At 37.3% G+C, this 72,089-nt stretch overlaps 4 protein-coding genes across 4 annotated transcripts in view; all 4 read right to left on the bottom strand.

Annotated features, from left to right (window-relative positions):
• Positions 1–1,613, bottom strand: part of LOC130824349 (vacuolar-sorting receptor 3-like) — a 7,569-nt gene extending 5,956 nt beyond the window's left edge. The window contains exon 1 of the mRNA XM_057689318.1: positions 1,031–1,613. Within this exon, the coding sequence (XP_057545301.1) occupies positions 1,031–1,355 (325 nt within the window). The 5' untranslated portion in view covers positions 1,356–1,613. The remainder of the gene's footprint in view (positions 1–1,030) is intronic.
• A 28,521-nt stretch (positions 1,614–30,134) lies between these two features.
• Positions 30,135–31,981, bottom strand: LOC130823420 (DNA polymerase-like). The gene is made up of 3 exons (XM_057688040.1): positions 31,877–31,981; positions 31,089–31,226; positions 30,135–31,040 (listed from the first exon to the last, which is right to left on the bottom strand). The coding sequence occupies exons 1-3, from the start codon at positions 31,979–31,981 to the stop codon at positions 30,135–30,137; spliced, it is 1,149 nt and encodes a 382-aa protein (XP_057544023.1).
• A 3,446-nt stretch (positions 31,982–35,427) lies between these two features.
• Positions 35,428–38,776, bottom strand: LOC130824347 (fatty acyl-CoA reductase 3-like). Its single transcript, XM_057689317.1, has 10 exons — positions 38,565–38,776; positions 38,295–38,398; positions 38,026–38,216; positions 37,798–37,898; positions 37,364–37,556; positions 36,822–36,983; positions 36,643–36,724; positions 36,261–36,527; positions 36,050–36,177; positions 35,428–35,882 (listed from the first exon to the last, which is right to left on the bottom strand). The coding sequence occupies exons 1-10, from the start codon at positions 38,641–38,643 to the stop codon at positions 35,732–35,734; spliced, it is 1,458 nt and encodes a 485-aa protein (XP_057545300.1). The 5' UTR covers positions 38,644–38,776; the 3' UTR covers positions 35,428–35,731.
• A 26,315-nt stretch (positions 38,777–65,091) lies between these two features.
• Positions 65,092–68,250, bottom strand: LOC130823419 (secreted RxLR effector protein 161-like). Its single transcript, XM_057688039.1, has 4 exons — positions 68,149–68,250; positions 68,027–68,070; positions 67,789–67,978; positions 65,092–65,112 (listed from the first exon to the last, which is right to left on the bottom strand). Exons 1-4 carry the CDS (start codon positions 68,248–68,250, stop codon positions 65,092–65,094), a joined length of 357 nt encoding a protein of 118 aa, XP_057544022.1.
• Positions 68,251–72,089: the final 3,839 nt, after the last annotated feature.

Genomic DNA, 72,089 nt, shown 5'->3' with positions numbered 1-72,089 from the left:
AAAATAAACTCACGTATTTAATATAATTACTGAAAATAATCTCAGCTATTGGTTATTCCTAATTCTTGATTTACAAATAAGCTTTAAAGATGGTTACAAACAATAGGTCAATTTATTTTTAGCAAATATACCTAATATGTGAGTTTTTAAAAAAATAAATAATAGGTAGGTTTATTTTCAGCGGATGAAGCAATTGTTGGTTTATTATTAACACTGTACCCTTCTTTTTTTCATTGCTTGTCCTCTTTATGAGTTTTGCGTAGCATGATATTAACTATTATCGCGCTCAATTCAATAACTCCAACTCTTTAACGATTGCATCAAGCTATCAACAAGAGATTCATTTATTTTCTATGAAATAGATCATATAACAAAGGGACAAGTTAGTATGATAAGAAAAGAGGCCAACAACAACAACATATAGGTTAAAAACTACAACCCAACATCATTTCCGATTTTCTTGAAAAGATAATTAAACAGTCAAAATGAGTCATCAATCATATTATCCCTAAAATAATTCTCCATTCAATAACACCATTCCAGAACATAATGGCCCTCCATATATAACTCACAATCAAAGTCCACAAACATATGAAGTAGTAATTCACCATACAAAACACTCTAGACTAGCACACACCATCTTTTAGTAAGCACAAATCCTACACTGTTAACTCCAGAACAAATAAAACCAATTCCATTCACACTAATCTTAAGTTTTCATCATTAGAAAACACAATCAAAGCACTCTAGACTACCATACATAAATGATAAGGATTATCAAAACCCATAACAAGAGAACTAACTACCATAAATTCAAGCAGAATATGTATAAAGATCAAAAGAGTAGCTCAGAAATCCACCCATCAGTGAAATGAATACAATGCAACACTACTTCAACCAATTCAATTTACAAGCTAATCTAACCAATAACTACAAAGATCAAAACCCATAAAGCAAATCAAACAGCATATAATTAGCAAATCGGAAGTAAATCAGATAAATAAGAGGTAAAATTTTAAAAAAAGATAACCTCCTCGATCGAGAAGAACGAAGATGGGTAATTGACCAGGCTTCTTCTTGAAAGAAATACTGAAATCACTGAAATCTTTGCAACCTTTTCGATTATCCTTAGGATAATGAACAGTACCAGCCATACTACCACCATACTGAGGAATCCCAAAGTTACCAATAGCACTATCATAAGTACCCTTAACTTCATCAGGTGACGTAACCCTTAAACTATTCTTTTCAACAACAAATCTGGATTCAATTGAAGAAACCCATGTTAAAAACAAAAACCCTAGAAGAATAAAAACTCTTCTCTGCTTTTCTCTCTCATTTGACCTTGGATTCATCTTGGTCTTCTGGAGAGAAAGCAAAGAGAAACTAATGGGTTTTATACTGTGATTTTGTTCTTCTTAGCTATGGAGTTATCCAATTGAAGATTGATAGTAGAATCAAATGAAGAAGAAAAGGAAAACAAAGAGTCAAGTAATGTCTGAAATTTCCAGAGAAGTTGTTGGTGATGTTGAAGTTCAGGAAAGAGAAAATGATTCACAGATAAATTTGTTTAACTGTGCACGAAACTCGTGGATTTTAATTTTTTTTTTTAATTACAGATACGCTAAGAGAATTAGATGATTAGACGAGAATTAAAGCTATACTTTTTAGTTTTTTCTAAGCTATTGTATATAAATTATCGTATATTACGATCTTATCGAGAAAAACGCCTCATATATAGATTAAATAATCTATCTAATACAATATGAAAATATTAGCTCTTTGTTTGAGATCGTTTTATTATTTTTATTTTGCTCGCTGAGTAAGACAAAGTCCAATTTTTTTACTTAAATACAATGTTATTGGAAGCATCATAAAATTGGTAGGATATCTTTCTTTCGATTTTGAAGTTAATGATACATTTTATTTAATGATTTTTACGTTGATTCTTTTTGTTTGTTGATATCAAAACATTTGATTATTTGTCTTATAGAGATTAAGTATTCACTAAATATTATGCACTATTGATTAAGGATAAGCATAGAGTGAATTTGAGTCGAAATTTAGATTTAAATTTCATTTTTTTTGAATTCAAATTTGAATACAAATTTATGGGATTCAAATAATTAAGACCCAAATTCAGATTTTAGGATCTGATGGGTCTATGGTTTGGATTTGGGTTAAAAATAATATTTTTTTTTCTGAAAAAACTTTTAAAATGTATTATACAATTTCGTCCATTGATATAAAATTATTTGAATATTTTCAATTAACAAGGATTTTTTAATACTATATACTAACTGAGCGAGCAAATACATAAAGCTTTCCAACATTCAAGTTCCTAAAACGAAATATTCAGCTAATCTTTTGATTTTTAAAATATAGATACAACGACAACATTTCAAGAAGTCATCACAATTGACCTTGTAATACTTCCTTTTTCTCCTTGATAATGCAAAAACCAACAATTGAACTAGTATTAAGAGAATGATGTAGACAATTACATTGTATAAATATGATTAAAAAATAAGAAAAATAGAGACAATTTACATGTTGGAACATTTAGAGCTTGTTAAAATATCCCTAACAAACTATAAATATAGTAGAACATATAAAGATTAAGACATTAGGTCTAAATATATACTTCATATAACATACTGTCATGGTACTGTTTTTTTTAATTAATTTATTTAATAAATAGCATCATATTACCGAGATACCCTTTGACCTTTTCCGTTGACCTTGACTTTCGGTCAATGGGCTTTTTCTGGAAGTCCCATCTTCCTTGAATGGCCCATGGGCCGGTTACCTCTGAAAAACCATAACTCCCCACTCTCCCATAATGCATGGCTCTCCTTGTTTCAAGATGAGTAACTGCCCACTCTTCCCATTACTCCCACTACTTCCATGATAGTTCACTTCTCCTGCAACTTCCTTTCCATCATTATAAATAGGGGCAGCCATCAAGAAGAAAAGATCATCTGAAACATAGCCTTTGTAATATCATTGCTCTCACCCTGCTTCATTAACCTACCCAAACACTAGCAATCTTAATCCCGACATCTCTTCTTGCATTCATTCTATAATCGTTTATTCATTTATTTCCGATATCCACGTTCTAACTTGAGCGTCGGAGGGGTTTTCCGGGAGATCACCCCCCGGACAAGGCTAACAAGTTGTTTTGCAGGAATTCAAGCCACTTCCTTCCACAAATTGCTTCTCTTGATCACACTTCCACTAATCTCCAGGTATTTTGAGTGTCTTTCGCACTTCCTCGTTTCATTACCGAAACAGTTTGGCGCCGTCTGCGGGGAGTGTTACAATAAGTCATGGCTCCCAAAAGAAATCCAACACAAACCGCAACCGTGCATAGCACAGATACAGACACTTCTGCAGGTCAGGTCAACAATCAGGCCGTGACCCGCCGTGATCTGGACATGCTAGCACGAAACCTCACTGCTGCGTTTTCCGAACAGCTCCGCGCTGTCATGAATAACAATAATCCTGCTCCACAACAAGTATTGGATGATATGGCAGATCAAATAAAAAATCTACGGGAACGGATCGAGCCCCCTAACGAGACACCCAAATCCCACGAATCTCAGGATGGGAACTCGGAGATGTCACGTTCCAGCAAGAGAAACAAGAGGCGACGGGAGAGACCAAGGACTCACACAAGCCTCGGCAGAAGTGATCCTAGAGACAGAGAGTCTAAAACCGCCTCTCAAGATGCCCGTACTTATTTAGAAAGCAAAAAGCATAAGGCATCCGAAAGCATCCAGTCACTGGTGGATCGACGGAGGGAAGAGAGGAAGAGGGCGCAGCTGGTAGGATCCAGCCATCCAGCGAGTCCTGTAACCATGCCGCGGAACGAAGATGAGGTCAAAATCCTCCCTGGAGATCCTACGCCGATAATCTCTCCAATGGCTCCTGAAATACTTAACATTCCCAACCCGGGGAAAATAAAAATCCCAAATATGGCAGCGTTTGACGGAACGTCATGCCCTGAAGAACACTTGATGGCGTACAAGAACCTGATGGTGCTGCACACTACCAATTCTTCCTTGTGGTGTAAATTCTTCCCAACTACTCTTACGGGAGCAGCCTTGACGTGGTACACCTCCCTTCCACAAGGAAGTATCCACAATTTTGCCCAACTAGAAGTCAAATTTCTGGGCCACTTTATAGCCTCAAGAAGGCAGGAGAAATCAAACTTCCACCTACTAAGTGTCACTCAATTGGAAGGAGAATCCATATCCTCCTATCTGAAGAAATTCCATGAGGCGGTGCTAGAGGTGACGGATTTAGAGGAATCAGTCGCCTTAAACGCCCTTATCAATGGAATGAAGGCTCAAAGGCTCAAGTTTCAGTTGGTGGAAAGCCAGGTCAAGACATATGCGGAGGCCATGAAGCAATGTCAAAGTTATGTCACGGCCTCCGAGGTATGTCAGGCACACGACCCCAAGAGGCGGAAGTCTGACAAGAAAGACGCCGCAACCCCCCACCAATCCTCGAGGAACAGAGAAGAGCATCAGCCGAGGAGGGAAAGAAATCACACGCCGCGTCGTCCCGCGCCCCCTTCAGATATGGGACCCCCGCGTTCCCATCACATTTATACCGCGGCAGGGGAATCCAGAACACGCAATTTGTTAGACGGAGGAAACGACCCGATGTTTAATCGAAACAGAAGGGATATTTTCTTTGCCGTTCGCGACAAGTTGCCAACTCCACCTCCCACTACCACTCCTTCCAACAGGCGCAATTACAATTTGTGGTGTGACTACCACAAAGAGCACGGCCATACCCTCGCCCAATGTCGCGAACTCAAGCGTATCTTGTATCAGCTGGCCGATGAAGGAAAGCTTTCCAGGTTCCTCAACAAGAGGGACTACACGGGAGAAGGAGCAAACAGAAGGCAGTGGAATCAAAGACACGGATCCCCCAAGAGGGAAGAGGCAAGGCGCGAAGGTTCCCATACGCAAGGGACCATCAACATGATTTTTGGAGGATACACCGAGGAATATCCTACCGTCCGCGCTGCAAAAGACAGTGTTCATACTCTGCTGAAAAGACCAACAACGACCGTAACCAGCGGGCCGGTCATGAAGTTTGATGCCACGACCTCTCAAACGCTGCAACAGCCCCATACTGACCATCTGGTGGTCACCCTCAAAATCGGACAGATGAAAGTCAAAAGGGTACTCGTGGATACCGGAAACACGGCTGATCTCATTACAATGGAGTGCTTGAGAAAAATGAAGTTCGAGGAAAAGCACTTGCAGCCCCTCGATAAGCCGCTGATCGGGTTTGGGGGAAGTTAGGTCATTCCGCTAGGAACGATCATTCTCCCCGTGCGCGTGGGAGAAAGAAGTAAAGCAGGACCCTGCCCATACGTTTCACGGTAGTGGATCTCACTTTCCTTACAACGCCATCATGGGACTTCCCCTCATTAACAAGATCAAAGCTGCAATCTTCCCTCATCAACTCTTGTTACAATTCGAACGGGACGATGGGAAAGTTGGCATCCTCAAGGGAGATCAGATAACGGCACGCCAATGCCTTATAAACACTCTGAAGCGCGGACACTCCGTGACACCCGCCAAAAGGGAAAGGGAAGATCAAGACGCTCCCGCTGTCATGAGCGTATATATGGAAAACCCTAGCACACACGAAAGGCCTCGCCCCATAGAAAGATACGAGGCAGTAGACATGTTCGAGGGAAAGCAACTAAAGATAGGGAAAGATCTTCCTGGTACGATTAAAAAAGAAATCGTGTCCACCATTGCTGAGTTCCGTGACGTCTTCGCCTTCAGCACGGAAGAAATGCCTGGCATCCCTACTAGCGTCATGTGTCATAAACTTGACATAAGACCAGGCCACAAACCAGTAAAGCAGAAGCTGCGGCATCAAGGAAAAGAGCGGACCGAGGCCGCCAAAGAGGAAGTTGAAAAATTATTGAGAGCCGGATTCATTAGAGAATGCAAATACTCCGATTGGCTATCCAATGTCGTCCTCGTGAAGAAACCAAACGGCAAATGGAGGATGTGTGTCGATTTCACGGATTTGAATAGAGCCTGCCCCAAGGACGACTATCCACTTCCCAAAATAGATCGCCTGGTGGACTCCACAGCAGGCCATGCGCTACTAAGTTTCATGGATGCCAATGCCGGATATCACCAGATTCAATTGGCGCCGGAGGACCAAACACACACGGCCTTCATTACTAGCATGGGTGTCTACTGCTACAAAGTCATGCCCTTCGGGTTAAAAAATGCAGGAGCCACCTATCAAAGGATGGTAAACAAGGTTTTCCAATCTCAGATTGGACGGAATCTTGAGGTATACGTGGATGACATGATAACAAAAGGCAAGCACGCAACTCAGCACGCTGCGGACTTGCGTGAAACGTTCAATACCCTCCGTAAACACCAGATGAAGCTCAATCCGGACAAGTGTGTGTTCGGGGTCACCGGAGGAAAATGTCTCGGCTTCTTGGTAGACGAACGGGGCATCGAGGCAAATCCGGATAAGATTCAGGCCATTCAAAACATGAGATCCCCCACCTCCGTAAAAGAAGTGCAAAAGCTTACGGGGTGTATAGCCGCACTAGGAAGATTCCTTTCAAAATCGGCAGACAAATGCTTACCTTTCTTCAAAACAATAAAGCAACAGAAATTCGAATGGACCGTGGAAGCAGAAGAGTCTTTCCGTCAGCTTAAGGAGCACTTATCGGCCTTGCCAAAACTAGTTTCGCCCATCAACGGGGAAAAGCTAGTCTTATATGTCTCTGTCTCCGAATACTCGTTATCCGGAGTGCTTGTGGCGGAAAGGGAAAAGAAGCAGCTTCCAATATACTATGTGAGTCATGCATTCCGCGGCTCAGAAGGGAACTATTGCGAAGTGGAAAAGGTCATATTTGCGATAGTGATGGCCAGCAGGAAATTAAAGCCATACTTTCAGTCCAACCCGATCATTGTCCGGACTGATCAACCTTTAAAAAAGATCCTTGAGGGGAAAAACAAGTCGAGCCGTGTCACAGATTGGGCAAACCAGCTAGCAGATTTCGGCATCGAGTACGAGTCTCGAACGGCAATTAAAGCACAAGCCTTGGCTGACTTTATTGCTGAAAGCACTTCCCCCCCTCCTGCTAAAATTAATCGAGAATGGAAATTGTATGTAGACGGGTCTTCAACACAATCGGCGAGTGGGGCCGGGCTCCTCATTGTGTCTTCCGCCGGGGTCCGCATGGAAAGGGCGGTCAGATTTGAGTTCGCGGCATCCAACAATGAGGCCGAGTATGAAGCATTACTGATGGGGCTGAAAATCTGCTACGAGGCAGGGGCTAAAGAATTGGCCGCATTCTCGGATTCCCAATTGATAGTGGGGCAAGTAAACGGGGAATTCGAGGCTAAAGATGATAGCATGAAAATTTATCTGCAGCAAGTGAAGGACTTTATTCCAAAGTTTGACAACTTCACGTTGGAGCACATTCCACGATCCCAAAATGCCCAGGCCGATTCCCTAGCAAAACTTGCCAGCTCCGCAGATACTTCCGCGGCTCGTGATATAATTTGGGAAGTGCTCCCCAACCCCAGCATCAACCTCATGATCAACACCATCGACAAATCTGAAACATGGATGGGGCCATACGTTAAGTACTTGCAAGATCAAACGCTCCCCCAGGACGAGAATCAGGCCAAAATGCTCCAGAAGAAGGCCAAATGGTTCGAACTTCATGAAGGAACGCTTTATAAAAAATCATACACACATCCCCTCCTGAAATGTGTTGCTCCTGAAGAAGGAAACTATATCCTACGAGAAATACACGAAGGCGGATGCGGAATACACCAGGGAGTGCGAACGGTCATTAGCAAAGTCCTTAGAAGTGGTTATTATTGGCCTTCACTCCGGAAAGACGCGGAAGAGTTGATCCTACGGTGTCCTGAATGTCAGTATCACTCAAAGATAGGGAGAAAACCCTCTAATTACTTGACCGTCTTGCAAGCCGTCCTGCCATTCGACAAATGGGGTATGGATCTCCTTGGCCCTTTTCCACCAGCAAAGGGGCAACGCAAGTTCATCATTGTGGCTATTGATTACTTCACTAAGTACGTAGAAGCAGAGGCTCTTAGTTCGATCACAGACAAGCAAGTCTGCCAGTTTATATGGCGGAACATCATCACAAGATACGGCATACCGAGGGTGAACATCACGGATAATGGAAGGCAATTTGTCAGCAAGAACACCATTGAGTATTGCGACAAATTCCACATCCAAATCAGATTTAGTTCTGTGTCCAGGCCGCAAACTAACGGTCAGGTAGAGTCCGCCAACAAGGAGATACTAAACGGTATCAAAAAGAAGATAGAAGGTGTAAAGGGTAATTGGGATGAAGAACTACCCGGAATCTTATGGGCCAGTCGAACCACCATAAAAGAGGCCACGGGGCACACACCGTTCTCTTTAGTGTACGGGTCCGAAGCCGTACTTCCAGTGGAAATAGAAGTACCCTCTACAAGGGTCACCTACTACTCATACGACGAGAACGAAGAAGGAAAAAGAGCAAACTTAGACCTACTTCCAGAGACCAGAGGAAATGCACTACTGAGATCGGTGGCCCAAAAGCAGAAAATGATTCGTAGCTTCAACTGCCATGTGAAAACAAGACGTATCCAAGTCAATGATCTCGTCCTCCGAAAAGTCGAAGCTACTGGGAAGATTGTTGAAAAAGGAAAGTGAGGGGCCAACTGGGACGGACCTTTCAAAGTCACCCGCATCATCAAACCAGGAACGTTCGAACTAGAAGACATGAAAGGGAGAAAACTACCCCGTCCATGGAATGGAGACCACTTAAAGAAATTCTTCATTTAAATAAAATTTGCAAGGGGGAATCAGTTGCTAGTATCAGTATTAGCAGTTTCAACAGAGAATACCTTCATTCCGCAACATAGTTGCGTTGTCATTTGAAATCACTTTTGTCATCGTCATTTGTATTCTTATCAATCCTTTATAACAGAAGTTTCATTTTCAGATTATCCGGCTCCTATGTTCGCAATTATTTGGTAAAAATCTATTGCAAATGTTATTAAATCAGTGATATCCATAAGTCGGACCCCTTGAGAGGGGTCCCATTATCAAATTATTCTAAGTCACTAACAAACTTGTGATACCTATAAGTCGGACCCTTAGAATAGGGTTCCAAGACCAAAAACCATTTCAAGCATTCACCATCTGTTCGTAGCATCGATAAGTCGGACCCCCAGTTTGGGGTCCCTGAATTCAAAAACATTCCAAGTTTTTCACAAAGATGTTTTCCAACCGGGACATCGATAAGTCGGACCCCCAGTTTGGGGTCCCTGAATTCAAAAACATTCTAAGTTTTTCACAAAGATGTTTTCCAACCGGGACATCGATAAGTCAGACCCCCAGATTGGGGTCCCTAAGTTCAAAAATATTCCAAGTTTTTCACAAAGATGTTTCCCGACCGGGACATCGACAAGTCGGACCCCCAGATTGGGGTCCCAAACTACAAACATTCAAAGATTTTCGCCAAAATGTTTCCCAACAGGGACATCGACAAGTCGGACCCTCAGATTGGGGTCCCGAGTTAAAAAATCATTCCAAATATCTAGCTAAATGTTCCTTGTACGCAACGTCGACAAGTCGGACCCTCTGATAAGGGTCCTGAAGTTCAACCTGCCGCGACATTGATGAGTCGGACCCTTAAATTGGTTCCAAGGCTGTTTCCCGCCTAGTGACATCAATTAAAGGCTGTTTCCCGCCTAGTGAGGGAGAGAAGCCGCGGCCAATGAAAGAAAGTTTGAAATAATTAAACAAATACGGCATCGAGATCAACATACAAATTGATTATATTTTAAGGTTACAAAAGTTAATATTACAAAATTTATATTACAAAGATCAGAGATCATCCAAGAAGGCGTCTACATCTCCCTCCGGATCTTGAGGGGGGGACCCGGCAACTCCCTCGCCAAGGCTCGGAGTGAAGCTTATGAATTCTTCAACATCGAACGGCTCCACTCCGATCTCGAATAAGTCCCTAGATAAGCCCTGGAGGTTTTTGCCCTCGTCGATCAGCAGATTGGATAAGTCTAAGCACAAACTCTCCAGCTTAGAAAACGCCAAGTTCTCGGAGACGTCCGAGGCAGAGGGAGGAGAGAGAGAGAGAGTTTGTCCAAATCAAGACGTAAGGCCTCCTTTTCAGCAGCAGGGTCCACTCTCTCCGACCACTCCCTAGCCTCTTCCGCGTCCCAATGGGGGTCCACCAGCACCGCTGACTCCCGATCCAAAATCGGAGCTAGGTTAGCCAAAGCTTCGTTCCCCTTCTCATTGGCCTTCTCAAGAAGGGAATCAAAGTCGACGCCTAACTCCGCGGTAGCCAGGCGGAATCTTTCACCGCTTATCATGGTACCGGCTCCCACCATTTCCGTGGTTAGCGCCCCCAAGAAACTTGATGCCTCCGGCTCATCCGAGGACAACCAATCCCTTACCATCCGCGACTTCCTACCCAAACAAAGCTTGTATATTCTTGCCGCGGACAGCAAGGTTTGGAACTTATCCGAATCATCGGACACCTGACGCAGAAGTAACTGGTTTTGTCGCACCAGCTTAGCATGAACGTCCGTCAGGTGCCCGATCTCATGGCCAAGGGTGGCCGACATATTTGACGCCGTGTCCAAGTTAGCCACGGTCCCCTCAAGCTGCTTCCTGGCCCTTTCTCGCCATTCTTCTGTGCTGACTAAGCGCTCTTTTAATTCAACGCACTTAGCCAGCTTCTCCTTTAAGGAAGGCAGCTCCTCAAGATCCGCCCTCAGTCTCTTCAGCTCCTCCTCTTGTTCTTGGCAGTGAGAAGTGAGGGCCGCCAGGGTTTCTCTGTCCGCGGCACTCTGACGACTAAGGTTCAATTCAAACGATAGCCTTAAGTACGTCTGCAAAGGAGAACAAGGTCAAATAGATCATCCGACAATCTAATTCGAACAGACTGAAAAACTGACATTGTACCTCAGCCGCCGAGGCCTGGAGTTGACGAACCCTGTCGACAGAAGGCAGGGAGTCCAGATGATCGACGTCCTTCCGGCTGATCAGATGGGACGTCGCCCGATTGAAACGGGTAATCATACCCTTGTGCCCCAATTCATTGAAGAGGGTATCGGGTTGGAAAGGTGTGACCTCCCTACGACGATACACCTCCTCTATCCGCGGCTCTGGGGCTGCAGACGACTCCTCGACCGTCTCTTTGTCGTTCGGGGAGATGGGGGCTTCGGCTGGGGGAGTCGACGTCTCCCCTCCCGCCGACCTTGCATGTAGAGGTACGGCGGTATGTATGGTCTCGAGAGAGACCTTCTTTGCCGCGCTCTCCCCGTGGGAAGGAGAGTCTCTTTTTCTCTTCCTCCCCTTCCCACTTTTCTTTTTCTTTGATTCCCTCTTCTTAGAGGGGATTACCCTTTGGGAGTCATCGGGAACATGTACTTTTCTCCTCTCCTCGAGGAGACGGAGAGCCTCTTCCTCGCCGGGCACCTCGTCAAGACCCTTCTCTACGGTCGTCGAGTCCTACAAAAGAAAAGGTTAGGAGGAATCAACAAAAATCTTTTAGAACAAAAAAATGTGTGAAGATATACCTTCGGAGGAAGAGGTAGAGGCTTATCCTCGGGCCGTTGGATGGCCCCTTGAGCAAGTCTCAAAACACTGAATTTCTTCATTAGATCTGGACTCTTTGCTCGAAGATTTTCCTTGGCTATCCCTGTACGACCATGAGTTAGAAACAGCTAAACATGCCATAGAAAAGAGATGGAAGAAATCCGACAACTCTTACTCCGATCGATAGCCAAGCTGATGCCGAATGCTGAGAGGAGGTTCTCATTCTCCAACTCAGGACGACCGGGTATCCAATTAAGTTGGACGTTCAATTGGGACGTTCATGGGTTTCCTTCCCAATTGAACGTCCATCTTCGCATATTCAATGATCACCGCGTCACTAAAAGAACACTGCGGGATTCCGTTATTAAAACCTGAAAGGTTGGGTTTGATGTCGAAGGAGGTCTTAATATTCTATCCTCCCGAATTATACAAATACGCAAATTTCGTCCTATACCCCTTTTGGTTATCAGGGAGGTCTTGGACTATCTTCAGCCCGCGACGATGCGTGAAAGTAATCCAGCCGCAGCCGTATGATTGAGAATTACATAGGCGGGCTCTAAAAATATATCTAAAGGCGGTCAGTGTTGGTGGCACGGCCAAAACTTTGCATAAAATCAAAAAGGCCACCATACACCCCCAAGCGTTAGGATATAGCTCGGGCACCGAAACGTTTAAAAGCTCTAACACCTCCCTAAAAAATGGGTGAAGAGGGAATCTAAGTCCTAGTTGGAAAGAAGGAAAGTAAGCAGCTATACAATGAGGGGGGGGAAACCTAAAGGTGTCGTAATTCCCTCGTGTAATAATATTAATGTTCTCCGGAAAACCCCATTTCCGGGAGATGGCTTCCCGTTGACTATCCAAATCTCTCTTGGTCTGTAAATCAATGAAGTAGTTTAGGGGCCCGCCGTCTGGAATGTAGAATGGAGGAGGAACTGGCGCTGCGCTCTCCCTTCCAGAAGATTCGGCTGATCCTTCAAGGTTTTCCATATCTACATACAATAACCCTTCCAGGTCAGGATTTATTCGCGGCAAGTAATTGGGAAAGAAAGCAATGCTCACTTCCCAAGGAGCAGTTTTCATAATCTCCGGAGGGTATATAGGGGATACAGACGACTCATCCCCGGCTTTTATTGGTTCATAATGGGGGGTAATTCTCACCGAACTACTTTCGTCCCAATCATTCATTAACAACCCCTTTTTATTAAGACGCCTACGTACTATCAAAGGAGTTTCCGGCAAGTTAGTAGAGTTAATGTCTGAGTTAGCTATGGTCTCTTGAGTAGCCGCGACATCCATGTTAACAAGAATCATAAAGTAGTAGGCGAAACTTGTAAAGAATAGAGACTAAATTCATAAAACGAATTCAATGTCCTAGGCTAACATTCAAGAATAATTTGAAGAAATTCAAGAACAAATCGAAGAAATTTAAGAACAGTTTGAAGATTAACTTGAAGAAATTCGAAGATCTGGGAAAAAGTTTGAATACCTTTGAAGAAAAGTTGGAGATTTGTCAGAAACTTGATGAAGATCTGTCAGATGTCTTGAAGATCTTCAAGAATTTGTCAGAAGTTTGAAGGAAGGATGAAGATTGTCAGAGCGTCACTCTCTACTCTTTTTCCAGCGATGTAAAATTTGAAGGAAGTAATGAGAATTAAGTGAGAGGGAACTGTTCCAACCACCCTATTTATACCAGCAATAAATGCCTTTGGGACTTGAGTACAATAAATGAAAAGAAGAATCCCAAACGAGAGCCGGAGAAAAGATAAGTCGGACTCCCCATGAGGGGAATCTTTGGGAATTTTTCTAAGTGTCCAACACGTTCCGTAAGATCTACAAGTCGGACCCTCAATAGAAAGGAAATATTGAAAAATCTTTGAAGTGTCAGTTCTTAACTATAGCCGGGAGATTGATAAGTCGGATCCCCAATGTGGGGGGAACATCAAATTTCTCCAAGTATCCAGTTAACCAACTTTCGGGCAACCGTCGGGTCGATAAGTCGGACCCCCAAGGAGAGGGAGAGTGTGGAAATTTGTTCTAAGTCTTCCAACATTTGAGTACGTCCGGGAAGTCGACAAGTCGGACCTTAAACTGCACCTCCAAGAACGAAAAATGTTTCAAGTATGAAAAGTTACGCATTCAGCTGCCCGACTTATGGATACGGCGAACGCCACGTCGCACTACTTTTGCTCTAAACCGTCGTATGTATGAGGTGAAATATTTCAGAGTCCGTATGATTGATAAGTCGGACTCCTTGGAACACTCAGTCATGGTGTAAAAATTCTAAGTATGGTATAATCTGCATATGTCAGTATGATCGAAGACACGGACCTGAATGCCCCTTCCGCGTCATAGGAAAGCTAGGGATATGTTTTGTGGTTAATACTAATATTATTCCGAGAGGTCGATGAGTCGGACCCAGAATTGTACTCCAAGGATGATAAAATTCTAAGTATGGGAGATCTCATGTATGTCCGTATGATATCAAGGGACTCATTCCGGATCATGGAAGGGCAAGGGACTTGCTTTGACGATATCAAGAGTGTCCGTATGGTCCATAAGTCGGACCCTCAGGTGGTCCTTATCACTTTCGAAATATCCCAGGTGCAAGAAATTTTCATAAGGAACGTGTGGTAGAAGACGCGGACTCTGAAGTTCTTCAAGAAATAATCACGCCTTTGTTGGTTTCTCCTAACTTCAGTTTACCAATAAAATTGTTTGATTTGACCGTGTGGTGGATAAGTCGGACCCCCCTTGGGTGCTAGCTTGCTAAAAAATAATCAAAGTATTGGGTGTTTCCGTGGCATCAATGAAGTGAAGCCAGGATCCAGACTTTAATTATCTCACGACATGGTATATGTCACGGCTCTATAAACTGTCTACTGGGAACAAGAGTCCTTTACGTGTGCAGCTCATCCGTCAGGTTGATAAGTCGGACCATCCAGGGGGCCTAGATTTGAGAAAAATATTCCAAGTATGGAACAGGTTGATAATTATATGCGATGTCGCGGAATAAGTTGTATGGAATGTCGCAGATCCGCATCCTTTCCTCTACGATTGTGATGCTGCCTTATAAATGCGCCTGGGGCTATTCCGCGGCATGCTACAAGCCGCGGCTTTGTTTGTTTGCCTAATTCGGATTCGATATGCTTCTGTACGACCACTTTGAAAAGTCATATCTTTCTCAGCGCAACTCGGAATTTGACATGTGAACTATCGATTTGAAGCTCACGAGCCAAATTTTCCTAATCCGTCCGAAGATCTGCTAGATTGTGGCCATGTTACTCCTTATGAGCTTTTGAGTATTTTCTATGGTCATGTTTCTTCATCAAACCAAGTCCGACGGACGCGCATTTTTCCGCATAAAGGAAGATGTTTCTGATCGCTGGGGCTATTCCTCACATCCTCCTTCGTGCGTGGGGCTAAATGTCATGGTACTGTTTTTTTTAATTAATTTATCTAATAAATAACATCATATTACCGAAATACCCTTTGACATTTTCCGTTGACCTTGACTTTCGGTCAATGGGCTTTTTCTGGAAGTCCCATCTTCCTTGAATGGCCCATGGGCCGGTTACCTCTGAAAAACCATAACTCTCCACTCTCCCATAATGCATGGCTCTCCTTGTTTCAAGATGAGTAACTGCCCACTCTTCCCATTACTCCCACTACTCCCATGATAGTTCACTTCTCCTGCAACTTCCTTTCCATCATTATAAATAGGGGCAGCCATCAAGAAGAAAAGATCATCTGAAACATAGCCTTTGCAATATCATTGCTCTCACCCTGCTTCATTAACCTACCCAAACACTAGCAATCTTAATCCCGACATCTCTTCTTGCATTCATTCTATAATCGTTCATTCATTTATTTCCGATATCCACGTTCTAACTTGAGCGTCGGAGGGGTTTTCCGGGAGATCACCCCCCGGACAAGGCTAACAAGTTGTTTTGCAGGAATTCAAGCCACTTCCTTCCACAAATTGCTTCTCTTGATCACACTTCCACTAATCTCCAGGTATTTTGAGTGTCTTTCGCACTTCCTCGTTTCATTACCGAAACACATACGAAGCAAGAACGAAACAAATGAAATAAACTAAAACAAGTGCAAAACACATTAGGTGCTTGACTAATAATGAGCATTTTGGTTTTTGAGAGATAGAATGTTAAAATTCTTTTATTCTTTAATTATGTATTATCTTCTTAAAATACATAATATTATAAGTAAATGGTACAACCGTAAAAAATATCAATGAAATAAGTGTCTGAATAAAAATAAAAGTAAAAAAATGAGACTATTACTAAATAAAAAAGGCCGTAAACCAAATATAAAATGTATCAAAATAAATACTAATGCATTTACATAGAGACATGGGGACTATTTTGTGGGCGTAATACTTTTAAGAGTATTATCTTCAATCATTGTCCAACGAACCCATCGTTCATCAATGTCCCAACACCCACGTTATACACGTTTTCTATTTTTCTTTAGTATAGTTTTTGTCTTTTACTTTTGCTTAAAATAAATCGTCTTTTACTATACTTGTATAGTTGTATGTTGCACCGGATTAAGAAGGTTTATGAACATTCATTTATTTCATTTCAAAAAAAAAAAAGAATATTTATTTATTTAGATTTCGAACTGTAAAATTGTTTTGAAATATGAGTAGTATAAATGTTTGAACTTGTAATCTTTTAGTTATAAAAATATTAATTTTATCGTTAATTTTTCTATTATTTTATCATAATTAATAATAATTGTGCTGTTATGTATATTTAAATTCTTTCTGTTCTCTAAAAAAATTTCTACAAGAAATATTTACGAGAATAAGAAAAATAAAATATCTTAGATATGTGGGAAGCATAAACATTTAGAAAATATAAAAGAATATTGGTGACAAAAATATAGAAATCACAACTATTAAAAAATATTTTTATAAAGTTAGTGGGAATTATGTGGGACCTAAACAATATAAAATGTTAAAATTGAGTTAGTGAAAGATATGTAGGGCTTGGGGATCATAAGTATTATTAAATTTGTGGATGAATAAGGTTCATTTTGTCAAAAATTTGTGATTTAAATAAATAAAAAGATTTTTTATGAGAACAATAAATGAAATAACTCAAAATGATAATTGGGAACAACTTTAAGGAATAGAAAGTGTATATTGAAGAAAAATGTCAAGGAGGCAAAGCCCTCTTCCAGCCCTTCTATTATTCGCAACTGTTTAGTATAAATCCTTGGAAAATTTACCTAGAATATTATTTTTTTTATTTTCCTATAATAATACTAACTTAATTTTAATTAACATGAATAAAATCCAAATTCTATGGTCACTTACCTAGGAATATTGTTGTCCAAAATGATAACTGATTTTTGCATGTTAATTGCTAAAAAAAAATATAAAATAAAAATTCAAAAATAACAAAAGTTAAAATAAAAAATAACTTACTTCATTTTTTTAAAAAACTTTTTATTTTTCAAATTTTTATAATTTAATTTTTCTTTTACTTTTTATTTTATGTAAAATGACTTCTTTTATAAATTAGAGGTTACCCAGGTTCATTCTTAATAAACATGTTTTATAGTTGAGATTATTCATGTTTAATCAAAAATTAAAATTATTGTTGGAAAATTTATAAAAAATTGAATTATTTTGATTGATTTTTCCTAAATTCTTTTACTCACATCAATTGTGGCCTCTTCTCTTTTGCTCCTGCCTCCTTGTATGTGATGTCGATTAAAATGAGAAAGTCTTAGTAAATAATGGTTATTACTTATTTGTGAAGTTAATAAATCACCATTATGTGGTAAGATTTGATAGGCTGAATTTTTTATGATTTTAATTTACCTTTTTTAATTTTGTTTATTTTATTATTATTATTTTTGTCTTTTTGTAGTAATTTATAAATTACGGTTATTGCATAGGAATTATTGGATTAGATTTAGAGTCAAAATTTAGGTAAGCCCAAAATGAACACAATTGTGAATTACCCTAACTCTAAATAAATTTCGCTAAACGAAGCAACAAGTAAATACTTTTGAGGATTGAATTAAAACTATACTAAAGAAAACAATAAATCACATAAAAATATCTAAAAGAAGAATATTTATTCATTGATTTTATATTATCAAGAAGAGACGAACTATAAAACCCATTGGTGTACGGTTAGATTAATCCAACATATACATTATTAAACTATTAACACATTTAACTTGTCTCATGTTAAGATCGTGACAATTCATCACATAATTATCTCGTGGGTTTGACATGTAGACATACTCATAAAGCACCCATGAGTTCAAACCCACAAATTAATAGGTAATAACCATCGACTTGTATACACACTTCGATAAAATTTACTCTTTTTCAAAATCATATAATATAAAGAAGATTACTCATTATATAAATTCACAACACACTATTTTAATAATCAATAACGTGAGATCTTGCTCATATCACATGCAAAGTATTTGAGTATTTCCAACATTACATAATCAAAAATTATAAACTATTTAAAACCCGCTATTCATGAATTTATCTACCTAACCGATAAATGAGCAAAACTCCGTTCGAATAATGATTGACCGGGCTTAGAAGAGTTTATAAGCGCCTCCACCCCCCAAAGCTCAGGTTCGGTAGAATTTGTAGTTAGTAACTACGAATAAAGAAAAACTAGTCAAAAAAAGTCAAAACATCTGTTCCCACTTATTAACTGCGAACAGAGGAGACATGGTCAAACAAGGACAACTTTCTATTCACAGTTACTAACTGCGAACAGAGGGTTGACCCTGTTTGACCATGTCTCCTCTGTTTGCTGTTAGTAAGTGGGAACAAGTGTTTTGACTTTTTTGACTTGTTTAACCACGTTGACCTCTGATGACTTTGAAGACAGATTGAACAGTTGGAAGATAATGTTCCCATAACACCGTGTTCCTGCACTTCCACACATAATACACACAAGCAGTAATACTGGTAAGAGAAAGTTTTTTGATGAAAGAAGACTTACCATTCTTACCTCTACATTTGTCTGTCCAGAACCAAAATCCACTGATGGATTTCCCAGTATAACTCCACTGCAACCACTTGCCAACCTCCGCAAGAAGCTGGTGGCTAAAGTGGCAGTTAAAGAACAAATGAGGGATAGTCTCAGAAGACAAGCCACAAAGGAGGCACTTGTCATCATCCTTGACTCCTAGCTTCCTCAACCTGGCACAAGTAAGTAATCGATCCTGAGTCAACAGCCAGCAAATAAATGAATGTCCCTAGACATTTCTTTTGTTCCAAACCCATTTTACCCACAAATTCTCACTCTTTTGAGCAATATTCCATACATACTTACCTATTGCTGCAGTATTCCATAATTGAGAGTCTCTAATGCCAAGGCCTCCAACACTTTTCTTATCACAAATAATCCTCCAGGCAACTAAAGGAGATTTTTTAAGGTTTGCACAACCAGTCCAAAGGAAAGCTCTACAAACACTACATATCTTATTAAACAGCTTTTGAGGAAGCAAAAAGACAGTAGCCCAATATGTATGTAATGATAATAACACAGAGTTTCTCAATTGAACTCTACCAGCATAGGATAAGTTCTTGGTACCCCACATTCTAAGCTTAGTCTCATCATCCACATTAGCACAAAATATCTCAGACTTCTCATTATTAGCATATAGACCAGATGCTTCAGAGAATGTATGTAATGCTCTCATGAGCAAAAGAAAGGAAGCATAATTACCTTTACAGAAAAGAACTAAATCGTCTGCAAAACACGGATGATTCAGATTCATGGCCTTACATCTAGGGTGAAACTGGAACTGATCCAACTTACCCACATATGTCAACAGTCTAGAAAGATATTCCATGGATATGACAAATAATAAGGGGACCGCAGGTCTCCTGTCTCAGTCCTCTTTTCCCTTCAAAATAAAATACCCATGCAGTGAACCATTAAGGGAAATAAAGAACCTTGGGGAAGTAACACAGACCATAATCCAGTCAATCAACTTACTAGGGAAGTTTAAAGCAACAAGCATTTCATGTAAAAACTTCCACTCCACAGTATCATAGGCTTTTCTAAGGTCAATTTTAACAAGAAAGGCAGAGGGAGCATGCTTCCTACCATACTGTCTCAAAAGATCCTGAATGACCGTGATGTTGTGCACAATCTTTCTATTAGCTACAAAGCCAGACTGATTAGGAGAAACTATCTGAGGCAGCACAAGTTTCATTCTAGAACAGAGCATCTTTGTAATGCACTTATAAAGCAAAGAACAACAGGAAATGGGTCTAAATTGTGACACATGAGTAGGATGATAAGTTTTAGGAATTAGGGATATAGAGGTGGAATTCACCTCTTTTAAAAGTTTACCTGTCCTGAAGAAATTCAACACAGCTTTCACAACATCATCCCCAACCAAACGCCAAGCATCCTTGAAAAATTGGCTTCCAAAGCAATCTGGCCCAGGAATTTGAATAACAGCAATGCTCAAAATTGCATTATGCACATCAACAGAAGTAAAATCAGCAGTCAAAGCAGCATGCATATTCTCATTCACAATAGGGCCAAGAGCAACAATATCAGGCTTAACACTTTTAGTAGAAACAGAGGTCCCAAGGATAACCTTATAGTAATCTACAAAAGCATTAGCCACATCTTCAGGCTGATTAACAATTACACCATTCAAATTCTCAATAGAATGAATGCTACTATGACACTGTCTCATTCTAATACTAGCATGAAAGAATCTTGTATTAGCATCACCATCCTTTAACCACATTAGCTTGCTTTTCTGTCTAAGAAAGGATAGATAGGCAGAATGAGCAAACATATACTGGTTATTAGCCTCTCTTTCAGCATTAATTAATTCAAGATTATGAGGGTCAGCATGCAACTTTCTTTGACAATCCTTCAATCTTTGAGCAGCCTCACTATCAGAATTCCCCACATCACTAAACCCATCCCTATTCAACTTCCTAAGAACAGGCTTCAGATTTTTCAATTTCCTAACAAGGACATACATAGGAGTGCCATCTACCCTAAATGTCCAATTGTCAGCAATTAATTTCAAGAAATCAGGATGTAAACTCCACATGTTGCAATATTTAAACACTCTCCTCCCTACAACAATATCAGGATGAAAAGAGAATAGGCCAGGAGAATGGTCAAATAGACCTTCAGGCATGAAATAAACCTCTGCAGTAGGGAACAGGGACAAGCATTTATCATTTGCAAGAACCCTATCAATCTTGCTACACACTCTATTAAGACCATCCCTTTTATTTGTCCAAGTATATATAGTAACAACCAGTAGATGGAATATCTTCAAGGCCACACAAGGTTATGTAGTAGCTTAAGTGAAGCTTAAGGACAGACAACTTCTAAAATCACAAATTTCAGACAAGGAAACAGGATGACCTATCCTATCAGTGAGATTCAGAGGACTATGAAAATCCCCCCCCACCATCCAAGCAGTGTCAATGGAGAAACTCATTTCACACAAATCATTCCATAACTTTTATCTCAACTTACTATCATTGCATGAAAAGGATTATTAAGGGTAGTAACAGAAACAGAAGATTCATCCATTCTAACAGGATTTCGTGGTTGTTCAAAACCATCAGCATCAACTCTGGAAACAACCTGACTAGCTCTACCATTAGATACATTAACTCTGATAGTATCCTTCCTGACCCATCTCCTTGGAAGTCTAACCTCATTAGCTCTACACTCTTCTGTTTCATGACCAAAACTATGACATCCAGTACAAAAAATAGGTTTCCATTCAAAATCAACAGAAACACGTATCAAAGTATCATGTTCATTTAAGAATGAAATAGTTTCAGGCAAAAGGTCCTTTAATGAAACATCAACCAACACTCTGGCAAAACCCAGTTGCAATCCTGAATACCCTTATCTTTGATATAATAAGAGTGCACCCATCTTACCCACAACTTGTCAGCCTTGCAAGTAAGAGCCCACAAGAATTTTATAATAGCTGCAACATTTCATTTTTCCAAATCTCTAATATTAATACCACCAGCACATTTTGGCAAACAAAGAGTTTCCCAAGCAATTAAAGCTCTTCTAGAAGCATCAGCCCTACCAGTCCACAAAAAAACCTACAATACCTCTGAACTTCTCTCACAATTTTCTTGGGCAGAATAAACAATTGACACCAAAATAGATACTGCTTTTCTCTAGATTTGCTTCTAGACCAGAAGCCTTTGAGAAATTTGAGAAAGCTTGCATAATTAACTACAAAGAGATAGTATCAGCTCGAGCAAACAGTAAAAGGTCATCTGCAAATAACAGGCGAGTGATATTGAGCCTCTGACATCTAGGATGGAAATTTAAATAAGGGATATCCGCCAACATTTTAAGGTTTCTGGACCATACCCAAAGCAAACAAAAAAGGAGAGAGGGGATCCCCCTGTCTTAGACCTTTTTTAGCATCAAATGGATGAGAAGGCTGCCCAATTATCAAGACAGAGTATGAAACTGTTGAAATGCAAGTCATAATCCAGTTAACAAAGATTGTAGGAAACCCCAACTCATGTAAGACCATTTTTAGGAAAGCCCATTCCACTGAATCATAGGCTTTCTGACGGTCTATCTTAATCATAGCTCTTGGAGAAATATTACATCTATTATAACCCTTTACCAGGTCAGTAGCCATAAGAATGTTGTCATTGATCTGCCTTCCGTAAGCTTCGCTTAAGCCCAGGAACAAAACCAGATTGAGCTAAATCCACAACTTGATGAACTACCTTCTGAAACCTTGCAGTGAGGTGAAAAACCTATAGCTTTGACTCCGGATGGATGGGGCTTTTCATTCATGTTATTCTTTGAACGATTGTGATTTCAGAGAACGTGGAGAGTGAGAGGTCTTTTGATTGAGAGAGCCAGAGCCCTTCAGTGGTACAAGGAAAATTCCCAATGGGGGAGCATGCGCCCAGAGAAGAGAAGCGCCTAAGCAAAGAAGGTTTACTTGGAAGTTGTTCAGTTAGAGAGAGGGCGCCCCAAGCCAATGGTGACCGAAAAGCACCCTAGATTTTCTTGATTATCGAACACTTTTAGTGCATCTATTAAATAGATCTACAAGACGATTAAACTCTATATGCCATTAGATTAGCGGGTTAAATTTAATCAGATGTGAAATGATATTCGTCCCTTCGTAGTGGAGCCTCTCTTGTATAAATAGGAAATAAGTGGATTTGTTATTTCCAACTAGAGATGGAGATAGTAAAGCCGATGACAGATTTATGTAAGGGTCTTTATGCCCGAACACGAAGACGAAAACGAACTTCTCTGTCTATAGGTCCGGAAAGGGTTAGTCTGCTTTTTTAAGAAGTAAAAAAAAAGTTTCTAAAGAAAAAAATCTGCTGTAACTAGTTAGCGAAGAGCCTGACTGCCAGAGCTAGTAAGCTATATGAAGGAGTAGCGCGAAGATTTCCCACTCTCTCTTGTCTGGTCTTAGCACTGTAAACATATCTTTTCCTTTTGCGCATACCTTATTTCTAGATCTATTTCTATTATCTGTGTCAATTACCTTACCACGAAAGGCTTCTCCAGGAAAAGATTCTTATCGAGATGCCGAAAATCCGGTCTTACATCACATAATTACATAATTGAATACGGGAGGCTTTCGGCAAAAGAAGATGTTCGGTAGTTCTGAAAGGTTATAGAACAGTACAAGGCCTTATTAAGGGATAAGGATATGGAAGTATGACAGAGTTTTCAATCCAGAATAAAAGCCTAGGAGGATTCCAAGAAAAGAGGATTACAAACTTCTCCAACAGGCAAGAATGCTGGTCCCGAATCTAGTTCCGGATCGGGAGAACCACTGACTTTGCTACTACTTCCACTGGGTGGTCAATCAAAGCAATTGGTGAAACTGCTGTGGGATTTTCTGCACTGAAACCTAAAGCTACTTTGATTCTTCGTTTCGACCGTATATATGAACAATCAATCTATTCATTCATACCTGGCTAAAACACTTTCCATTTTCCATATCCCACTGCTCATGAGTGAAAGTTCGCGCTCCATAGCCCCGAATGGAAGTCAAGGCTTCTCAGCGGGCACGTGTGTCGGCAAGCTGTTGTTTTTCACCTTCGAAGAGAACCTTACCATATGGGCTTTGTATGCCGAGCCAGGGCAGTGAAAAGATTAGCTAAAGGAGTAAGAGATGTACTAGGATATTAATGGAATATGTCCCTTTCGTAGATGCATAAATCCTTCCGTAAAAAGCCAATAAGAAGTTTAAATCATTTTCAAAATCATGAAATTCAAATTGCGTCGGTGACCATTGAAACTTGCGAAGACCAGACGACAATGGTTGTCCATAAAATGTGGTCGATGGAATCCGACTTAGTAGGGACTCAGAAGGGAGAGGGCCCAAGACGTGGGAGGGTAGAATGCCGACGGTATTACCTCCGCCGAGGCCTGTAGTAGGCTATTGACCGCTAACTTCTGCAAGACAAACCCTACAATGGACGCAGAGAATCAGGAGGATTGTAAACCCACTGTCAAGTCACTATGCCCGGGAAAACTCTCTCCCCAGCGAGATCTGGTTGGTGCGTAAGATTGACTTCCAAGAACCCCACTGAGGCGATGGAATCCACTCGTGGTAAGATGGAATCCTACTTGGAAACTCACCTTATCAGGCGGTATCCAAAATAACTATACCGGCAGTGCAAAAAGACAGTGTCCAACGCGTGGTCTAAATCGCTTGTTGTTTCACAAGGGTTAGATTTGGTCCAAGCCCTCCAAATAAAGGAAAGGCCTTAGTAGACTTTTTGTTGCAAAATGAGTTTTGTATAAAACCCCTGCGGCTGGCTCAAACTGCAAATAGGACTCGAGAGCCACAACAAAGAAAGCGGGTAGGGTGCACGTAGGAGCATCATCAGGATAGGTAGGCGCTACTGATTCCTGGTGTGTTCCCGTGCGGTATTCCGAAAGAACTCAACAACCGAAAGAAGGCTGCTCCTTTAGAGATTTCTCTGCATGCTATACCTATACTCGAGGCGGCTCCATACTGGTAACAAAATAGTTATGAATACCTTTTATTAGGATAGAAGGATTAATGGATTATGGAAAGGGATTGGATTTTAAAGGTCTAATCTTTTCCTTCGGTTCGGGAAAAACTGTCTCCTTTGCCTTCCGTACGGAGCTGCACCCAAAGACGAAGCATTCCGGTCTGGGACTGGCAACCCACATCCCGACACGCTTCTCTCTTGCTGGGAGTTTCCTCTGGGCAGTCCATAAACTTAACAATCAGGATTCCCTCATCCATCACAATTAATCTGAACCTTCAATAAACAAAAACTAAGAAAAGAGCAAATAGAATCGAATTCCGGTGGAATTCTCCTTCTATTTGTATTCATAACTAACCAGGTGGTGAGCGGAGAGGCAGGGCAGCCCTCGGGATGTCTTCCCATGCAAGCAATTCACTCAAGTCCTTTCAAGCGGACTTAGTAAGTCCACTAGCAAGACTTAAGTACAATAATGCCCCTTCCGCTATTAAGCCTTACGGGAAGGATGTTTGGCGAGGAACGGAGGAAATCATCCGATTCGCCGACACTTTGAAACTCTATAAGCCTATGGTAAACGGAAGACTCATAATGAAATGTCAACTCTTCGTTCGGGAAAAGACTGACTCAATAGTTTATTTGTTATAAGGGCACGGGCGGATTCAGGGAGGGTGGGAATTTTGCAAGAACTTGTTCGTGTCGTGCGTGGGTGTTCCCGTTTGAAATGGGGTGAATGGTGTCTCGTAAGAGACTCCCGAACGGATTTCAGTCCTTCTGGTGTAGTTCTTTGCCGGAAGTTCTAAGCTTGATCTTCGACCGGAACTAACTGTAGTTTTAAGTTCGAAACGATCTGCGACTGCTCCTGCAACCGTTGTTACGGGACCCGTACATTCTCTAGCTAAGGCAAGTAGCTAGTCCCTGGCTAAAGAGAAGTCTGAGGTGACATCAACAACTCCTAGCTTCATTGCCCAAAGCTACCAAGCCAACTCTGTTCCTAACTTGTGTGTATATCCGCTCGCTACCTTTCACTTAGGTGAAATAGTTTCAAACGCCCTTACGAATAGGATTTTCAATTTAGTACTTCACTACCGCAGTTAGATTTCCGGGAATAGTGGAAAAAGATAAAAAGTACAAGATCCGAAGGCTCATTCGCCATCCAAAGCCGATACTGAAGTGTTGGGGCTAGGTCACCAAAAAATTCCCAGAGATTGAACGTAGGTTCTGTGAGACAATTCTCTCCCAAACCACATACTTCTTCTAAGATTTCTTTTCGTTGATGGAGATCCGAGATGCATGCCCTTGAAGCCCGCTAAGTGTTCAGTCCCATGAGTTGGACCTCGTGACCGTGTTCAGTTCTTTAATGAGGGTGACAGGGCTTAGCCCAACCAATGTCTTTTCTATAACGACTTGACTAATCAAATAAGTGAATCAATCAACCAGATAGGAATAACCAACATAAACTCCCGCGCACCCGGCCCGCTGACAAGAACGAACCATAGGGAGAGGAAGGACTGGTTGGTTCTTCGATGAACCTGAAGAAGAAATGCTTTTTAGTCCCCCTTTGTAAGTGAAGGAAAAGTAGTTCCGGTGAGCAGTTCAGTAAGGAATCTATTCGATGAAAGAAAAGCGTTTTAGGGTAGTCGCTAGTAAGGGGAAACGAACGTGAGTCTTATACAGGATGGCTCGATAAATAGGAAGGATTTATAACTGCCAAAAATATGATGAATTAGGAACGATGTCGGGGAATCGATCAAAGTCTGGTTGAAGGACCCACGGGGCGGTAACTACCCTTTAAGGTAAGGAAGGGAGGCCTTGAGTTGAGCTTTTCCACCTAGCCAAAGCCAACCTTCTTTCTTTGATATTGACGCTCGTGGGGAAAAAAGTCCTTTGATCCTATCGATTATAGTTCTATACCCATTTCCCCCCCTTTAATGGCTTACTACCCATGAAAGGGACTTTTATTCTGTTTAAGAGGATTCCTATACCCTGGAACTTTCAATTCACCTATACCGCCCACTAACCATATGGTAAACCGAAGGATATTCCGCTTCCTTCCAAGCCCACTAGAAAGAGAGTAAAAATGCCTTCTTCTTACTATCTATTCAAAGTATATTCTCAATCAGCGAAGTCTCGCTGTATTGAAAGCGGTAGACTGGTGCTTTTATCCAGTGAAGCACGAGAGCCCCCCTTCTCAGGCATTCACTAGTTGGCTAAACGAAAGCCAAAGAAGTCGGGTATCTCCTTCAGGCGGGATGTAATGAATCCACTGTATAATATTAATATAGTAAGCCCATATCTGGATTCTGTCTTTCAATGAAAGATTTGAATATATCAATCTCATCGATCGAATCACTTTTTAGAGAAAGACGAGATAGACGTCTAAGTCATACAAGTCAAAAGATCTAGTCAAGGATTGCATCAACCAGATGTTGAGAATGTGGCTAGCTGGATAAATGTGGAAACAAATTAGTTAAACAGCTAGTTCTCTTCCCTTCCCCAAGGGAGCCATATGGAGACCGTGGCTGGTCAACCGCTAGGCTATTTGTTTTGTCCTCATGGCCTCTCTTCGCACTTACCCACCATATATTGATATTAAGGTGTGCAGAACAGGTGAGAAGTCTACTAAATACGCGGTTCTTGGCGACGATGTTGTCATAGCCGACCAGGAAGTAACAAGGGTGTATGAACAATCCTTCGATCAATGTTGGGTTCAAATTTTCTTTTCAAAAATCCTAAATTTCCAATAATGGTTCAGTTGAGTTTGCAAAGAAAGAACTTTAGGGTCTATGAATTCAGAGTGGACCTTACTTAGTCCTCTATCTATTCAAACTTGAAACAATTGGTACCATCCTTATGGGTTTTAGGCAATTCATGCTCGATATCCTATACGACGCTTTAGCACATTATGTCGTATTCGAGGTGCCAGATAGAGGGTTCTTTCTAGGCTTGACCTTTGCCCTTCACTTAGGTTTGAAAGAGTGAGGGCAATGGACACTAAAATGCGCCTGCCAAAGCAAGCAATGGAGCTTTGGTTAGGTCGTGGTCTTCCCGTATCTACGAGGTCATATCATTAAGGAATGCAGTTGAAGAATGAGTTGACTCCCAGACAGGAGGTATCCCTCCAACGAGCACCCCTTTTCAAGCAAGAAGAAAGAGGAAGTAGAAGGAACGGAAAGAGGCTTTCGAAATGAAGAAATGGAATGATCTATAGCGCACCACGCAGAGTTCACCTGGCGATCTGCCCCTTCCCTTAGTCTTTAAACTAAGCTCTTCGAACAGCCGTCTTTCAACTAAGCTCTTCGCCCCCGGCGTCTTACAACTTGGAAATAAAGACCCGCGTCTATCAACTTGGTTTGCAAACCTTAGTCTACTATACTATTACTTCGAACCTTTGTCTATCAACCCGGGTACTTGACACTATCTACCTCTAGCACAATATCTCGCAATCCAGCTTCAAGTGCTATTTTCATACCGTGTCTCGCTGCAAGGGATTCTCCAATCTCTACATTTTGCTCTCCATAGGCCATACAAGATGTGGCAACCATTACATCTCCCACTGTATCTCGCATTACAGCGCCTAACCCAATTTTCTTATCCCCAAAAAATGCAGCATCTGAGTTCAATTTGTACCAACCAGCCTATGGTGGCTGCCAAACATTAGAGCTATTCGCACCTTCCTTTGGTCTTTTCTCAATCAGGTTGGCTTTTAAACCAATGAAAAGAAAGACTCGATGGCAAACCCTTTTCTCAAGGGGGTGCAAAAAGAAAAAGAGCAAGTTACTTCTAGGATTTAGAGTTCCGTGCTCTAGGGCTTTGACTTCTAATAAAGAAGGAGAACTTGGAAATCGCGAACCTGCTGCTCGCTCGTGGCTTGTGCTAATGCGACTCGGGAATGAGGGAAGACTACTAACACTTTTTCTTACCTAAGAGCTAACCTAATGAGCTTCCCTTCTACTACCGAAAAGATAAGTTGACCACCGCCTACGCCTACATATTCCACTCACCCTATCCTCTTTGATTCTATTCCAAGGCGAGGTAACGGGACGCCTAAAGTATTTCAACTAGTTTATGGTCCTAATCAGAGATGGGTCCATTGGTCCGCCCTCAAAAAGAGTGACTTCTTATTCCCGTGTTTGATATGGGAGTACCAAACGAGTGTTTGCCATAGTGCCTTTACTTTACGCCTTTATACCTTTTTACTCCCTAACTAGTTCTCTTTTTTTTCTTTTTAAAGTGGATTTGGTCTCGGCTAAGCCGATTTGGTGATCGGTGGATGAAGGATGAATGGTTTAGCCCGGCACTCCTGCTAGTGAAAAGACTTACATCCAATCTGGAATAGAAATCCGTGGATGTTGGATCAGCTCCAAGATGAGCAGTTCCGGGTTTCCTTGGGATCATAAAGAAACTATTGCTTTAGTAGAACGCCATAAAAAGAAGGTAGCATCTTCTTGTCACGATGTAATTTATCAATTAGGATTTATTTTTAGTGTGAATCCATTTCCTTACGGGTTGAGCTGATCCCCGAAGAAAGAGCTGGCTTAGAGATTGCGGGTCCTTCTCAGTTTGTCCGCCTTTTTGGCTACCCTATCTCTTGAAGAGAAAAGAAAACTTGATGCTTTTATTAAGGTTTAGCTATCGATACGTGAACTCTTTGACAGGGGCCTTTACCTGCTATCTCACTCTCCCTATAATGTCTATCTTTACCTGGAACGAGATGGAGAAGGATTTCAACACTCTATTCTTTAGAGCTGAGCCAACAGAGGGGTTTGGACGTTGAGTTGAGAAAAGAAGGCATGGGAATGAGTTACTAATAACGAGCTCCCGAAAAAGACATTATATAGACTGGATTATAAGGGTCAGTCATCCGGATTCATTTCTTGTCGCAAATATAAAATTGTAGAATAGCATATCTCAATAGATTGACGTAATTTTTCTACCGCGTGTACATTCCCATAATGATGGTGTTTTTCCAAACTCAAACTTTGTTGTTCAGCATCTTGGACTAGCCATCCTTTAGAAGGTATTGTTAAAAGATCATCAATTCCTCAAGATTCATGGTTTTCTAAGGGCGGCCCATTAGCTTCCAAAGATGGAACAAGGGATTGCTTTCGTCTCTTTCCTTCTGGGCCAGGAATGGAAGTTGTCGTTAAGCTTCTTTGGATCAATCGATAGTGTGCTTATCGCTCTACTTCGCTTGATTCTCATGCCAGTGGACTCGTCGCTCAGCTTTAGGCCTTATTAGCTTCATTTCTGAAGTGAGCATGAAGTGGCGTCAAGAGAGGAAACTCTCTGATGTGGGACTGATACCCCAGTTAGAGGTGGCGAGAGCTGAATCTAACCCAGCGGGCAAAGTAAGAGGTTTGAGCGTAGCAGCTCACTCATTGTTACTTCCTCCCGTGCGGGTGCACGTGTTTGGTGACACGCACACACTGTCCTGGCTTTAACACAGTCAGCGCCAACCACTGGCCTTCTTCTCAAAAAAATAACCCCTAAGAGGCATTATATGATAACCTAAATGACGAGCAAACTTCAACTCTTCGCTATAAAAGACTCCAACGAATTTACCTGTAGGAAAGAGTAAAGTACCTGCTTTATCCTTATAAGGTAAGAATGGACATGATATATTAGTAGGACAGACTACATAGGCCTCAATAAAGCCAAACAAGCTATCTAATTCGACGCTCTCCAAATTCTTTTTCCAGACTGGTATACCACAAGGCATCGGATATTCTTTCATAATATAAGGATATAAAGAGTTCACATCATAATAGTATAGATTCTCCCCATAAGGTTTATAGACATCAGAATGCCCACCATAATACCCGCGCCTAATAAAGGTGTCTTGATTCCTAGTAGGTAAATGAATATGAAAGGACTCATCATCCAAATAATTATTACGAAAGATTTTAAGGGAAAGCGATGACAATGTCATCATTTCCTCGATATCAATATTATACTTATCCCAATAAATCTTTTGTGCCTTCAACATCACACCACCTAAGATAAGGATATCTTGTCGAAGATAGTTTATCAAATCCTCACTATGACCCTGAAGATTAGACACTTCCAATTCAGAATGTGGGATAGAACCTTTGGCACCTAATTCAGGACATAATGTCTTACCTAATGATTCAAGACTGCTAGGGAGCAATGTGCATGAATCTCTGAAACGTAATAAGAACTTACCACCAATATAGACTTTCAACTCGTAAATTTTATGATTCCTCATCAATGTTTTAATTTTATACTCCTTACCACGATCAGCATAATACCTAAGAATGAAAATTCCATCAAATCGGGCGAAATTCTGGAAATAAACTGTTCGAACCCGAGGATTTTTATTAGCATAGATCTCCTAATTCGAGAGAAATTCTAATAACATTCTTTTACTCCTATCTTCAACCGAGCATATGTCTGCGGCGGGAACAGGAAGCACGGAAATCCGTTGGAAGGCTGGGGGCGAAGCTGGTGGAGGATCAGGAGAAGAAAGCGGGCAGTGTATAATAGAAAAGGGAGACTGGGAAAGAGCAGGGCGAGGCTTCTGATTCAATTCCCAAGCAAGAAAGAAGTGAACGGGAGGAAAGTCAGGCCGTCGTGAGAGCTGTTGGTGGTTTAGTAAGGAAGGTCATTAGGCTTAGGCCGGGGCTCAAGGGAAGGAGTCGTAGCTGCACTTAAAGCAAGGAACCAAGAGGGCGTAAGGGATAGAATGTTTCATTTTTTTAAGAAGAAGACAGAAGTTCTCTTCACCCAAGAAGCCTGGGCGCCGGGGCTTAGACAGCAAGGAAGTTAGCATAGGCATCTCGCCAAAAGCACGAAACTGGTGATCCATAATAGGGCGTTGGGGAGTAGGCTTTCTCTTCTTTTGAAGAGGAGTTGTTAGGTGAAGTAATTTGAAGGTAGGTAGGAAGATGAATCAATACTTAACTTATATAAAATAGTCTTGCTAATGCACATTCCTATGAAGTCCAAATAGCAAAAGAAGAGACGAGCGAGGGGGTCGAAAGAAAGCTCTTTCAATTTCAAATAACAATATACAACCAACAACGCCTTAGGCCACTATGTGCTACTCCGTCATGATCGCATCCTATATATATAGCAGTTTAGTAAGCTTTCAGTGATGCTCTCTATCTACGATAATAATTTAGATTAAAGTACTAAATCTAGGCTGTTGGCTTGGAATTAGCAGGCTACTTCAAGTGTGCCTCGTCTTGCCGAAAGACTTGGGATTTCTTCAGGACGCGCAGCTGTACCCGATGCAGTTGATTTGTGTGATAGCTCCCTCTCCGGGTTGGTCATGCTTTGGAAGATACTTCAGCCGGTTCTCGTAGTCAATTGTTCATTCGCCTCTTCACTGCTCCCACATCTTTTCAGATGCTTTTCGGCATATCATCATGCAGCCCCCGAAAGAGTATGCATGAAGTCTCAGTTAAGATGAACAAAGACTACTTAAAGCAGGTTTCGAGCTCATCCAAGTCAACTGCGAGTGGTTTCTCACTCTAAGCAAGTGAGTATACCTATCAATGGTATACGAATGATAGAAGCTTATCTACAGCTCTTTTTTGACTTACTTATAGCCCTAAGTAGTTATCTAAAGTGTAGCTAATGCAGAGCAGCAAGTGTAGCTAGGGGCTAAGGTGCTAAAGTAGCTATTGAAGCTAGGAGTTCTTGTTCCTGCTTGAGTGAGTAGTTCGGGGGAAATGTTGCTAAGAGCTTTGCTGTTTTAGCAGTTATTGTAGCTATTGTTGTTTGAACTAAGCAAGTGTAGCTAACCTCGCATTCTGTAGCTGAAAGCGCTATTCAATGTTGCTGTTGCTTCTAACTATTAGCTCTTGTTGCCTAAGTGAAGTTAAAACAACTTGTTTGGCTTCTAATCTAGCAAGGAAGCAGAGGGGCCCGTATGCTGATGAGCGAGTGAATCTTGCTTGTTGTTAATACTAGCTAGGTGTCTTAGCAAGTATAGCTATTAGGAAGCGAAGGGAATGAGCTCGGCTGCTTCTCTTCCACACTTCTTTTTTTCTGTGTCCGTTCCGCATGCGCTTTGCTCTCTTCTTATTCTTCATTGGACGGGTTGGATGGACTTCGCCGTTCTTTCCCAACTAAAATATAAAAAGGCTGTATCACATCGAGATGTCGATTCGTTTTCCGCCCTCAATGAGATGGGGAATTTGGAAACCCCTATTTATTAAGACTTTTGGGCCCTTTATCTTTCTGAATTGAGGCCCGGCCCGGCTCGCGTCGTTCCAACAACCGGCGGGGAGCACCTCAGTCAGTATACGGTCGTGCGCAGTAACTGAGAGTCCTATTACACCTAAGGCCAACTTAAATTCACCAACCCAGGGTTCATCTCGTGTAGTGATTGTGGACTCGTACAAGGATATTGAGTAGACAGACGGTTGATGTATCAGACTCGACCCTATCTTTCGTAGCATGCATTCCCATCCGTGTCGCAACTGATACGGTAAGCTACGTGTCCGGTGCACGGGGAACTGCCTTCGGTCCCCAAACTGAGCCTCTCTCAATAGTTTGTTTGCACTTATTAACTACGAACAGTCTTTTTAGTTTTTTTTGGATCACAACACGTGTTTGCAGTTAGTAAATGCGAACAGTCCCTACCCTCATGTTTGGAAATTAGGTGCTTATAAATGGAAATAAATTCATATGCATCTTTTTTTTTGATAAATAAAAAAAATTTATCTATTTCAAATTTTCCAGTTAATACACGTACATTGGTCCTTTAAATTAATTTTGGGTAGATGGTCACTGCCTCACTGGATGTCGATGGCTGAAACTTTCCTTACCGCATTTTCTAAGGTAGATAGCTCAAACTGTTACACCTTCGCTGCTCGATCTAATCGGGAGAGATTCTGAGCACGTTTAATATGTTTGATTATATTAGAGTCTCGCTCAAAAAATTTGGAGGCTTAATATTAAATAGTATATGTTAAGTGTTTAAGATACAAAACTGTTAAAAAAGTATCATAATTTTTAAAAGAAAAAATTATCCAGAATAATCTAACTTTTTCATGATTTTCCTATAATAATTACGCCTATTGATTAACCATGAATAATTCCAACTTTGTGGGAAATTTGCCTAGAGCAAACTCGGGTAACCCGATGACTTGCTATAGCAAATTTTATTTAAAAAAATGATAAATTAAAATAAATGTCGAAAAAATGTTAGAAAAATTTTTTTAGAACTTTTTATGTAAAATTTTAAAATTTTTCTCTATTATTATATTAACTTTCAATTTACTTTTTTTGTAAATTACATACTATAACAAATCATCCAGGTATTTAAGTTTATTTTAGATAAATATCTCATGTAGTTGAAATTAGTTATGGTTAATTAATAGTTGAGATTATTATAGAAAAATTATAAAAAGATTAAATTTAGATAATTTTTTTTTTAAATTGCACATAATCTTAAAAAATTTATTAAATTTACTCGGAACTACAAACTCGTATTTTACTGACGTGCAGTGTATTTTGCAATTAATAAATTTTATAGCTTTGTAAAATTTCAAGAAACTTTTGTGTAGTCAATTCTATGACTTTATAGTCATACTTATATTTCAAAGCTACTTATTTGATGTATGGAAATCAGCACAGAAGCATTCCTATATTATGGGGATTAAGATTATTTATTCTCATAATATTTGTTAATCTTGAGACCAGAAAAATAAATTATGATCGATTTTAGGGTTTTTTTCATTTTAAATAGATCGCAAATTCATAGAGCGAATCAGCCATCAAATATAATAACGTTACCCTAAGATTATTACATCTTCCATACAACCGAAAAATAAGACAATATTTAGCTTATAAAATTTACATAGTATACTATATATATTCTCTCTGTTCCTTTAGGATTGTTACTGATAGTAAACATGTTGTGAGGAAAAATATCACTATTATTATGAATGGTGTGACTTCAGTGCACAATTGATGTATGCATTCATATGTGTAAGTGATGAGAAAAATCCTATGGGATTGGAATTAAGTTAGTAACTTAATGATTGTGGTGTTTAAGTGTGATTTATTTGTTGAAGTAATCATGGAGTTATGGGTCTTGATGATGTTTAATGAAGAAGTACAAAAGGTTTTTGAAGATGCTTTGCTCAAGCAGAAACTGACAGAAAGCATACTGAAGGTCGCTCGACCAGCTCGCTCGACCGAGTGAGCTTCTGAGTGGGTTGAGCGAACAAACAGAATACTTCCAGTAGCTTGCTGTAGCCCGCTCGACCGAGCGAGCCTCTGTTTTGGTCGAGCGGATCTTCTGAAGATTCGTAGATTGCTGTTTTTGTCCCTTTAACTTCTTAGAGTTGTTTCAAAGTGGTTAATACTCAGAATTAAGGCTGTAATCTCATTGAATATACTTAGTACTATAAATAGAGAGCTCTCATGTTCATCCAAGACACATAAAAACACAACCTCTAAGCCAAACACATAGCCTTTTATTTTATCTCTTACTCAATTGTAATATTTCATTTGTAAGAGTGTTTTACACATTTGAAATAATATTAATAAGAAACACACGCCACGGAGGACATAGCCATTATTGGGTGAACCTCCTTAAATTATTGTGTCATTTTGCAAATTTTTATTTTATCAAACGTTCGTAAATTCATTGAAATTGTTATCGTTCATCAAAGTTCTTAACAACGTATCGATCTTGGCAAATTTATTTAAACTATTATTATTAACAATCTCAAAGGAATAAAAGAGTATGTAGTAGCAAGATTTTAAGCATATAATATTTTATAGGCATAATCCCTTGAATAAATATTCATATAAACACTTCAAATTTTAAAATGTAAGAGACACATTTGTGCTATACAATCACATTCGACATAGATATATAAAGTATTATACCCTTAGGTTTCTTCAACGCAAAAACGGTAAAGGTCATGGAAATACTACTAGAACTTTTTTTTGATTACGTGATAGATGATAGATTAAGGGAAGAAGAATTAGGTGGGAATCAATCCTAAGATCTTACGTGAGGAAGACGATACTTGCTCAAACTGATACAAAACCTGATTTTCACTAAAACAAATATTTGACAATTGCTGGAATGTGAACATTGACGAAAAAGTCTTTCCAGTCGATAGATGTAGGATCGAAATTGAACACATTTTCATCCAAACCATTTTCACGAGCATTAATCAATAATTTTTCTGTATTTGTATCTTCAAAACTGCATACGATCATTAATCAATTTAATCAATACTTAAAAAATAAAATGTAACTAATATATATTGTGAAAAGGGGGAGTATAATCATAGTTAATGGCAATAAAAAAAAAAAACAGAAAAGGGGTGTAATAATATAGAAGTACATAAATTATGAAAATGTAACACTTACATGGCCTTGAAGAATAAGTAGGGTTTGTATAACTCCACCAATTTGGTTGCTATTTTTAGCTTTTTGTCGAGATTATATAAACTTCGTTGAAACTTGCTAAATCCCATTCTTGACACAAATATTATGATCTTTACGTGTAAAAACAAAGCTTTAGTTATACTTCACTTGATAATAAGGAATACTATAAATAGTACATGAAGATAAAACTAACCATTTTTACTAGATAGTGCCACGAAATTAGAATGATTTCAAACATACGTATGCTACTCAATACGACACCCTTTTTGACTTTTAAAATGTTGCCATCACGATTCCTCCATGGATTTTGAGCAAAGTAGTCGTAATGTAGGTCATGCATCTCTTTAAATGTTATCGGATTTCTGAATGAGCTCCCAATTTGATACACAATCAAATTAGGTTTATTTACATGTGCCTTCATAGACACAATAATTGAATTTACGAACATATCAGCTGGTATCTGCGTTTAGCATGAAAGGAAGAAGATACTCACTGTAATGTTAACATGTATTGTTTTCAAATGAAATTATTCAAGTTATAATTTCTAATTACCAAGTTAATCAAAAAGGACTAACCAAGTCAAAGACTGAATTTTTATCAGCTGCAAATAAATTAAGACTCCCTTTTCCATAAATAACAGCAACACTATCAATAGTCCTGCAATGATATAAATAAAGTTGAACTTAAATTAGAAAAAAAAAAATATTTATTGGTTTATTAAAAAAAAAAAGAGATAGTTGTATATATAATTTACCTGCAACCTTCAACCCAACCAGGAAAAGGTTCATTCAAAGTGCTACAAACAATAGTAGGTCTTAATATAACAACCGGTAAATTGCCTCTAAGTTGCCCTACAAGCATCTCTCCCATTGCTTTAGTAAACACATATGTATTTGGCCATCCATACTTCCTTGCCCTAATAATCAATTAACAAATATATTATATTAATTAGGGTTGATATTAAAAAGTGATTTACTTTAGAGCCCTAACACATATTATCAATATATTGTTGTTTGGCAAAATAATTTATTGGACATTTTAAGCTTATTTTAATATAAATAGAAGATTCACTGGTCAAACTATTCAATTCTAAAATATGTCAAGTATTAAATTAGTTATTTGAAATAGTTTATTACTATGAATAAACTGTTATTAATAAACAATTTGGTATGAGTAGCGAGCTCAAAAGTCAATAAAATTAATTGGTTAAAATAAGTCACTATAATCAATTATCAACCAACAGACATCAGTTAATTTTAACGCTCCTTATATAATAATGGAATCTAAAGTGTTTACCTTTCCATTCCCAAATCCTTCATCCTTTGTCTAATTTCTTTTTCAGAAAGTTGTTGAGTTTTGAGGTTACTTAAACTTTGTTGAGCAAACTTCTTCTCAAAATCAATATCCAAACCAGACACTCCATTCAAAGTCTCACCCATTTCATATGGCTTTTCAGATATTAGTCCTTCCTTCTCTCCACATACATATGCTGAATTAAACATCAATTAATCAATTAATTAGCCATTTTTATCATAATATATTATTAATTATTACAATTATTCACTTGAAAATGATAGAGTATAATATGACGTATTCTGAGGCCTCAATTATCATCAAATTATACTGTACGATGACAATTAAAACTGTATCCCAAGATATATTAAATACGTACTCCATCAGATCAAAATACTGATTAGTATTAATTATTATTATTAAATTACAAAGCTTACCAGTGGAAACATGGATGAGCAATTGTATGTTAGGACATTTCTTAGCAAAGTTGACAATATTCTTAGGTCCATACGTATTTACTCCCAATGCCACGTCATATCTACAATATAATCGATCGTATGTACGTAATTAACCAAAATTTCTTAAGTACACTAATAAATTATGGAAAAAAATGAGGAATTAATTAATTAATTATAGGGTTAACTATTAATATGTATTAATTATACCTTTCCCAGAATTTAGTAGTAGCGGCAACATTAATAACAATATCAATATGTTGATTAATGTGGTGATCAGTAATTCCCAAGTTGTCATATGAAGTATCTCCAGCAATTGCTCTTATTTTTTCTGACATTAAAGAATCAAAATCTGATCCCAATTTTTCTTTTAAAACATTGAACAATTCTTTCCCCAAAACCTGCATATATTTAAAATTATATAATTATATGTTACAAAACAAAATATTAAAAATAAGTATATTTTTAAAGATATGTACCTCATCTTGAAGGCGGGTATTGGCAGCTTTTGCATCTCTAGCCCTTATAAGAAGGTATAATTTCTCGACGTTTGGTTGAATACGAAATATCTTTTCAACAAGAACTGCAATAATTAAATAAATTAAAACATATAGATATAATATTAACACGCATGAACTTATAGGAATATTCAATTCATTAAAAACACTAATTAATTAATTAATTAATTTGTTATAATATTTGATAATAATAATAATAATAATTAAAAAAAGGAAATAATAATAACGTACTTTTAGCAATGAAGCCAGTGGCTCCTGTAATCAAAATTGTTTTGTTTTCAAGAAACTCACTTATGCTCTCAAAATCCATTATTATTAGATTCAACAAGTAATAATTTGTGAGACTTAAATTTAAAGGAGATATGAATGAATAATTGATTTAATTTCAAGTGAATTTGATGATGAAACTTAGCATGCATCAACATGTATTTATACATGTTATTACAACTACAGCTTATCAAAATCAAGCATGACCACAATAAATGTCAATTGCCACAACTATATGTATTTTATACAATTTTTTTTTTTTTTTTTTTTTTTTTCCAAATGTTTCTGTTTTTGGAATGTCTTTATCCTCAACTAATGTTTTTATTGTCAAATTTACATCGGTATGTTAATATGTATCTTTTTTAAGAGTCGGAAGACTCAAGTGATCAAATTAATTAAATGACCCCACAAAACGATATGTGCCTCCACCACCGTCTATGATGACTATCATAGCCCATAAAAAGAACCCTAAATTTCAACCCAACTTTGGTATTTCCTTAAGTATAGCCCATGGGTGGAGGAATGAGCCAGCAAAATACAACTCAACTAAAAAATTAACTAAAATGAAGATTTGGATAAATTTTTTGTTTCTAATAGTTTATTAATTATTTTTAAAATTAAGTTAAAATAAACAAAATTATTCAGAAAAATAGTTAATGAATTATGCTTAAAATTAAATTAAAATATTTAACTATAACCATTTTCCCTTAATTTTAATACAATTAACAGAAAACACATAATTTTACGTGATTAATGCTATTGAGCTATCAGTGTCCAAGTTCAATGCTACCATTGTGACAAAACTAAAAACGTATTGCTAAACGTTTCACCAAAGTTGAGCGCTATCCCTTAGTTTTTATGTATTATCAAACTGTTAATAATTATACAGAATTAGGTTTTATTTCACTAGAAGCATGTACCACTTGTTTATATGCACAATTATACTTATGAATTCAATACTCGTTCCTTCCTTTATTCTCACTTTCTATCGGTGTGTATATATATATATATATATACATATATATATATATATATATATATATAACCCCTCTTGTATGAGATCGTCTCACCGTGAGACGGGTCTATATAAACGGCCCATAATAAAAAAATGCTAAAAAAAAAGTGAAAACTGAACTCCTAGGAAAAACAAATAAATATAACTACTTTTTTTAATAGTTTAGATTAATCAAATTAATGCCGTCTCACAATGACCGGGGCGAATTAGCAATTTATTTAAGTTATAACAATTGCCAATTCTCTTAAGTTTAGGGGTAACTTATGATACGTGGGGGAAGCTGATTTTATAAGCTAGTTACGTTCTGAATCGATTGTTCCATAAATGTGATAGGATAATTTATCATACAGTACAGTCTAGTAATTTTTGTATAAATTATAAATATTAATTGTCTTATCCGAACATAATCTAAAGCATATTCCAGAATTAATTAGCTCAAAGTACAATAATTAATTGCCATAATCGAAAAGTCGGCCCAAATAAAAGAAGTTCAATTTAAAAGGCTCATATCACAATCAGACTTATCCAACATTAACCTGATAAACATAAACAGATTATGACTCAATTCGACTTGATTCGAAATAATCCATATATATAAATCAAAATCAAATTATATCAAGGAAACTATATATAATCAACAACTATAATTAACTCGTGCAGATATCACTACAACAAATTAACTTTTCGTGACATAGGATATAGTGACATTGAAAAAAATGTCATGAATTATATTTTTTAGTATAATAATTGTCGGTTTTTATTTTAAGTTTATCTATAAAGTGATCTAGTGACACATTATTTAGCCTTTCATGACATGTAATTGTTACTATAATCTATATTCTCTAGTAGTATTTTTGAGAAATGTCACTGAATCTAATATTGCGAAAAGCTTTTAAGATTGTTTATTATGCTGCTAAAGGGTCTAAAGAATGTCACTAAATTCACTATATATACCATTAGAAATTCAAAGTAGTGATATTTAAATTAAATATCGTCACTAAATATATCCCACTAAAAGTAAATTATGTTGTAGTGTATATTATATCCGAAATCCGCCCAAACACGAATGGACACCTTTAATGACTATATATTGTGAATAATAATAATAATAATAATAATAATAATAATAATAATAATAATAATAATAATAATAATGTTATTATAATTATTATTATTGTCAGGGACATTATCAATGGTACCCCTAAATTTTTTTTATTATCAATGGTACACTCGTGTTAGTGAGCGTTTTACAACCGTAACCTTTTCTAATTTTTTCCGTCCAAAATCAACCAAAACCGTTAACTTTTTTCTTTTTTCCTTTATGTTAAAAATTGCAAAATAAAAGAATAAAGAAAAAAGTTAACGGTTTTTGTCGATTTTGGACGGAAAAAATTATAAAAAATTATGATTGTAAGATGCTCAATAATACGAGGGTACCATTAATAATAAAAAAACTTAAGAGTACCATTGATAAATTAAAAAAACTTAAAGTAACCATTAATAATTCCCTTATAATTATTGTGAATAGAAATTATTAAGTGAGCTGACTTTTCTGTATACGCGTTGTAAATATAGAGGAAATATTGAAGAAATGAAAATAGAGTGTCCCCAATGGTCAATGTGGGTGGTCCCTCCAAGTATGTGGCGAACATGGGGTGGCAGAAACATTGCATATTTATTGTTATGTTAGAGTGTTTTATTTATTGTTCTCATAAAGAATTTTTTTATTTACATCATAAATTTTGGACAAAAAAATTTTACTCATCCTTATTTTAATATTTTAATAATGCTTGTGGTCCCCACATATTTTTCACTAACTCCATTTTAACAATTTTATATTCCTTATGATCTGTTTTACACTAACTTTATAAAAATATTTTTTAATTAGTTGTGGTCTCTTTGTTTTTTCCATTAACTTTCTTTTAATATTTTTTTAATATTTATGGTCCTCACTTTTCCTCCATCAAATTTAATATTTAATATAATAATATCTCCACTATCTAAAAGATTTTATTTTTTTAATTTCCGTGAACATTCCTTATGAACTTCATCAAAAAACCGAGGAAGTACTATAACATATTTGATTCATAAGAAAATATCGTTAGTATCCTTAAATAATGGCAAAAGCGTAAGAGCAATGAGGTATGGAGTATGAATAAAGTAGGGTAAAAAAACTTACAAGTTTATTTATGATGTATTATATAGTAATATGATTTTTCTAACTTTTGCACTGATAAATTTTGTTAACGGACTTGTACACAACAAAACTCGAATAAGATAAGAATTGACTGCACATATACACGATAAGGTTTTATCCTAAAACCAATTGATAATAAAAAAAGTAACCCATCAAGCTTATATGTTAGTCAACCTTCCTCTTATTCGATGTGGGATCACATATAGGTTATTTTTTTCCAACATGCACATAATGTAACACTAAAATTGATAATTATTTTGAAAGCAATGATAAATATATTTTAAAATAATTATATATAATAATATTTTAAAGAAAAAACCAATTTTATTATTTAAAATTACGTACATAGTACACAGATTAGAAAAATCAATATCAAATATTGTAAAACGGATGAAAAAAGTATATGGGGCGTTATTGTTGGGATGAGTTATCCCACATCGATAAATGAAAATGGTGTGCATGCTTTATAAGCTATTAGAGACCTTCTTCCCATTGCCATATGGTTTTGGGATGGTATATATCTCCTTGGCTTATGAAGTGTGTGCACTTATGTCCCCCCGTTAATATGCTGGCATTCACAATAAGTCCGGCCTAATTTAACATGGTATCAGAGCTGATGGTTCATCAACAATTTAAAAATGGTAGGTTCGAAAAGAATGACGTTCCTGCCCTAATTGATTACTCCCACATGCGAACTTGACGGGGTTCGCATGTGAGGGGGGTGTTGGGATGAGTTATCCCACATCGATAAATTGAAAATGGTGTGCACGCTTTATAAGCTATTAGAGACCTTCTTCCCATTGCCATATGGTTTTGGGATGGTATATATCTCCTTGGCATATGAAGTGTGTGCACTTGTGTCCCCCCGTTAATATGCTGACATTTACAATAAGTCCAGCCTAATTTAACATGGTATCAGAGCCGATGGTTCGATCAACAATTTAAAAATGGTAGGTTCGAAAAGAATGGCGTTCCTACCCTAATTGATTACTCCCACATGCGAACTTGACGGGGTTCGCATGTGAGGGGGGGTGTTGGGATGAGTTATCCCACATCGATAAATTGAAAATGGTGTGCATGCTTTATAAGCTATTAGAGACCTTCTTCCCATTGCCATATGGTTTTGGGATGGTATATATCTCCTTGGCTTATGAAGTGTGTGCACTTATGTCCCCCCGTTAATATGATGGCATTCACAATAAGTCCGGCCTAATTTAACAGTTATGAAACGAACGAATTATATACCTAAGTTCGTACAATATTATAAATTTCAATTAATTTTCTTGCCTGTCCATCGGCATCAGCTGGCCTCATTTAATGTTCATGCCGTGGTCTCTTTTTGAAAAGTAAACCGAGTAATTTACTAGGAAAATTAATATATATTAGTAGTCATTTTGTGTTATTGAGTTTGCTACATAAAAATTTAAGTGATAAAGAGTAAATATTAAAGAGCGTTTTACTATATACACGGATTTTGATCAATAGTTATAAAAAAGATTAATTTATTTTTATATAGTAATAATTAATATCATAAATTTTCCTCATTTGAATTCAACCAAATATTATTTCATAATTGAAATAATATAAGTCATAAATATAGCAAAAAGTAATACTAGATATAGCATAACATAATGTTTATATATGTACATTAGAATATATTTTACCAAAAAATAATACTTTACGTTTACACACATTATCAAAAATGATACGTAATACTAACAAAATAATGCAAATTAGATAGACATTGAAAATTAATTTATGAAGAAAGCTTAACGTACGCTCTAGTAACCTTCTCTACGCATTCAACATTTATACGATAAAATAATATACTCCAAACTAGTACCCAAAAGACCTGTTAAAGTAAAAAACATAATTTAAAAAACTAAAATATTCTAGTAGTAAAATTTGTTTTTCGTATAAATAGGTATTATTTAAACAATTGCAAATTTTTAATATGTTCACTTTTAATATTTATCACAATCACATTGTTATCATTAGTTTATATCTGTTATTGTATTTTATTCATATGTATCTGAACATTTTAATATATCCGTTCATTAGGCGGGCATATAAATTATTAAGAAATAAAATAAGTAAAATACTCCTAGTACATAAGGAAAAATAACTAATTAAACGAACTAAAAAGTAAAGGCATCTTAATCTCTGAAAAAGGAAAGAAGTACCACACAAAATGAAGTATAAGAAAAGGCATAAGTATAGAGGAATACAAAAAATCTTATTTGATTCGTCTTTATATATGTTTTATTAATATTTATTTAAATTACATATAATTAGAGATATTTAAAATTGCATTAATAAAGTGTAAAATCAAATAAGATAATTGATGTGAATTAAAGATAATAATTACAAAAATTATTTTGGAAACAAAAAGGAAATCAAAAGTAAAAAAAAATGCAAGGGCGTAGTTATTTAAGAACAAGTAACATGTGACAATATATTTAGTGAAAACAATATACTCCCTTCAATTCAAAATTAATATTTTTTATACACTATTTATATTTTACTCTTAATTTGTATTTACTTAATCTAAAAGTTCAAATATTCTCAAGTAGGATATAGTTCGATGAGCTACTCTTGTGAGAGACCGTTTCTCGCGAGGCGGCTTCAAAACAAGAAGCTAAAATGTTAACAATGATGTTAATTGGACTTTTTAGCCCATTTATAGAGAGCGTCTCACCGTGAGACGTCTCTTATAAGAGTTTGTGTTGTTTGATTCGTTTCGATGTGAAAGTTATTAATAATAAATTTTTTAAATTTTTTGTTATATATAATTAGGGATATTATGAATTAAATTAATGTATTAATAAATATAAACAAACCAAATAAAATATTAACTCTTAATTAAAAGGAGTATTTAGCGAAAATTCAAAGGAAGCATGAATGAGTAAAAGCAAAATCAAAGGAATCACCTAACCGGAAAAACAAAAACAAGGCGTCTATGAGACTTTGACAATATATTTAGAGAGAATGCGGGCCAAAGTTGCATAATAAAAAAGTTGGTTGTGACATGTGAATTTTGTGAGCATCCATAACATCAATGCAACACATGTAACATGTACTTCTATTTGGGTAATGGCAAACTTTAAATTCAGATTATTTTAAGTGGAGTTATTACATTCTGAATTAATCTTTGATTTAATGGGTTAAATTTTTCACAAATTTTTATAAGAGCTCATCTTTAGTCAGTCTGTTATATATTTTTTAAAATATTGTAAACATGCATTAAGAATGATGTAAATAGACATTTAAGATATTGAAAGTATGCATTAAGGATACGATAACTAAGCATTAAGGATAATGTAAATAGGCATTAATCTTTAATGGACTGGACTTGAGATACATCTCTCAAAAAGACGATCTCTAAAGAGACTAGCCGTAAATTTCTTCATTTTGATCAACTCTATAAAAAAGCCATACATAATTTTGTATTTTGAAACCTATTTTTTGTTATCATAATAGCGTTGTAACACCCCGTAATTTATCGGGTTTAAGAAATAATATAATAAAATAAAATAAATACGTATTATTAAATTATATTATTTCACATATATAATTTTAAGAAATAAAGTGAGTTAAATTTTAACGGTAACGAGTTTTATCGCGTACGAGACTATCGCGTAACGTTCTTTTTATTTTAACAATAATATAATAATGACTTAATTAATTAATTAAATTAAATTAAAAAAAAAATAATAATGAGAGGGGAGTGAAGGGGTGGCCGGTTGTGATGAGGAGGAAGGGGAGGAGTTTGTAACTCCTCTCATAAGTGAGTATTATGGCATAATTAAACTCACCTCTTAAGTGCCTATTAATCCTTAAGCATCATTGAGTTGCCTCACTTTTCCTAAGCTTTCAAAGTGAACAAAAAATTCAGAAATTTTCCCTCTTTCTTGCTCTTGTTTCGGTATTCAAGGAAAAAAAAAAAAAAACTTTGTTCAATCCAATCTTCAAATCAAAGGGTAAGTAAGTTGAGTTGTTAATTATAAATTTTATTTATAAGAAATTCTAGTATGAGATTATATAATATTTCTTTCAATATGATGATATCCTATGACTTATTAGGAGGATTGAGTATTTTACATAAGTTTTCTTTTATAATCCTTTGATAAAATTGATTTGTCAAAAGGGTTAAATCATATCTCTGTTATGCAAAATTTTCCTTGATTTACATTCTTTAACAAAGTTTAAATTTGTTATAAGAATAAAGTTTATACAAAGGTTAAAAATGTATTTATTTTATACCTTATATTTCTCTAGCAAGATGTTAGTTTGTTAGAAGAAATTTTAAGTGTATGGATTAAGTAATGTAGGTATCCATGAGTTTATAAATCCTTTAACAAAATTTGATTTGTTTAAAGGATTGTCCTTATATAGGTGTTTGATTCAAAAATGATGATATATGATTCTCTACAAAATTTTAATTTGATAAGAGAATCAAGTATTTAATTTAATTGTCAAGGGTTATGAAACTTTAATTGCTTTTGAAGGATCTTGTGGATGAATATTTTTAAATTGTTAATTTTGTGTTTTGATGATGGTTTGGATTGTTGATGGGATTTTATGTATTGTTACATGTGTGGAAATATCAAGTGGATGGTGGGATAGGAGATTTGGTTTTATTTGTTTTATTTTAGTAAAAGGTAAATTTGGTTTTGGTTAGGTATATTTTGATATGGGGATTTAAAAAGGGATTAAATAATTTAAATAGAAAAAAAAAAATATATATAAATATAATAAAAATAATTTAAGTAGCGGGAATTTTCGGACAGCAGCTGCTGCCTCGGTAGTGGCGCTCCGATCCGAGTATCGGGTGTGTTTCGTTGTGGTTTTATTTAACCGATGCGTTTTTTTTTAAAACTCGTTAAAACGCTTAAAATAATTAAAAATAGTAATCGGATGCTAGAAATTATGAAATTTGGTACCCAAGATAATTGATGCGTTACGGACGCAGCGGTGAAGTCGGATTTTTAATTTGAATTTTCTAAACTGTCCGATTTGGCCATAAAAGTTTCTGGTCAGAATGGGAATTTTGGAGCGATCATGAATTGGATGAAAACATTTGAAATTGTCAAGTCTTTGTGATATTTTAGTAGTATGGAGTGGATTGTTTGTGTAAACCCGTTATTAAACGTGGTCGTTTTGTGTGTTTGTTAATTAGGACCTCGATTCATAAGAGGGTGAAATTCTTGTCGTGCGTAAACGTCGTTTGGATTTGCTGTGCTTAAAGGTACACGCTTAGACCATACTGTTTATATGGTTGTGCAAGTAATGTTGTTTTATTCCTAATCAAGGCATTGTAATCACATAAGGATTAGACACCTCAAATAATATGAAATAATTATGTGGAAATTGAGAATTTATGGATATGTTACCCAAAAGGGTTAACAAATAAATTGGAAAACTATCAACTATTTTTCCCATGGCATTCAGGGATCTTTATGGTCACCATGGGGGTATGCATACTTAGCCTTTGGCGACCCGAACAGGACGGGCAACGTCTTAGGTAGGTGGTTGCCTTGGGATTTGCTCTCCCAAGTGTATTCCACCAAAACAAATTTGGAATATGACTTGTACGACCCGAACAGGACGGGCAACGTTACAAGGTTTGGAATTAATGAATAAAGATTACATAATAGAGCCTTTGCATGCTAGGGTAAACACAATGCTTGTATTCAACCTGTTTTGTATATGTATGAAGTCTCTGACGTGTATTGGTTGTTCTTTGGAACCTGCTACGTGTTATCATATGACGTGCAGCAGGTTAACTGCAGGAGGGGGCTGGAGTGAGGATTCAGCTTAGAACCCGTAACTATCAAGTCTAGACTTACTTTGTAATGAGTCTAAATACCTCAGTTTATGTAAACAAAGTTTATGATGTTTTCTTTTTATTTCGTACAACTTTTAGCTAGTCTAGAGGCCGGTGGGCTCTCGAGTTGTATGTAAAGACTTCCGCTGTTTTGTTTGGTTTTGTTTTGTTTGGCGCTGTTTTCTTTGTTGACCATATTCCTTTACCGTTGGAACGTTGACGATCCGAGTAAGGATGTGTTTATTTGTGTCCGTAAGTGAACCGGATTCATGTTTTCACATGATTTTCCGGGTCACTTTAACCGGGCCGTTACAATTGGTATCAGAGCCAACGTTCCCTAGGAGATAAAGGAATATCAGACCTTAGGAATGAGAGACGGGGAATGGTCGAATGTGATAAAAAAAAAAAAAAAAAAAAAAAAAAACATTGAATGTGTTTGTTGTGATGTAGCTGGCTTTGGACCATTAGGGTTATAAAGTGTCTAGGTGTCCTTAGTTAACAATTTTCTTACTTGATTCCTTTTCGTTATGTGTATGTGTTCAGGATTATGTATACGGGAAAGACACCTATGGACCCACGCACCCCCAGTGAATCAAGAGAGGTACCGAGGTTTGACCCTGAATCTTTCTGGAGGGAAGTTTCCAACGCTGACATATGGAAAATAAGGAGTGGTGAAAGTATCCAAGATTATAGGGAAAGGATGCTTATGGTTAAAGAAAAAGCCGATAGAGTATGTTACGACTTAGAGTTGGACCTAAATAGGTTACACCGTTTGTCTGAACCTAGGAAGAGTGTAACCCCTGAGAGGAAGGGCGAGCCTCCAATATCGGGCGGCACCGATGGGACCATGGAACCACTAAGAGAGCGGGTCCTTCCGGATTCCCCACTGGTGGAAACCGAGGCTCAGACAGAGAGTGATATTGAGATGTGGGAGCCTAGTCGTGAACCGCCTATATATATAGAAATTTCCAGCGATGATGATGAGAGAGAGAACTGGGGATCGCATTACGACTTATATGGCTTTGAGGTTGGGTTTGATAGGGGGTGGTCTGATGAGGAAGATCCTGAGGAAGAGGTAGAAGATTTACAATTAAGCAGCCCTAGAGATAGTGGTAGTGAATCAGAAGAATCGTATTCGGATTCCAGCTCTGATTCTGGAGAAGACGGGGATGATGAGGACTTCGATATAGCAAGTTACGATGAGGGTGCTGACACTTGGGATGCTTGGCGCTAGATGTTCTATTCCTTTTGTTTTGTTTTCGCATCTTTCCTTGAGTTATTTTTCTTTTTAGTTGTATCTTTTTAATCAAATAAACGATAAGGTAATAATGTAAACTCTTGTATGAGACAACTTTTGATGTATCAACAGATATCTATAAAATATTGAGGTGTGTTTGCTGTTTCTTTTGGTGTTGTAAGTTCGTGTATTATACATGTAATTCTCCTTTTGTAAGCAATTCAACTCAAAAAAAAAAAAAATAATAATAATAATATTAATAACAATAACAGTAAAAATAACGAATAATGAAAATAACAATACCTATATATATATGTATATATATTTAGGGATAAACAAACAAGTAAGCGACTGTTAGGTTTACCCAGCAAACCTTGTTCTTTCTCCAAAGGTTATGAATCTTAGGACTTTCTTTTGATTTGTACCTTTCTTTCGCTTGTAGAAGATGCCTCCAATTTCTAGGAAGAGACTGTCTCGAATTGATGCTAACCGTACGATAAGAAATCTGGTGAAAGCGTTAACAAATGTAAATGCACCCCGAAAGAAGTCTTTGTCGGAGTTAGCCTCTGAAATGAGCAAAAGGTTTAGTCAGAGCAAACCCTCGACCTTTGATGGTAAGGGAGAACCGTCAGAACTGGAACTTTGGTTAAGAGAATTTGACAAACTTTTCGATGTCGTTGAGTGCCCAGAAGAATTAAAAGTCAATCAAGCTGCCTTTTATTTGGTGGGGGAAGCCGACTACTGGTGGGCAAACAGTAGATCGGGGTTATTAGAGCAAGCTGAGGGAGACTTTGATTGGGATTTGTTCAAAGGAGCTATGCGAGAGAAATTTTATCCGCTGCATGTTAGAAAGGATAAATCGAACGAGTTTGCGCGATTGGAAATGGGTAGTATGACGGTAGACGAATATTATCACAAATTTATGGAGTACCTCAAGTATTGTCCTGATGATGTACCCACTGAGGAGAAAAAGATGCAACGTTTTGAGCTAGGTTTATCTTTCGATATTCAAAAGCATATTGAGAGTGACCGATATAATACACTGGAGTAGATGTATAAGCGAGCGTCACAAATAGGGAATATTTTGAGGAAAGAAAAGGAAAAAGAGAAGGGTAATGTCCCTGAGAAAAGGAAAGAAGTTTCTGGCCAGGCTTTGGAGAATGTGTCGGGCTTCTATCAGAAGAAAGCAAGGAATTTTGGAAATTTTCAGGGAGTCGGGTCTAGTTCGAATTCAGGGATTAGGAACAACGTGAAGCTTACTAAGCCATTATTGGACAGAGATGGCAATGAGAGGAAGTATTTCTGTAAGAGGTGCAAGAAAAATCATCCGGCAAAAGATTGCGAAGGAAATCTGATCGAATGTAACTTTTGCCACAAAAGAGGGCATAGAGAGTTTGAATGCTACATAAAGAAAGGGGGGAGAAGTCAACATCCGAGTGGTCAAAACCGGCAACAAAATTTAAACAACGCTGGTAGTCAAGCCAGTCAACAGCACGGGAATGGAAATCGTGGTAATGCTGATCAGAGATTCCAGCGACCTTTTTATGGCGGGCAAGGCCGGGTAGATGGAAATCGAGTAGAAGGGTCAGAAATGCAGCGCGGGGGAAATCACGTGGGAGGAAATAATGTACAGCCGGCGAGCGGAAGGGTATCTGCGGTCAGTGCAAGAGAAGCTGACCAGGCAGCAGATGTGGTTACAGGTACGTTCGCCATTCATTCTATAGCTGTGAATGTATTGTTTGATTCGGGAGCTACATGCTCATTTCTTGCAAAGAGTAAGGTGAACGAGTTGAATTTGGAGACCTTTGAAAAAGTTTCTTATACGGTGGCTGTACCATCGGGAAAATTGTACAGTTGTGAAAAACTGTATAGGGATGTACCCTTAAGGATAGGAAAGGTTGTCTTTCCTAGCGACTTGTATGTGTTAGATATGGAAGGTTTAGAAGTAATTTTGGGGATGGATTGGCTGGGAAGGTATAAGGCCACTATTGAATGCAGAGAGCAGAGAGTTTTGTTGGAAGGACCAAGAGGTGAAAGCGTTAGATACAGGAAGTTTCCCAAGGGACCCAGGACGAATTTGGTGTCGACCTTAGATTTGCAAAGGCTTGTGAGGCAAGGACACCCTTTGTATTTATGTCATATCAGCCAGGGGGATAAGAAAGAGGGGAATCCCCAGGATATTGCTGTGGTTAATGAATTTTTGGATGTTTTTCCTGACGAGATTCCCGGAATGCCACCACAACGGGAAATTGATTTCACGATCGACTTGGTACCGGGGACTGGACCGATTTCTAAGGCCCCTTATCGTATGGCTCCAAAGGAGATGGAGGAATTGAAGTCTCAACTTGAAGAATTGTTGGATAAAGGTTATATTCGACCTAGTGTTTCACCTTGGGGCGCTCCAGTTCTGTTTGTGAGAAAGAAAGATGGTAGTTTAAGGTTATGCATTGATTACAGAGAGTTAAACAAGGTAACAGTTAAGAATAAATACCCGTTGCCCCGGATAGATGACTTGTTTGATCAATTGAGAGGAGCCGGGATCTTTTCGAAGATTGACTTAAGATCAGGTTATCATCAGCTAAGAATAGCTGAAGGGGATATACATAAAACCGCTTTCAGAACACGATATGGGCATTACGAGTTCACAGTGATGCCGTTTGGGTTGACAAATGCTCCAGCCGCGTTCATGTGCTTAATGAACCAAGTGTTTAGTGCATACTTGGATAAATTCGTCGTTATCTTTATCGATGATATATTGGTCTATTCGAAAGACCGAGAAGAACATCAGGAACATCTACGATTTGTCCTGCAAACCCTGCGAGAAAATAAGTTGTACGCGAAGTTGTCAAAGTGTGAATTTTGGTTGGATAAGGTATCGTTTTTGGGTCATTTTGTCTCTAAGGAAGGTATTTCAGTGGATCCGGTAAAGGTGGAGGCGGTTCGAAGTTGGCCGTCACCTAAGAACGTCACCGAGGTACGAAGTTTCCTAGGTTTGGCCGGGTATTACCGTCGTTTTGTTAAGGATTTCTCGCGTATTGCTCGGCCCATGACCTCGTTAATGAAGAAAGAGAGGAAGTTCGAATGGACGGATGAATGTGAACAGGCCTTCATGACTTTGAAGGAAAGGTTAACTACGGCCCCTGTTCTTACTCTACCTGACCCTAAGTTGGATTATACTGTTTACAGTGACGCATCAAAGAAAGGGTTGGGTTGTGTTCTGATGCAGGACCGTAAGGTGATTGCTTATGCATCACGACAACTGAAGGTACATGAAGTTAATTATCCGACCCATGATCTGGAATTAGCCGCTATAGTTTTCGCTCTCAAGATATGGCGGCATTACTTGTATGGCGTTAAGTGTAGGATTTACACTGATCATCAGAGTCTGAAATATCTCTATACACAACCTGACTTAAACATGCGACAACGTCGGTGGTTAGAGTTGATGACAGATTATGATCTGGAGTTTGTATATCATGAGGGGCGGGCGAATTTGGTGGCCGATGCTTTAAGTAGGAAGTCTAGTCACTCGCTGTCTGCCTTGGACGGAGTAGAAGAGTTGCATCGGGAGTTTGCTAGGCTGAACTTGGAAGTAGTACGTAAAGGCGAATTACAGGGATGTTTGAATGCCTTGGCTATACGACCTTCGTTCTTTGAGGAAATTTTGAATTCTCAGGATAAAGACCCGAAACTCTTGAAATTAAAGGACCAAGCACGGGAAGGAACATCAGAGGGATTCCTTGTCCATGAAGATGGAAGCTTGAGGTTCAAGGGTCGTTGGTGTTTACCGACAGGGGAGGAATCTTTGAAGGAACGTATCCTGGATGAAGCCCATTGTACGAAATTTTCAGTACACCCGGGTGGTGACAAGATGTACCAAGACCTCAAGTTAATGTTTTGGTGGTCGGGGATGAAGAAGGATATTGCAGAATATGTCTCACGCTGCCTGACCTGTCAGAAAGTTAAAAGTGAACATAAGAGACCAGGAGGATTATTACAACCGTTAGAGATACCAGTATGGAAGTGGGATGATATCTCTATGGATTTCGTTGTGGGTTTACCTCGAACAAAAGCAGGTAATGATGCGTTATGGGTTATAGTTGATCGTTTAACTAAATCGGCACGTTTCATCCCTATGAATTGTCGCTGGGAGATGGAACAATTGGCACGAGCCTACATTAAGTATGTTGTACGATTCCACGGTGTACCCCGTACTATTGTGTCAGATAGAGACACACGATATCTGTCACAGTTTTGGCAAACCTTGCAACAGGCCATGGGTACAACGTTGCTCTATAGTACGTCGTTTCATCCGCAGACGGATGGACAGACAGAACGAACGAATCAGGTATTGGAGGATATGTTACGTGCTATTGCCATGGAGTGGCAAGGGTCATGGGATGAACATTTGGATCTAGTTGAGTTTTCTTATAACAACAGTTATCAAGCTTCTATACAGATGGCTCCATTCGAGGCTTTGTATGGGCGTCGTTGTCGTAGTCCGGTTTATTGGGACGATTTTACTGAAGCGGTGACCTTAGGACCTGAATTGTTGTTTCAGATGAGTGAGAAGGTACGATTGATAAGGGATCGTTTGAAAGCGGCACAGGATCGCCAAAAGTCGTATGCTGATTTGAAACGACGGCCAGAGGAGTTCAACGTGGGAGAACAGGTATTACTTCGCGTATCACCCATGCGCGGAGTAGTACGTTTTGGTGCTCGGGGAAAGTTGAGCCCTCGGTTCATTGGGCCATATGAAGTTTTGGAACGTGTGGGTAAAGTGGCTTATCGGTTAGCTCTTCCAAACTCTTTAGAAAAGGTACATGATGTATTTCATGTGTCTCAGTTAAAGCGGTATCATGCCGCAGCCACTCATGTATTAGACCCTGAACCTTTAGATTTGGATGCATCTTTGTCGTACCCTGAACAACCGGTTCGAATCTTGGATAAAAAGGTCCGTAGCACTCGAAGGAAGGATATATCTATGGTAAAAGTCCTGTGGTCAAATCACGAGCGTGAAGCGGCTACTTGGGAAACAGAAGACGCTATGCGAGAAAAGTACCCTCACCTTTTTCAGGTCAGTAGAGTTACGGGGACGTAACTTCTTAAGGGGGGTAGAGGGCGATAGGAATTTCGCGCAAGGAATGTTAAATCCTTGTTTTGGTAGTTGTGTTTTACTCATGAGTCATGATGTGGAGTTAATTGTGATAGCATGTGGGTTCTATGTTTTCCGTTGCCACATAAGTTACGAGGACGTAACTTCTTTTAAGGGGGGTAGTCTGTAACACCCCGTAATTTATCGGGTTTAAGAAATAATATAATAAAATAAAATAAATACGTATTATTAAATTATATTATTTCACATATATAATTTTAAGAAATAAAGTGAGTTAAATTTTAACGGTAACGAGTTTTATCGCGTACGAGACTATCGCGTAACGTTCTTTTTATTTTAACAATAATATAATAATGACTTAATTAATTAATTAAATTAAATTAAAAAAAAAATAATAATGAGAGGGGAGTGAAGGGGTGGCCGGTTGTGATGAGGAGGAAGGGGAGGAGTTTGTAACTCCTCTCATAAGTGAGTATTATGGCATAATTAAACTCACCTCTTAAGTGCCTATTAATCCTTAAGCATCATTGAGTTGCCTCACTTTTCCTAAGCTTTCAAAGTGAACAAAAAATTCAGAAATTTTCCCTCTTTCTTGCTCTTGTTTCGGTATTCAAGGAAAAAAAAAAAAAAACTTTGTTCAATCCAATCTTCAAATCAAAGGGTAAGTAAGTTGAGTTGTTAATTATAAATTTTATTTATAAGAAATTCTAGTATGAGATTATATAATATTTCTTTCAATATGATGATATCCTATGACTTATTAGGAGGATTGAGTATTTTACATAAGTTTTCTTTTATAATCCTTTGATAAAATTGATTTGTCAAAAGGGTTAAATCATATCTCTGTTATGCAAAATTTTCCTTGATTTACATTCTTTAACAAAGTTTAAATTTGTTATAAGAATAAAGTTTATACAAAGGTTAAAAATGTATTTATTTTATACCTTATATTTCTCTAGCAAGATGTTAGTTTGTTAGAAGAAATTTTAAGTGTATGGATTAAGTAATGTAGGTATCCATGAGTTTATAAATCCTTTAACAAAATTTGATTTGTTTAAAGGATTGTCCTTATATAGGTGTTTGATTCAAAAATGATGATATATGATTCTCTACAAAATTTTAATTTGATAAGAGAATCAAGTATTTAATTTAATTGTCAAGGGTTATGAAACTTTAATTGCTTTTGAAGGATCTTGTGGATGAATATTTTTAAATTGTTAATTTTGTGTTTTGATGATGGTTTGGATTGTTGATGGGATTTTATGTATTGTTACATGTGTGGAAATATCAAGTGGATGGTGGGATAGGAGATTTGGTTTTATTTGTTTTATTTTAGTAAAAGGTAAATTTGGTTTTGGTTAGGTATATTTTGATATGGGGATTTAAAAAGGGATTAAATAATTTAAATAGAAAAAAAAATATATATATAAATATAATAAAAATAATTTAAGTAGCGGGAATTTTCGGACAGCAGCTGCTGCCTCGGTAGTGGCGCTCCGATCCGAGTATCGGGTGTGTTTCGTTGTGGTTTTATTTAACCGATGCGTTTTTTTTTAAAACTCGTTAAAACGCTTAAAATAATTAAAAATAGTAATCGGATGCTAGAAATTATGAAATTTGGTACCCAAGATAATTGATGCGTTACGGACGCAGCGGTGAAGTCGGATTTTTAATTTGAATTTTCTAAACTGTCCGATTTGGCCATAAAAGTTTCTGGTCAGAATGGGAATTTTGGAGCGATCATGAATTGGATGAAAACATTTGAAATTGTCAAGTCTTTGTGATATTTTAGTAGTATGGAGTGGATTGTTTGTGTAAACCCGTTATTAAACGTGGTCGTTTTGTGTGTTTGTTAATTAGGACCTCGATTCATAAGAGGGTGAAATTCTTGTCGTGCGTAAACGTCGTTTGGATTTGCTGTGCTTAAAGGTACACGCTTAGACCATACTGTTTATATGGTTGTGCAAGTAATGTTGTTTTATTCCTAATCAAGGCATTGTAATCACATAAGGATTAGACACCTCAAATAATATGAAATAATTATGTGGAAATTGAGAATTTATGGATATGTTACCCAAAAGGGTTAACAAATAAATTGGAAAACTATCAACTATTTTTCCCATGGCATTCAGGGATCTTTATGGTCACCATGGGGGTATGCATACTTAGCCTTTGGCGACCCGAACAGGACGGGCAACGTCTTAGGTAGGTGGTTGCCTTGGGATTTGCTCTCCCAAGTGTATTCCACCAAAACAAATTTGGAATATGACTTGTACGACCCGAACAGGACGGGCAACGTTACAAGGTTTGGAATTAATGAATAAAGATTACATAATAGAGCCTTTGCATGCTAGGGTAAACACAATGCTTGTATTCAACCTGTTTTGTATATGTATGAAGTCTCTGACGTGTATTGGTTGTTCTTTGGAACCTGCTACGTGTTATCATATGACGTGCAGCAGGTTAACTGCAGGAGGGGGCTGGAGTGAGGATTCAGCTTAGAACCCGTAACTATCAAGTCTAGACTTACTTTGTAATGAGTCTAAATACCTCAGTTTATGTAAACAAAGTTTATGATGTTTTCTTTTTATTTCGTACAACTTTTAGCTAGTCTAGAGGCCGGTGGGCTCTCGAGTTGTATGTAAAGACTTCCGCTGTTTTGTTTGGTTTTGTTTTGTTTGGCGCTGTTTTCTTTGTTGACCATATTCCTTTACCGTTGGAACGTTGACGATCCGAGTAAGGATGTGTTTATTTGTGTCCGTAAGTGAACCGGATTCATGTTTTCACATGATTTTCCGGGTCACTTTAACCGGGCCGTTACAAGCGTAATATAGAATTTGTATGGGTTTGAACGAGAAAATATTGATTTAAACTATCAACCCAAAACATCAAAATTAATTGGAAATATTTAGAATTGGCATTAAATGTGATGACATAAATAAAAAAATAACATTTAAAAAACGAGTAAATATGTATCAGATTGGTTACGATCCAATGTGACAGTTTTTATACATTAGGCGACTACAACAAATGTTTTCCGTCCTATAGATGTATTGTTTCAAAATTCAATTCAATAATACTTTCTCAATTCTATTATTATATACTTGCAATATTCTTATTTTTGTTCATTAAAAATTATTTGCTGTATAATTATTTTTTGCAAAAAGTAAGTATGTCATCATCATTATATACACTATATCCGCCAATAAAAATCTATAATCAAGTTTAGGGAGAGAAAAAAAGCAGTAAAAAGTAAATATATGTTAATGTCTATTTTACTCCTAATTTTTTCATTCCCCAAAAATCATTAGCTTTTACACTCATATAGTCATATCTTTAATAGTTACAATTGTCTTTTTAATACAAATATACTAATTCTTTTGCAAAATTCTTTAATAGCGAGTAATTCAGATCAGAGAAAGTACGAATTAAGCAACAACATGAGTATGGGGAGGCCTAGCCTTTCCCTAACCTTGACCATACTTTCAGGGCCGACCCTAAGCAAGTGCAAAACGTGCCTACGCTCAGAGCCCTCAAAAAATATTAGTTTTCAACTAGTGTTAAGGTTTGAACTTTTCTATATATACAATGATTTAGAGGCCCATAAATAATCTTTCGCCCGGGGCCCCAAGAACCTAGGGCTGGCCCTGCATACTCTTCGTACATATACATCGTTAATATACCATTCTAGTTCTTCCCTACCACCCCCATCGAGTACCCATGATTGATTATCGCAACTCAACTTGACACCATAGTCAACAAGCTGATGCAAATCCTTCAGTAGCTGGGTGATCCATACTGTAATAGGCTCAAATTTCTTAATCTTAATCTTCCGATTAATTATTCCGAAATTTCTTTTCGAATTCCTAATCCTTTGGTTATCTAATTCAAATCACCTTTAATTCCTAAACCTTATTCCGATTTTTGTAATTTCTTCCAAATATTAAACTTAAATATATATATATATATATTCTTAAATTTCTTTATAAGCACTAAAATATTATTTTATTATTTTATACTACGAAAAGTAAAATTTTAATATTATATTTACGGTTTTATTAAAACATTACGTTTAAATTTCGTTTTCTTAAACTAACTTTACTACTTATCATTTTAACTTTACAACTTTGATTTAATTATTTTATACCTAAAAATTAACTATATTTTTCTTATTAACTTTAAGTATAGTTTTAACTAAAATTTTCTAAGTAAACTATCATATTTTCATAATCAAACCTTAATCATACTTTCCCATTAATCTAAAACATTTCACTAGCATAAACTAGAACAAAAATTTGATGAATCAAAATCCTTTCTACATCAATCCATAATGTTCATCACTTACACAAGCTATCACCATTTCCTTACACAAGTTAACCTTCTTCTACACTCCAAATTCTTACACATCCACTTACACACTCCAACTCTTACACATTCACTTACACACTCTAAATCACTTACACAAGTTAACCTTCTTTTTCATACAATCTTATGAACTAAAAAGTTGCCCAAAACTCATTATAAATACCCCTCCTTAGCCATGAGATCACTTGCACCCCCATCATCAAATCTTTCTACCATTCTTTCTTATATCTTCACTTCATTAACATCTTACTAACTTTATACCCTTTTTATTTGTTGAAGAATCAAATGAAGATGGAGCTTGATCTTATCACTTCTTAAGCCGATAATCATCAACTTTTAAAAAGTCAAGTATTATCTTTTGGAGCTTGGATATCTTTTTCTTTTAGGTAATTGAAGATCTACTTCTTTGAAGCTTGGAACCTTGAAGACTTTCTTTTGGAACTTATTTCCTTAAGTTCTTATTTTTCTATTATTATTCTCTTACTTGGTTTAGCACCACCTTCGGAGGAAAATGGTACACATTTTCTTAACTCTCTCGTTATGTGATATTTATTTATGGTTACTCGATAATATAAAAGCATGATCAACATGATTTTATTTTAGTCATTTAAACTTTATATGGTAATATTAAAGTTATATCCAGTTTAGTGATATTTTCGTCAAAACAATAATACTTTTGGGACACTCAAAAAAAAAAGTCATATATATGGAAATTTTTGATTAATATGATAATATAGATATATACGAATTTTACTAGTTAAATAAACTTATGTGTTTAAAATGATTTCATATCATCTTGATGTTTTGATATTTTTTTGTTGGACTCAAGTAATTATAAAGAATTATTAATCGGTTTATCGGTAAAATAGTCAAACAAATTTGTTAAAATGCTTAGCATTGTTTTTCTTGAAAACTCATTTCATATAGATTTTGGACCCTTAATAATTTGTCGGATTATGTTATTTTTATAGTGATGATAGATCCGTTTTACTATTTTACTGGTTATTTGATAAAATATGTTATTAAGTACTTAGAAATATTACCCTTGACTGTTATGATTATTTATGACTTAGTTTAGCCTCAGGAATCTTAGTATAGCTACGAAAATTTGTTATTTAATTAAATATTAATTTATTAGATACTAGTAATTTGTTTCTACTAAAAGGGTAGAATTGTCAAAAATTTGACTAGTGGAAGTTTGACTTATAAGAATGTAAACTATTTCGGTTTAGAGTCTTGTTTGATATTGCATGATATTGATTGTATGACTCTGATAGTAAGGTAACGTCGAACCATGGACCGGCATGTAAAATCCCGGCGTCCGTGTTAGCCAGCACGTAAAATGCGGTGTCAGACAGGGGGTCCGAGAAAAACCCATCCTGTGAAGTCTCGAGCATAACAGTATTGAGAGGAGTGACGACTCCCACCACAGTTAGGGTTTAGGACTACGGTCCTCACCTAACCAGACCCTTACATATATCAGTTGTCATTATTGTTGTGATCTTGTGATGTGCTATGATGGTAAAGCTATGAGGCTTAATTGAACTTGATTAAATAAGCATTAAGGTTACCATGTATTTAGTAGCAGTAATGAACTTCTGCAAGTATTGAGAATGTAACTTAATGGCTTAGTAAAGGTCAATAATGAGTAATAACCTTCTATACTGTGCTTGATGATTATTCTGTAAGCATGATTTAACTATCGCATCATAAGCTTGTTGAGAAAATTGTACTCGGCTTTATCGCTGACCGATTTAATCGGCTGTCGTCCATATTATGGATGACAGTATTTTGCAGGAAAATTTAGCTCAGGTTTCGATCCAGGCCGCAACTTTAATTATTCTATCGAGGACTTAGCTTCAATGATTTTACTTGATGACTATATTGTACTTATTGTTTTTTTTTATCGTATTTAAGTAAACCTTATTTTATATTTTCTCAGTTGTAAGATATTTTTTTTACTTATGTTTTGAACAATTTTAGTTTAAATGGTTTTTAGCAGTTCGGCGTTTTACACTTCCGCATTATTTATCTTAAGTATAATTATTAATGTTAATTATGTATCGAGAGTGCCGCTCCTGCTACACGTGGTATCAGAGCTAAAGTTACTCGAATCTTGAAATTTTAGTTCCATGTGACTCGATAGCTGACTAAAAAAACAATTAAAAAAAAAAAGAGGAAAAAAAGAAAAGTATTTCAAATGATTTTCAAAACAAGTCTTCCTAAAAATTCTATTTGTTTTCTATGTGCTTATGTGACTATGTGTAAAATTACGTGCTAGATTAATTAAGTTAATGTGAAAGTTAGTCACATGTTTAAAAAATATTTTAGGTAAGAAATGGCGTAACTTCATCTGATCACGAAGCTAGAGTTCGAGAGCTAGAAGCACAACTAGCTCGGATGGAAAGGACAAATGAGCGACTGATCACCCTCATGGAGAATCAGGCTCAAGAGGCCAATGACGACGGGAAATACTTTAAGAATATGGCTTATCATCGTCTGCCGCAATACGACGGAGAAGCTGATCCGGTTCGCTTTGAGAATTGGCTCGCAGAGATGGAGAAACTTTTAGAGGTCATTAACTGTCCAGCGCACCTAAAAGTAAAGCTGGCTTCCTTCTACCTATCTGGTCCAGCAGAGTTATGGTGGCGTTCTGTCAAGGCCACTATGATTGATACCTTTTGGGATGATTTCCTTATAACTCTTCGTCAACAATTCTATCCGCCATCACTCCAACGGAAAAAGGAGAATGAGTTCTTACATCTTCGTCAGGGTCTTATGACCGTGATTGAGTACAGTTGTAAGTTCAATGAGCTATCTCGATTTGCTTCTAACATCGTAAGCAAAGAAAGTGTTCGTGCATCCCGCTTCTTTGAGGGTCTTAATCTTAAGATCCAAAAGGGGATCGGGAAGTATTCTGACTTCCGAGATCTCTACGACCGAGCGCTTGAGTATGAGAGGATCCTTGAAAAAGAGGACAACACCAACAAAAGAAAATTTAGTGGAGGCAACAACAACAGGAACAAGAAGCCGACCAATTGGGATCGCAAGCCGTTCCAACCAACCACTTCAACAAGAGTCACAGTTTGGAAGTGTCGCTTATGTGGTAAGGATCACCGAGGTCGTTCATGCACTGGGAAGATCATCTGCTTCAAATGCAAAAAGGAGGGTCATGTTTCCACTAACTGCCGAGAAGGGATCCAGTTGGGAGCTAGTAGTACTGGTAATTATGGAGCTCCTAGTTCTTCGGAAAATGTTCAGAGTATTGCAGCTAGGAGGACTGCCGGTTTGCACGCTATTAGCAACCATGTAGACAATCTTCATCAGGCGTTTGAGGGTAAGGTCATTTCTGGTCACTTTGTCGTAGGAGACTCTTTGGCTCATATTCTTTTTGATTCAGGAGCTGACCGATCTTTTATCTCTTCTTCTTTCCTTCATAAATCCTCTATCTCTCTTGAACCTCAAAAATTTAATCTCCAAATTCTATTACCTGACGGTTCACCATTCCTATGTGACCGTATCTTTCCTAATTTCCCTCTTAAGATTTCGGACAACCATCTACCTGCCGATTTAATAGTGTTTGAGTTGGGTACATATGATATTATTTTGGGGATGGACTGGTTGGGACGTCATCATGTGGAGATTTTGTGTAAAGAGAAGATCGTTCGGGTTAAGGCTCCAGGTGGAGAATGTTTGATTAGGAAGAATTTTGTGTTTCCCATTCAGACCATTTCTGCAGTTCAAGCCATTGAGATGATTAAACATAGAGATAAGGGATATTTGTGTTTTATTACTAGTAGTGAGGAGAAAATCAAGTTAAGTCTTGAGGAAACCCCAATTGTTTGTGATTACCCTGATGTTTTCCCTGAGGATCTACCTGGTTTACCTCCAAGGAGAGAGGTTGACTTTCATATAGATCTAATTCCTGATGCTACCCCTATCTCTAGGACTCCGTACCGTTTTGCTCCAGCTGAGTTAGCCGAATTGAAAAGGCAATTAGATGAATTATTGGAGAAAGGTTTTATCCGACCTAGTGTGTCACCCTGGGGAGCCCCTGTTCTCTTTGTGAAGAAGAAGGATGGAACGATGAGATTGTGTATTGATTATAGGGAGATTAATAAGATCACCATTAAGAACCGTTACCCTTTGCCTAGGATAGATGATTTGTTTGATCAGCTAAGAGGCGCTCAGGTGTTCTCGAAGATTGATTTAAGGTCTGGATATCATCAATTGAGGATAGCGAAGGAGGATGTTTCTAAAACAGCATTTCGGACCCGATATGGACATTATGAGTTTTTGGTGATGCCATTTGGGTTAACAAATGCACCTGCAGCATTTATGGATTTGATGTAGAGGTATCTTCGTCCTTATTTGGATAAATTTGTGGTTGTTTTTATCGATGATATTTTGGTATATTCAAGGAGTAGGGAAGAACATGAAGAACACTTGAGAATGATTCTAGAGCTTTTGAGAAAAGAGAAATTGTATGGGAAGCTTAGTAAGTGTGAGTTTTGGCTTGAGGAAATTTCTTTTCTAGGTCATATGGTGTCTAAGGGTGGAATTTCTGTAGATCCTGAGAAGATTAAAGCAATAACGGACTGGCCGATTCCTAGAAATGTGACTGAAGTTCGGAGCTTTTTAGGATTAGCTGGGTACTATAGGAAATATGTTGAAAACTTTTCTAAGGTTGCTCGTCCCATGTTTAAGCTGTTGAAGAAAGGGATACGATTTCAGTGGAATGAGAGGCACACAATTGCTTTCGAGGAATTAAAGAAAAGACTTACTACCGCCCCTGTTTTAGCAATGCCTGATTGTAGCAAGCCATTCGAGGTCTATTGTGATGCTTCATTCGAAGGTTTAGGTTGTGTACTTATGCAAGAAGGAAAGGTCATAGCTTATGCATCGAGGCAGTTAAGGCCACATGAGGTGAATTACCCCGTGCATGACATTGAACTTGCTGCAGTGATCTTTGCTTTGAAGTTGTGGAGACATTATTTGTATGGGTTACCGTGTAAGATCTACACTGATCATCAAAATTTGAGGTATGTCTTCAACCAAAAAGAATTGAACATGCACCAAAGGCGGTGGCTTGAGGTTATTAAGGATTATGATCTTGAAATTGTGTACCACCCTGGAAAAGCGAATAATGTAGCTGATGCCTTAAGTAGGAGACTGAGAGTGTCTGTGAATGCCATTATGTCTGTACCATGGGAGTTGTATCGTGAGATGCAGAGTTTGGGATTAGAGATTTGTAGTCGACACGAGGTTGGTCAGTATTTGGGAGCAATGACTATACAACCCACTTTGTTTGATCGTATAATTGAGGCACAACTTGAGGATCCAGAGATTGTTGAGTTGATCCATAGAGTTGAGAAAAATGAGACTAATGCTTTTGAGTTAGGAGAAAGAGGAGAGTTGAGGATGAACGGTAGATTGTGTGTTCCAAATCAATTTGAATTGAAGAATGAGATTCTGAAGGAAGGTCATCAAAGTTTATTTCATTTGCATCCAGGTCGAGATAAGATGATTGAGGAGATAAGAGAGATATTTTGGTGGAAAGGTCTAAGGAAAGATGTCTTTAATTTTGTGTCTAAGTGCCTAGTCTGCCAGAGGGTAAAGTTCGAGAGACAAAAGAGTTCAGGGTTGCTTCAACCGTTGCCTGTCCCAGATTGGAAGTGGGACTCGATTTCTATGGACTTTGTGATAGGGCTGCCAAGGACCCAACGAGGGAATGATGTTATTTGGGTCATTGTTGATAGATTGACCAAGGTCGCTAGATTTGTGCCAATGAAGAATACTTGGGGGGCCAAGCAATTAGCAGATACCTATGTCCGAGAGATTGTCAGACTTCATGGTGTTCCGAGGACTATTGTTTCGGATAGGGATCCGAAGTTTTTATCGAGGTTTTGGGAAAAGTTGCAGGAAGCTTTTGGGAGTAAGTTGTGATTGAGTACTGCTTTTCATCCTGCGACTGATGGTCAGACTGAGAGAACTATTCAGACTTTAGAGGATCTTTTGAGATGTTGTGTGTTGGACTTTAAGGGTTCTTGGGAAGATAAATTGCCGATGGTGGAGTTCGCCTACAACAACAGTTTCCAATCTAGTATTAGGATGGCACCGTATGAAGCTCTTTATGGAAGGAAGTGTCGAGTACCTTTGTGTTGGGATTTGATGGATAGGACCATTCCCGAAGGTCCAGATGTGATTCAGGAATCCATTGATGCTCTGAAGATTGTTCAACAGAACATGAGAGCAGCACAGAGCCGACAAAAGAGTTATGCTGATAATCGTCGAAAGATGTTGCAATTTGAGGTTGGCGACAAGGTTTTCCTAAAGGTTTCACCTACAAGGGGTGTCCAGCGTTTTGGAGTTCGAGGAAAGTTGAGTCCAAAATTTATTGGACCTTTTGAGATCCTAAGGAGAGTCGGGGAAGTTTCTTATGAGTTGGCTTTACCTCCAAGTTTAGCAAAAGTTCATAATGTGTTCCATGTTTCACAGTTGAAGAAGTATGTTCACGATCCGTCTCATGTTCTAGCTCACGAGCCACTTTTGATTGAGGAGTCTTTGGTGTATGAGGAACGACCAATCAGGATCTTAGATACCCGAGTAAAAGAGTTGAGAAATTCGAGGATTCCATTGGTCAAGGTTTTGTGGTCAAACCACGGGGTTGAATAGGCGACTTGGGAAAAAGAGATCGACATGAGAGAGCGTTATCCTAACCTTTTTGGTAAGTCCTAGTTTCGGGACAAAACTATCTAAAGAGGGAAAGAGTTGTAACAGGCTCAAATTTCTTAATCTTAATCTTCCGATTAATTATTCCGAAATTTCTTTTCGAATTCCTAATCCTTTGGTTATCTAATTCAAATCACCTTTAATTCCTAAACCTTATTCCGATTTTTGTAATTTCTTCCAAATATTAAACTTAAATATATATATATATATATATTCTTAAATTTCTTTATAAGCACTAAAATATTATTTTATTATTTTATACTACGAAAAGTAAAATTTTAATATTATATTTACGGTTTTATTAAAACATTACGTTTAAATTTCGTTTTCTTAAACTAACTTTACTACTTATCATTTTAACTTTACAACTTTGATTTAATTATTTTATACCTAAAAATTAACTATATTTTTCTTATTAACTTTAAGTATAGTTTTAACTAAAATTTTCTAAGTAAACTATCATATTTTCATAATCAAACCTTAATCATACTTTCCCATTAATCTAAAACATTTCACTAGCATAAACTAGAACAAAAATTTGATGAATCAAAATCCTTTCTACATCAATCCATAATGTTCATCACTTACACAAGCTATCACCATTTCCTTACACAAGTTAACCTTCTTCTACACTCCAAATTCTTACACATCCACTTACACACTCCAACTCTTACACATTCACTTACACACTCTAAATCACTTACACAAGTTAACCTTCTTTTTCATACAATCTTATGAACTAAAAAGTTGCCCAAAACTCATTATAAATACCCCTCCTTAGCCATGAGATCACTTGCACCCCCATCATCAAATCTTTCTACCATTCTTTCTTATATCTTCACTTCATTAACATCTTACTAACTTTATACCCTTTTTATTTGTTGAAGAATCAAATGAAGATGGAGCTTGATCTTATCACTTCTTAAGCCGATAATCATCAACTTTTAAAAAGTCAAGTATTATCTTTTGGAGCTTGGATATCTTTTTCTTTTAGGTAATTGAAGATCTACTTCTTTGAAGCTTGGAACCTTGAAGACTTTCTTTTGGAACTTATTTCCTTAAGTTCTTATTTTTCTATTATTATTCTCTTACTTGGTTTAGCACCACCTTCGGAGGAAAATGGTACACATTTTCTTAACTCTCTCGTTATGTGATATTTATTTATGGTTACTCGATAATATAAAAGCATGATCAACATGATTTTATTTTAGTCATTTAAACTTTATATGGTAATATTAAAGTTATATCCAGTTTAGTGATATTTTCGTCAAAACAATAATACTTTTGGGACACTCAAAAAAAAAAGTCATATATATGGAAATTTTTGATTAATATGATAATATAGATATATACGAATTTTACTAGTTAAATAAACTTATGTGTTTAAAATGATTTCATATCATCTTGATGTTTTGATATTTTTTTGTTGGACTCAAGTAATTATAAAGAATTATTAATCGGTTTATCGGTAAAATAGTCAAACAAATTTGTTAAAATGCTTAGCATTGTTTTTCTTGAAAACTCATTTCATATAGATTTTGGACCCTTAATAATTTGTCGGATTATGTTATTTTTATAGTGATGATAGATCCGTTTTACTATTTTACTGGTTATTTGATAAAATATGTTATTAAGTACTTAGAAATATTACCCTTGACTGTTATGATTATTTATGACTTAGTTTAGCCTCAGGAATCTTAGTATAGCTACGAAAATTTGTTATTTAATTAAATATTAATTTATTAGATACTAGTAATTTGTTTCTACTAAAAGGGTAGAATTGTCAAAAATTTGACTAGTGGAAGTTTGACTTATAAGAATGTAAACTATTTCGGTTTAGAGTCTTGTTTGATATTGCATGATATTGATTGTATGACTCTGATAGTAAGGTAACGTCGAACCATGGACCGGCATGTAAAATCCCGGCGTCCGTGTTAGCCAGCACGTAAAATGCGGTGTCAGACAGGGGGTCCGAGAAAAACCCATCCTGTGAAGTCTCGAGCATAACAGTATTGAGAGGAGTGACGACTCCCACCACAGTTAGGGTTTAGGACTATGGTCCTCACCTAACCAGACCCTTACATATATCAGTTGTCATTATTGTTGTGATCTTGTGATGTGCTATGATGGTAAAGCTATGAGGCTTAATTGAACTTGATTAAATAAGCATTAAGGTTACCATGTATTTAGTAGCAGTAATGAACTTCTGCAAGTATTGAGAATGTAACTTAATGGCTTAGTAAAGGTCAATAATGAGTAATAACCTTCTATACTGTGCTTGATGATTATTCTGTAAGCATGATTTAACTATCGCATCATAAGCTTGTTGAGAAAATTGTACTCGGCTTTATCGCTGACCGATTTAATCGGCTGTCGTCCATATTATGGATGACAGTATTTTGCAGGAAAATTTAGCTCAGGTTTCGATCCAGGCCGCAACTTTAATTATTCTATCGAGGACTTAGCTTCAATGATTTTACTTGATGACTATATTGTACTTATTGTTTTTTTTTATCGTATTTAAGTAAACCTTATTTTATATTTTCTCAGTTGTAAGATATTTTTTTTACTTATGTTTTGAACAATTTTAGTTTAAATGGTTTTTAGCAGTTCGGCGTTTTACATTTCCGCATTATTTATCTTAAGTATAATTATTAATGTTAATTATGTATCGAGAGTGCCGCTCCTGCTACACATACACATTCTTGTGTTGCCATCGCTGATACTCGGTACTCTGCTTCCGTACTTGACAATTTCACTATTGGTTGTCTCTTACTACACCATGAAACTGCTTCAGAATCCAGGTTGAACACATAACTAGTAGTTGATCGACGTGTATCAAGATCTCCAGCATAATCAGCATCACAATATCCAGCAACTTCAAATTTTCTATCATTACGTTAAAGGATACCATAATCAATACTTCCTTTGACATACCTCGATATTCGCTTTATAGCTTCCAGGTGAGGTTTCTTCGGTTTCTGCATGAATCGACTAATCACATTAACTGTATAGGTAATATCTGGTCAAGTTAGCGTGAGATAGATTAGACTTCCCACCAATTGTCTATACATTGTCACGTCTTCTAACTCTTTGCCTATTGCCGTACATAGTTGTGCATTAACCTCCATTGGAGTTGAGATAGGCTTGCAGTCAAGCATTCCATATTTATCCAAAAGATCTTGGGCATATTTCTGTTGGTAGAGAAATATCCCATCATTGGTTCGCTCCACTTCTAGACCAAGAAAATGCTTCAATTTGTCCAAGTTCTTTTATCTGAAATCGAACCGAGAGATTAGCTTTTGTCTGTTGGATCTCCCAATCATCATTTCCAGTAATGATGAGATCATCAACATAGACAAGAACTATCGCCAACTTTTCATCTCGAGCTTTCACAAACAAACTTGAATCAGCTGGTGCAACTGAGTAACCACTTTGTAGCAAGAATTCTGCTATTTTGCCATACCATGCTCGTGGTGCTTGCTTCAAACCGTAAAGCGCCTTTTTCAGCTTGCACACATAGTTTGGATGAGATTGACTCTCGAACCCTTTAGGTTGATCCATGTAGATATCTCTATCCAGTTCACCATGTAAGAATGCGTTCTTAACATCCATTTGTCAAAGCTTCCAAGAAAGACTAGCCGCAAGTGCTAGTAAAACAGGCACTGTAGTAATTTTTGCCACTGGACTAAATGTTTCATTATAGTCCAACCCATATTACTGAGAAAATCCTTGAGCTACCAATCATGCCTTGTACCTTTCAATAGTGCCATCGGGTTTAGTCTTCACCTTGTACACCCATTTACAGAAAATAGGTTGAACTTCCTTAAGTGTTGGTACTAACTCCCAAGTTTGATTCTGATGCAGAGCTTGAATTTTCCCCTCTATGGCTTTCCTCCAATCTTTGCTTCGAGCTGCTTCATCATAGCTAGTTGGCTCTTTGACATCCTTAACCATTGCAGAATTAGCATATTTCGGATTAGGCTTTTGAGATCTGATCGATCTACGTAGGACTAGACGAGGTTCCTCTTCTTCAAGATCTTCTACTTGACTTGGCCTTTCTTCTTCAGGACTTCTATGATGTGCTCCCGTCTTCCATGGACTTTTCTCTTTTGCTTTTGGTGAAGTTTGTGAACTTTCACTTTCTAGATCATCATCTTTAGTAGATTGATCCTCTATTTTCTCTAGAAGCTTTTCCTCAATCTCCTTTGAGTCTGGTAATAGTACAGCTTGTGGTGACCACCAAGAGGATGCTTCATCAAACACCACATTTCTTGACACATGACACTTATTTGTAGTTGGATCACAACATTTCCAACCTTTCCTTTGATCATCATATCCCACAAAGATACATCTAATCGCCTTTTTGTCAAATTTGCTGCGTAGGTGCTCAGGAACAAACACATAGCATACACATCCGAAAACTCGAAAATGGCTCACTATTGGCTTAATCTTCCACAACTTCTCGTACAGGGAGACAAACTCTAGCCTCGCTTGTGGTAGCCTGTTTGTCACATGTGTTGCTGTTTTCATGCATTCGACCCAAAAACGTGGTGGCACGTTTTTCGCATGTAGCATGCTTCTACATGTCTCTGCTAGGTGTCGATTCTTTCTCTCTGCTACTCCATTTTTTTGGAGTGTTTGGACAAGTGAGCTGGCGTCGTATTTTGCGATCTTGCAAATACTGAGAGAATTCAGCTGATGTATATTCTCCCCCATTGTCTGTTCTTAGACATTGCACTTTTCTACCAACTTCTTTTACCACTGCTTCCTTGAACTATTAGAACTTGTTGAATGCTTCTGATTTCTCCTTCATAAAGTCTACCTTGACATATCTGGAATAATCATCTATGAAGGTGTTCATATATCGTAGGCCACTTACTGAATGTTGCTTGACCGACCCAAATACGTTTGAGTGAATAAGTTTTAAAGGTGCCTGAGACTTAAACTTTGAGTCTTCATATGGCAGCTAGTTGCTTAATCGAATTGACATCCGACAAAAATTATATCTTCCTTGACATCCAATTCAGGAAGACCCTTGAGCATCGATTTATTCATCATCACTTTTAGCTTGGTATAGCTCACGTGACCCAAGCTTGCATGCCACAAGTCAGCTGTCTCATTCTTCCTTGTCTTGTCTACATATGCTGTTTGAGCAGACATTACATAGACATTCAACATCGATATTAGAGGGACAATGTTTGGAATCTGTCTATGTAAATTTTGGTACACCTTTACATCTCGAGGTCCAAAGAGCACATAGTCTTGACTTTAGTGAAATATCAGTTCACCGTCAATTTATTTTGTTGGATCGACATTAGCTCGTTCTCTAGCATCTGGAGTTGAGCATCATTCTTCTTGGAGAACAACCTTGACAATATGTACCACGCCTCCTTGGGTGTCTTAGCATCCTTGATGCGGTGCAACAACTCGTCTTCAACAGCTGCTGCCAACACGTACATCGCCTTTCCTGCTTTAATCTTCCACTTTTTTGACTCTTCTACATCGGTTGGTACTGTGGTATCACCACCACCGACCATACCCTAAAGGTCTTGACCCAACAAATAAAATTGCATATGTATGCTTCACGTAGTGTAATTATTATTGTTGAGTCAATATTACCAGATGTACTCGCAATATCTGCCATTTGTGACTTCGTTACGCCTCTCACGTAATAAGTAAGTTTGGTCTCTCACCAAAAACTTCACAATCCCAGATTGCACATTGCACACAGATGGAATTTTAATGTGATCACTTGATCACTCGGGTAGCCAAAATTATTTTGACTAATTTTTACCAGTCCTTGACTGATAATTTACTAAAGTGAGTCTCACAATAGACTGTTTGGCTCTGATACCAATTGTAGAGAATTTCGGGATATATTTATGTGAAAGAAATAGCAAAATAATAATCTGAACAATAAAATTTAGAGTGATATTGAACAACTAATGCTTGAAGTAATAATAATAACACTAGAAACATATAAGATTACAATATATATACTACCACTATATTGTAGTAGCTCACTCTTATTCTTACAATAACTCACTCTAAAATATTGCTTTCACTTTTGCTTTACCACTTAAGGATATTGTGGTGGGATGATGAAAATGCAAGTGATAAGCACCCTATTTATACTACTAGAAATGCTCCAAAATTCAACAAAGGTTGGCAAGTAATTAAAAGTTTTACACTTAGCTTAATAGGGAGGGGTGATAGGAGTAGAATTTTACCACCCTTGGTTATAAATTTTTGACTAATTTATCCATTGATAAAAGAGAAGTGCTTGGTGACTTTGTTTAACATATATGTATTCTTGGAAAAACTTTATATTGAAATAATACTTATACTCCGTTCTGTTATACTTGGACAACTGATCATGATATTTTCAAATATAACATGTCATAATTGTAAGAGTATATACGATATTTTGGGGTCTCAACCATCAGTTTAAGCTTTTGGTTAAGTTGATTCCGTGACTGACTAACATTGTCTCAGAAGCTAGTGCGACAAGAGGTCACGAGTTCGGATCTCAACCATCCTCATTTAAAGTAGAACATATTCAGCGCATGTGCGCATCCACACTTCTAGTCCAATGGGATCTTGTGTGAGGAGGCATATTAGAGTATATAACAAATCTTGGCGCCTTAACTCAACTTAAACTTTTAGTTGAGTTTGATTTTTTAAATATATTATATACGCTTTAACAATAATCAGTAGCAAATATTTTTGAATGGAGATAATATAATATTGGAAGTTGTTGTTATTAGTACCGGTAGATACAAGCATGAGCAACTGTATTTTACGACAATTATTGGCAAAGTTGACCACATGTTTGGCTCCCAGGGTGTTCACTCGCAATGCAACATCATACCTACACTCCAAATGAGATTTTATCAAGTGAATAATAATACTCTCTCCGTTTCAGTTTAATTTTCTCTTGAATTTTTAGATGTATAAACTTTCTTTATTGGTAAGAAATAGTCTTTAAGTATAAGTT

Source organism: Amaranthus tricolor, chromosome 9 (genome assembly GCF_026212465.1).
Source record: "Amaranthus tricolor cultivar Red isolate AtriRed21 chromosome 9, ASM2621246v1, whole genome shotgun sequence".
Classification (NCBI taxonomy): Eukaryota; Viridiplantae; Streptophyta; class Magnoliopsida; order Caryophyllales; family Amaranthaceae; genus Amaranthus; species Amaranthus tricolor.
Note: the sequence above shows the minus strand (reverse complement) of the source record. Positions and strands in the feature narration are given on the sequence as shown.

What these genes read in the sequence shown, in the direction of transcription:
- LOC130823420 (XM_057688040.1), bottom strand. Translation starts at nt 31,981, where the DNA reads ATGACCAACCCGGAGAGGGAGCTATCACACAAATCAACTGCATCGGGT. An exon ending in CAAGACGAGGCACACTTGAA is followed by an intron (nt 31,227 to 31,876) that starts GTAGCCTGCTAA and finishes GAATTGAATCAG; the next exon opens with AAGCCTCGCCCTGCTCTTTC. An exon ending in CCGCCGCAGACATATGCTCG is followed by an intron (nt 31,041 to 31,088) that starts GTTGAAGATAGG and finishes CTCTCGAATTAG; the next exon opens with GAGATCTATGCTAATAAAAA.
- LOC130824347 (XM_057689317.1), bottom strand. Translation starts at nt 38,643, where the DNA reads ATGGATTTTGAGAGCATAAGTGAGTTTCTTGAAAACAAAACAATTTTG. An exon ending in AAGGATTTGGGAATGGAAAG is followed by an intron (nt 36,984 to 37,363) that starts GTAAACACTTTA and finishes ATTGATTATTAG; the next exon opens with GGCAAGGAAGTATGGATGGC. An exon ending in GGCACTATCTAGTAAAAATG is followed by an intron (nt 36,178 to 36,260) that starts GTTAGTTTTATC and finishes TTACACGTAAAG; the next exon opens with ATCATAATATTTGTGTCAAG.
- LOC130823419 (XM_057688039.1), bottom strand. Translation starts at nt 68,250, where the DNA reads ATGCTTGACTGCAAGCCTATCTCAACTCCAATGGAGGTTAATGCACAA. An exon ending in TGACAATGTATAGACAATTG is followed by an intron (nt 68,071 to 68,148) that starts GTGGGAAGTCTA and finishes CGATTCATGCAG; the next exon opens with AAACCGAAGAAACCTCACCT. An exon ending in CGATGGCAACACAAGAATGT is followed by an intron (nt 65,113 to 67,788) that starts GTATGTGTAGCA and finishes TTCCCTCTTTAG; the next exon opens with ATAGTTTTGTCCCGAAACTA.